This window comes from Phalaenopsis equestris, unplaced genomic scaffold (genome assembly GCF_001263595.1).
Source record: "Phalaenopsis equestris unplaced genomic scaffold, ASM126359v1 Scaffold000206, whole genome shotgun sequence".
NCBI classification, from domain to species: Eukaryota; Viridiplantae; Streptophyta; class Magnoliopsida; order Asparagales; family Orchidaceae; genus Phalaenopsis; species Phalaenopsis equestris.
In genome coordinates, this window is record NW_018164648.1 from 222,628 (window position 1) to 294,716 (window position 72,089).

Consider the following 72,089-nt stretch of genomic DNA (forward strand, 5'->3'; position numbering starts at 1 on the left):
TGAAGTAATTGCCAACAATTTGGTCTTCTTTTGCCTTTTTGATTTAATCCTCATATGTATTTGCTTGTAGACTCGTGATGTAGCCATTTCATTCCTTTACTTAGATTGGCTAGAGTGTTACAGTCTGCATGTTATTTCTTTCTTGTTACATAGAATCTTTTGATGTGCTAGGAGATAGACTAAGCTGGATATCAATGCTGAGCATCATGGGAACTAACAAGGCATATACTTTGGAGACTTTATACAATGGAGCTTGTAGAGTACAATATATGATTGCATAAATTTTTGTATTTTTGAGTAATATTATGTCTGTTTATGATTGATATATGTTTGCATCTATTATATGGGAATGACCAAGTATGATTTATTTATTTTTTTATTATAGGTGGGAGGTGTGTATTAGTCAATTGGTTTCTTATGGATGGGCTGCCAATTGTCATTGTGACTCACCGGAGATTTGTTAGATTTAATTTACTGCAATGTCATATTGATTGGCAGGGTGATCTTTTGGGAATAGCTGCGATCATTTTGATTTTAAAAAAGCAAATATTACTTAAAATTTTCAATTTGAATGGGTGAATCGTTAGGAATACATTGTTGAGATCAGTTAATCTTCATGGGAAAGGCTTTTTTCCACAGCGAGATTTGCTAGAGATTAGATCTTAGCTTCAAGCCTTTGGTAGAATTAGTTAGGGGGCACAACATTTGAGTAGTTTGCTGGTTGTCATGGTTACTCTCTAAGGGCTTTGAGTAGTGTTCTTTTAAATTTATTATATGTAGGATTTGCAGTATATTCCATGGAGGACAAATTAGTTTTACTTGAGTGGAAGCAACCCTAAAATCAATTAGTATATCGAAATGGAGACCCGTTGGGGATGAACGTGACTTGATTAGTGGATCGGTGGACGGTGGACCATTCTACTAACAATCAACATAATTTGATTAGCCAATGAAGTAGCATTTAGAGAGTGCATTAATTTGCCTTTCATGATTAACTTATGGGCCCTCAACAAGTTGGTTGGGAAGATTGGCATTATAGGTGAGCTAAGGCTCTACTTGAGAGGTGTGATTTGAAATTGTAAGGTATTTGGGGAGCATTTTAGCATGAAATCATAGCTAATTTTTGTTTTAGAGGTATTGAAGGGGCTGATATATTTTTATTTAAAATTCATTTGTTGGTTGGGTGATATCGGAGTTAACCCAAATGACAATGGAAATGCAATATTTATTACGGAGAGCAAATAGAGATTACAATCAAACAGTTAGAATTAGGAAATAACAAAAATACACAACACGAACTCAACTAGGGCTTAGGTCAATGGTGGTGGTATTGTGGTTTAAGGATAAACAGTAAGTATAGAGGGCTGGATGATTGAGAGGCAACAAGGCAGTGGCCACAACAAGGATGGAGAAAACCGCATCAAGGGAGGCGATGGGTGGAAACAAGGTTGTGGGATGGTAATTGCAACAAGAAGGTTGCATTAGGGTGACAGGAGGATTGTGGGAGGTTTACAGCGGTAAGGACGGTAACTGGAAGGGATGGAGGCAAATGGGAGGTGGCTGGAAAGGATGGCGACTGCAGGAAAACAGCAAAGAGGCTGGCTTTCCGGGTGGTGGCAGCAAATATGGCGACGACGACAATGTAGAGGAGGTTGTGGGATGCAGGGAACGATAGATAAACATCACCTCAGGATGAGTTATAGCTGGAGCAATTTCTCGTATTTGGGTGCAGCCCTAAGAGGGAGAATTGGAGATGCTGACCGCTGTCTCGACAAAAGACATAACAAAAGTTGAAAAACTAAGACAAATGAAGCATATTTATATGCCCTACATGACTAGGATTGAATCCCCCTGTGGAAAGGAGGTCGGAAACTATGGTGGATGGACCAATTGGTCTTCCCAGGTTCGGACCGATTCTGTCCAGACAAAGGAAGCACAGGATATTTCCCACGGCTCGCTTTTACGATCACGTCATTGGTGTGTTGACATATATTGTGGGGTGCATATTATATGTCAACCTCATTATGGAGAAGAAAAGGGATCAGATTGGGATGATATTTTAGCCTTGTTACAGGGAGATAGTTTTGATTCAGGTTCATTTGATATGTTGGAGTGTTTTTTGGTGTGGGATTGTAATTTAGATTAACTTTGACTTGGACTTCATTGCTGAGGAACCGGGGGCAATAAATTTTGGATTATTTGTCATGGCTGTATATTTTGCACAGGAGAGAAGAGATCTTGTTGGAGTGTTAATTTATCCTCATCCAAGAAGGGTTGTTTAACCTTATCTTAGTTGAGGTGGAAGCTAGGATAATTTTGAAATATCTTAAGAGTGGTAGGACATTTTGGGTTGCTATTCGTTGTAAGGGCAACAAGAAATTTTTTTTGTGAATTTTGTCTAGTCTAACAGATAATATTTTATTACAAATACTCTGTTTGAAATGAAATCTTGTTATGAATGATTAGATTGGGATGCTAATTTAGCATTAATCTGGAGGTGCAAAGGGTGGTATCATTGGGGTATTCAACCATGTTAACATCATTGCAGGAAAGGCGAGGGATGTTGTTGGTGTGATAGTTTAGCCTCATCTGAAGGGATTACTTAATTTCATTTTAAGATTGGGGGCAAGAATTTAAGAATATTTGGCTTATTATAGGGATTGTCAATTGTGTTGATCAGGTGCGGGGTAAGCAAGAGATTTAATTTGGGTGATAGTGTAGCTTCATATTGAAGGAGTAAATTTTCGAGTATTTATCGTCATTTTGAATAGTCAGTTGTGTCAACCTTTTTATTGGAGAGATGGGGGATCTAATTGGGATGTTAGTTTAGCCTCATCGTAGAGAAATGGTGACGCTGGAGCTGTTCATGCCCTCAAGACTGTGAAAAGAATTCTTGCAATGTAGGATTCCACATATCACGGAATCAACTATACCAAGATCGTGGGCTTTTTGTTTTATTTTATCATATTTTTTTTTCTTCTTGATTTATTTCCTATTTCTTTCTTTCTAATTAGGTTATTTTTTATTGGGAATCTATTTATATGCTATTTTTTCTTTTTTGGAGAACTTAGCTATGTTCTAGTGTTTTTAGAGATTTTATTATCTGATTTCTACTCTAAGGAGTGTTGTTTCATCTTCTTTTTGCGAGTGATGTGTCTGTATTTTGTTTAGGAATAAGTGGTGAGTTCTTGCCATCCATACGTTGTTGTTTTAGAGTTCTTTTTGTTGTTTTTAGTGGAGCAACTGCCGAATGAAGCCTATTCCTGTCCAAATGTTGTTAAACGCCCATATTCCCCTTTACTTGCCATCCCACAACCATCTCTCTGCTAAAACTGCTTCCTAAAAACCTTTTAAGAGCCCTAGAATGGTGTCATTAGAAATTCTGGCTTGACAAACTCTAAAATTTCAGACATTTATATTTTCTTACTCCCAAACAAAAAAAAAATCCATGCAACCATTGACCAATAACAAAATTCTTGCCCCATACCTTCTAACCATTCATATTGCAATTCCTAGTTTTCATTCTAAACTATAATTTGACATTCAACCCAAAATTGGAGAAAAGGACGCCATGCCGTCAAGAAGAAATCCACAAGAAGGTATCCAGGAGCTTGCAATGGATGATACACAATAGGAAATTCTCTAAATGCAACAAAGAGCTGTTTCCTTTTAGAGGAGATAACTCAGGTAGGTCACTTATAACCACAATGGTGACTCCGAAATCGAGAGAAAGAAGTATATCCCTTCCATTATGAAATTTTTAGTGTAGAAGAACCAATACACAGATGATTTGGTATGTAAAATCAAATGAAAAGTTAGGATTTTGAAGTGAAGATTGGTTTACAAGATTTTGACTGTCGCACAGATTCAAAGGATTTCATTGAGTGGTTCCGGACAATGGAGTGGGTCTTTGGGTGCAAGGATGTTTGAAATGACAGGAGGGTAAAATTAGACGCCATTTAGCTAAATAAAATGTCTCTTTGGTGGAAAATATGACATTCAATAGGTCGCAATGGAGAAAAAGGATTCATATATCTGACCCCACTTAGTGGGATAAGACTTGTTGTTGGTGGAAAATTTGAAGTGCCTATGCCAACATAAGGTTAAAAACAAAATCACTATTGGGAGTACACAAGATGAAAATGTAGATGCAACACAAGTACTTACCTGCACATTAAAGGCAAGATGTCCTTGAGACTCTATTCTTTACAACAGAAAGATTTCTCTGTTAAGGAGTACGTAATTGAGTTCGAGCAGCTTATGTTGAAATTTGAGCTTGAGGAGTCTGAGGAGAACAATGTAGCTCAATATCTGGGGGTATTGAGATTTGTCAATTGACAATATGGTAATGTTACAACCTTATTTGACATGACAAGATATACAGTGCCTAGCCATGAAGGGGGAGAGACAACGCGATAGTATCACGTCCATTCCACCCTTCAAACAGGGCTTAACCATCAGATCAAGCAACAATAGTACATACACCCAATAGAGCACTTAGACTAACCCCATCAAAGAAGAAACTAATCCGGATTGGAGAAAATGTAGAGATTGCCAACACTCCCATATCCGTTACAACGAGAAAGTGCTTCAAGTGGCACGATTTTTAGCATATTACATTTGATTGTCCAAAATAGGATGATTATCTCTTTCATTGAACAAGACACTGACATTAGATATATAGAAAAAGATAAAAAAGTAAAAGAGGAATACCGACTTTAAACCAACAGGGGAGAGATAACCACTATTGTCGAGCCCAAACATTGAATGTGAAAAGTAGCGGGTTGTGTTAGGTAGTCGACAACTATTATAAAATTTTTATCAAAAAATCATGACATGAATTCTTTAAATTCTTGTTCAAATGTTAGGGCGTCTCGATGAGCTGTATGGTCTGGATACAGTGAAAAGTGTGCAAGTGCTGCTGCATCAGCGTCCGGGTGTAGTGTCAAATAAGAAAGAGTTCCCATGTTACGAGCGGATGCAGATAAAAAAGTTAGTCCATGAAACTTATATTATGATAGAATTGTGTGTTATAGATACTCTCACAGGTAAATTAATAGAATTATTAGATATTATAGTTTGTAAATATCTTATATATTCAAGAAATTAAATGAGTTGGAGAAAACACAAAAGAGATTGATAGCTTAGGTTTTTAACGGGTATTCGAGTAGGAATCACACTTGAAATAGTGTAGGGGTAATTATAGATAAGATTTTGAAAATTAACGTTGTAAAAATTAATAGAATTGGGATATAATTATAACTCTAATGATTGTTGTTGATACTAAGATTTTTAATGTTATAAGCGGTTATGCTCCTTAAGTAAGTTTAGATATATGTTTATGAGAAAAAAGAGATAGTTAGGAATGTGAAGATTGTGAAATCATTTCAAGTAAAAATTTTAATACTCAATGTCGATTATTTGTTCGTCATTTTAAGATGAGGAGTTGTAAGATAAATAATATAATTAAGCATTGTCATAGAATTAGATGGGAGACCTAAAAAACACATTATTTTAATGTCGATTATTTGTTCGTCATTTTAAGATGAGGAGTTGTAAGATAAATAATATAATTAAGCATTGTCATAGAATTAGATGGGAGACCTAAAAAACACATTATTTTTATGATTAAACTTTGAAATTTCAAGATTTGTGATGTTCATGAAGAAGTTAATTCTATGTGGGATAAAGTAACAAACACTAGTAAACAAGTGACAAATGATGTACTTGAAGAATCAAAAAGAAAAAGTTTTTATAAATAATAATAGTTAGTGTCCGAATAATTTGCAAGAAAAAATAACGTACGAGAAGTTTTATAAAAATTAGCTTAAATGTAAAAGCTTAGAGAACTGAAAAAATATAAGGTAACATGTAGAAAGTCTAAGAGAAGAATTTGTGATGCTAAAAATTTTATTTTTAGTGATCTTTATAATATATTAGATATTAAAGATATTGAAAAATATAGGTATAAACTAGTTGAATAAAAAATAAAACTAAAGATTTGATTCAAGTAAAGTGTATTAATGTGAAAATAAAAAAAGTGTTTTTTTTAGAGGAAAATATTCAACATAGATTGGTGTGCTATTTTGATAAACTTTTCAGCGAAGTTTCTAAAAATACAATCAACCTTAATGATCTTCATATTTTTAATAATAGTAAATCATTTTATTTTTATCGTCGAAAACCAAGGATGGAAAATTAATAGGACTGATGATATCCCAATTTTGTGGAAATGTTAAGATTTGGGAGTTTCTTGTCTTACTAAACTCTTTAATATTATTTTAAAAACTAAAAAGATGCTTGAGGAATGGATGAAGAGTCTTTTGGTCCCCTTTTTTAATTATAAAGGGATGCACAAGAGTGTGCAAATTATAGAGGAATTAAGTTGATGTATCATACTTTAAAATTATGGAAGAGGGTACTGGAACTTAGGTTAAGAAGTGATGCAAAGATTTTTCATAATCAATTTGGATTTATATTGGGTAGGTCTAATATGGAAGCTATACATTTATTGAGAGGTTTAATGGATAAGTACAAAGAGAGTAAGGAGGATCTACAGATGATTTTTATTTATTTAGAAAAAGCTTACGATAAGGTTCCAAGAGAAATCCTTTAACTAGAGTTCTAAAGAAGAAAAGTGTTGATATGACTTGTATTCAATTCATTAAAGATATGTATACTGGAGTTGTTACTTGTGTTAAAGCAGAAGGAGAATTGACCAAGTATTTTCTATTTCAGGTTGATTACATCAGACTCGTATCTTTTTTGCTTTAGTTATGGACTCTTTTACCAGACATTTACTGGAGGGTGTACCTTAGTGTATGCTTTTCGCTGATAATTTCCTTCTTGCGGATAAGACTAAAGAAAGAGTTCATGAAAACTTGAATTATGGAGGGCTACATTGGAGTCCAAAGGTCTTCGTTCGAGTAAATCGAGTAAATCTAAAACCGAATACATGGAGTGTAATTTTCGTAGTAGTAGCTCTAGTGACAGAGTTGTAACTAAGGAGAATCAAATTATTAAAAGGTGTGATCGTTTTAGATATCTCAGATCTATTGTTCAGAGTGATTGTGATGTAGATGGGGTTTTTATTAGTAGAATTGAAGTTGGTTGGTTGAAGTGGAGGAAGGCATCGGGCCTATTGTGTGATAGACTATTGTGTGATAGAAAAGTACCAAGTACCACTTTGAATTAGAAACAAAAATTTATAAGATGGCGAGACCTGCAATGCTATTTGTCCTAGAATGTTAAGAGAAGAATAAAATGAAGTTAAGTGTTGCTGAGATGAGAATGTTTAGGTGGATGAGTGGCTAATGCATGGTAGGGTTGGTGTAGCTCCAGTGACAGACAAGATTTGAGAGAGTCGTCTTAAATGGTTATTTCACATTAAACGTTGACCAACATATGATCTGGTGAATGGAGTAGATGTTTTATATTCGACTTATGTTAAGAAAGATAGAGGTAGATTTAAAAAGTCTTGGGCATATTGTATAAAAAATGATCTTAATCTATTATAATTAAATGAAGATAGGACGTAACGGAGAAAAAGAATTCATGTAGTAGGCCCCACTTAATGGGATAAAAGGCTTGTTGTTGCTCTTGTTGTTGTTGTTGTTAGGATTGGTGAGTGAAGACTAATTGTTGGAGCAAAGGGAGCTTAATGATAAAGACAACTTGTTTGTTGGCCCCGTTTGGTGATTTTTTGGGAGACTAATTATGGGGAAGCAAAGGGGCTTTTTGATGAATGTAACAACTTTGTTATGGTCTTTTTGTTGAAGATGATGCAAGTATTTCAAGTAGGGAAAATATTATTTTATGTATTTTTGTGGAGTTAAGGATTAAGTGATTTGTTACAGAGAATGGCCTTAGAAGGTTTTGTGGGCTTGAGTGATGTGTGGGAAGTCTCAAGCTAAGTTGCGAGTTGGAGATAGTGGGTTAATAGGTGGTTGAGAACTATGACAATGGGAGAAGGGAGAAGTCGGGAGATGGGAGAAAAGACAATCAAGGAGATAAGCATGACTCACCAACATTTAAGCGGGGATCATTCACTAAGTTTCACCTCAATTGTACAGTAGCATAAATAAATAATATTATCATTCAATGATAATTACGAGTACACACCATGGGTAATATATAGTGCTCATCCAATTCTCTATCTGACCCAATAATTGATCACATGGATTGGTGACATATAACTAAAGAGAGAAAGGGACTAAGCAAAAATAATAATACAATATTAGTTTCCCGAAGAATAAAATGCAACCAAGCTCTTTTGAAATTGGAATGGTTGTTATCTTCATTCAATCTTCTTCCTTTTATTAAGTAGTCAGCTTTAAAAATCTTGGATTTGGTTTTTTTTTTCAATTGATTACAATCACATAATTCTTGCCATCAATGGAGGAGGGTCTATCAATGGTCCATGTTTTGAAATTACTAAAGTTATTGATGATCCGTCAACTTGATGTAGCGCCTTAGATTGAGATTTGGTCACCATTCTATGAACTTTGTTTGGTTTTGCATCTTTAGCAAACAATTTACTCATATAATTTTTTTTAATAATTATCGAGTGAAATTTTGGCCTAAAAATTTTATGGTCGGTGGAGTTAAAGGGCGAAGTTACCATAAAAAAACTCACAATTTTTTAGCTTGTAGAATTTTCTAAAATTTCTACAAATACATTGGCAATTCATCAGTTTTGGAAAATTCAGAAAATTTGAATTTTGAGAATGCTAAATTTTGAGTTGTGATTTTTATGGTTAGCAGACCTCATTGAAGCATTGTGTATAGTCAAATTTCATAATCTTGTATTTATTTAGAATATTTGGTGAATTTCAAGGGTTGCTATGCATATTAGCGATTTTTATCAAGCTTTTTATGAACATATGACTTGGTTCCTTTGTCTGTGTAGCTGCATGGGATACGGTTAAGTCATATGATGAATGTGCTTCTAGGATTTTTTCATTTAGAGTATATTACCCACATTGGCTCCTCCCTTTAAAGCCTTAATAATTTAATCCATAAGACTTTAATTTAACTGCTCATAGGCTGATATTTTTCAGGTTTAAAAATGTGTGAGTACCGAATTTGAGATTGATTTTGATATGGCTTTGATTTGGGATTGACTGATTAACCATTTGTTTTGTTTTGCCGATTGCTTAATTTAAGGCCGGATGATGATGGTGGAGTGTAAACTTGAGTTTGAGTACAATGTTATCATGTTAAGTCCATTAATCGTTCTTCAAGTCTATTTTCTATTGTAGGAATGAGTTAGAAATGCTTTGGTTCGAATTTCACTGATTCCATTGTCCACAAAAACTTCTAAGCCATTGGTTTTTGTAGTATTTCCTCCTATGTCATAAGCGAAGTTCATATTTATTTGGAAAGGCTCATACTGTAGTCTAACAGGTAATATTTTTTGTTCCATATTTTTACTTCGTTATTTTATTTTTTGTAGTTAGCAGCATACTTTGCTCAATTTTCTCCCCATTAGTTTTGACAAAAAATTGGCTGCATTTCAACTTAGAGAGATCTAATTTCTCCCAAATTTGGCATGGTGTCACTTTGGCCTTAGAAAAAGAGAGCTTACGCTCAGCATGTCAAAAACGGCCAGAAAAGATGTGGTTGGCATCGAGGCAGTTGCACAAGATTGGTAACCGCCTGTCAGATAACCATGCTATTAGGAAGTGGGTTAGTGCTGATGTAAAATATGGACTTTTCTAACTATACTACTCCCATGACATAATGTTCTCTCTGGACCATATGGCTCGAGAGATAATATTCGTGTGATCAAATTGAGTGAAATGTTGGCTTGAAATTTTTATGGTGGATAGAGTTTGCAGTACTTTCATGTGCACTTATTCATTTATTTCTCTTAAACGTAAATTCAAATTTTTTATGCTGATGAATTCAGATAAAACTTGCAAATGTAGCATCATCATTATCATTAACTTTATCCAATTATTTATGGTTGGCTTTATGAATGTCTTATATCCATTTAATTATGTCGGGTACTTTATATGGTGTATATTCATTTTTGCATGTCTTTTTGAAAAAAAAATTAACCTTTTTTTCCACCCTTTTTTTCTTCTTAATATTTTCACACATTATTTATTTAATTTATAATGCATCTGTTTCGCTCCAGCACGCATAAACTTAGTTTTCACAATCTCTTCTCAATATTTGTTACTCTAAACCATTCTTTGATATTTCTATTAGTTCTAGCACATCCTTCACAATAGTTATAATTTTTTTCTTCATCAAATTTATATGTTAGTGTCTTCTTTAATTTCATAAAATCAGGTTGCTATGAAGCAAGTTAGTCTAAATGTAGTTTCAAATATTTATGCTTAAATCCCTATGATATTATCTAACCACAATGTGCTCTTAAGGCATATCTATTTTAATGATTATACTTCATGTCACGACCCAACTCGGGGGTTTGGAATTTTCAAGGCGAAAATCAAATTTAATTACTAATTATAAATCCAAACTAAAGAAAAAGTTGCTAATGACTTAAAATTAAAATAGATAAAGAATGAATTTACCTTTCTGTTTTTTGGCATCACCTTTTGTACATATTTTCTTCTCTATCACTAATCTGTAAACAAAATTCTAAACTTGAAAATATTAATTTAAAACACAATAAGCTAACAACATTCAGTTACTACAATACATTTAAACTACAATAACATAAAAATAAAAAAAAATCAATATGTATGTTAGTCAAACATACAATAAATCAGTATAAAACATTTTACAGTTTGTATTTCAAATATGATTGTTTAAGAGAGTTCAAAACGTTTGTTATGCTATACTATATCATTTTACATATATAACTTATCTTACAATTAATTATGGTCTTTTAATTTTTTTTGTTAAAATCTTTCATTTTAAGTATCCATATCATCTTAATTTGATTATCAAAATTACAACTTTAATCAATATATATGATTTGCATTAAATTTTATTCTAGATTCAATTAATTTCTACATTAATTTAGATAGTTTCTTGTAAACTTTAATTTCATATTTCAAATAAATCTTTCGTTTTTTCCAATTTTGCTCTTAACTTAATACTATTATTATTAGTATTATTTTATAACTTATAATTTAAACTTAAACAAATTAAAAGAAGAGAAGAAAAATTTGCCTTTGTGTGCTCTGAAATCGTAAGCAATTCACATGCTTATTACTCCAGTGTTGCTCGACTCATCTGCTTCTTCCCCTGGAGAACCTTTCTTGGCACACAAATCACACACACGAGTTGCTCGTCAACGTCGTCATCTTTGGCTTTGATCAATGACGTCCCCTCTTGCACTGCTTGTCCGGTAATTGTGAATCTATTGTCGCAAGGAATTTACAAATATGTTTCTTGTTTTGTAGATCCTTATAGATCCGTTATTCTTATCCCAATAATGATAATTAGGATCATTGTTTTACTATCTCTATACCAAATTCCTTTATTATTATAACTTTTTTACTTTGGAGAATTTTTTTTTCATCCTTAAAAATGCCATTTAGGAATGTTTTATTCTATGAAGTCTCAGTTTGAATGTTTTTGTGAACAACTATGTGGTCAATTCAAAATGTTCAAAAATGTTAATCTTTAATGTTTCACAAAAATTTTTATCATTCTATAGATTGTTGAATATTTTATCATTTCTTGGTTAGACACGTCTTTAATAACTTAAACGTATCTTTTTGACAGAATTTTTATTCTTAATGCCCTCCAAATTAGTTTTTGTATTTTTTTTCAAGGTCAATGAAAGAATTCTACACTTATTCATTAATTGTCTTGATAGAATATTCATCTCAATGCTAGTTCTTTAGGCGCAAAAAATTTCTTCTTCAATGCTTTGTTGTTTTTCTAAGCTTAGGTTCGAGTACCCTCTCAAAACAACTCATCGTTGAACTAACGAGTTTGATTCTAAAAAATAATGATAATCTTTAACATCTTGTTTGTTCTTAAAAAGTACCCCAATTGCCAGGGCATCTTTTATGGCTCTTCATATCTTAATATGCATTTTATCTTGTCATAATGCTTTGCATTAATTATGCATTGTTTGAATGCTAACTTCAATGCTTTTTATCATCTAGTTTGATAAATGATTTTGCCCATTTTTCCTTAATAAATAAATTTCATTCTGTAGATGTTTGCTTAAGTATTCCTTGAAAGTGCTTTTTTCTCCTCTTAGATTCTGCATATTAAAATTTAGATCCGAATATCTCAGTTAATGCCTGTAATATTATGTAAGTTATAAGTATTTATTGTTTTACACCAGAATTAATGAACCTATTTATATCATATATAAGAATGAAAAAAGATCTCGAAATATGTTCCTAGCTTTAGGTGCATCACACCTCTGATTTTCTTTCACTTCTGATTAATGAAGTATTTCTTTGCCCTGCCGCAGGACCTGCTTGCAAGAAAAAATAAAGAATGCAGAGATTTCTTCAGTCGTCTAAATCAATCATTACGAGTTTGGGGAAGCAGACTCCCTGTTGACGCCAGGTATTAAAGAAAATTCATCTCTTACCTCTGAAGTTTTATAACTAAATTCTCCTTTAGTTAACTTTTTGTTTTTACTAGTTTGTCAATAAGCTCCGCAGTTCTTCTTTTGTGCTTCAAAGATAGCGTTGCGCCTTTGCCTTCTTCGATCACACTTGTAAATTAATAATTAAAAAATGTAGAATATATACAGAAAAGAGATCACCTATTAGTAACAAACATTTCTCGCACTTCCGACATTCTTAAATCTTTACACTATAAGGATAAAAGAAAGTGCGTCTAGCATATTTAGAAAAAGAAATTCTCTCCCAATTCTCGAATAAAAAATTCAGAATATCAGTCAGCAATTCAAGCTAAATCGAGTGAATTGTAAGGGTTCATATGACATCATGTGTCGAGTAGCCATCATGAAATAATATTTGGTGGTCAAATTGTGGTGAAATATTTGCGTACATAAGATGTACGCAGCGCTGCGTACATCAGAGGTTATTCTGGGGGTACAGGGGAGTTATATCCGGGTTATACCGGAGGTTACAAGGGGGTATAACCCAGATATAACCTCATTGTACCCCCTGAATAACCTCTGATGTACGCAGCGCTGCGTACATCTTATGTACGCAAATATTTCTCCAAATTGTGAGGAACCGAATCACAAGGAATTGAATAAGGATAGCCTCATGAAAAAGATCACTCATGGTGATCTTTACTGCTATTATGAAATATTTGAAACACAGGGCAACCAAAAGAGACAAGTCAACCCCCCAAATTATAGCCCCTCATAGTAATCAATCAAAACATGGAGCAGTTAGCAAAGATGGATCTGGGAGGAATCTTGAAATTAACGGAATACCACCCAATTTTCTTTTGGATTATCATAGGCGTATTTCAAAGGAAATTTGAGGAATTGTAATTCCTAAAAATAAAGATAGCTGCTGAAGTTAACTCATCAATGAATTTGACCATTTATCGCTCTTAACATACATGTAGCTTTTTTTTTAGCTATGAATTGGTTAGCATCAATTGTTCTTGGCTTGAAAAAATTTAGCTTCAACGAATTACCACAATTTGATATTTGCTATGAGGATTTGGGAATAATTTTTTTGCTTCTTTTAGATTAATCCATGAGTCATTCATTAAAGCCTAATAAATTAGTGCACAAAGTAATTTTGGTGTCCACTATCAGCAATGGACACAACTTCATCATTTTATATAAATTTCAGTTTGGATGTATGCCTCCCTAGAAATGTGTTGGATGCGACTTCTAATGTAGGTGAAAAGCAGGGCTGAAATTGAGCGAGCCAAGTTAAGCTGAGCACACTGTGGATTGAAATTGGCCTGTCATAGTACAAGTAGTTCATGTTCCGTTCGATCTCAAGCCAAGTTTTCATACGTATGGCTTGTTCAAATATTTCTATAATCAAATTTTGTTTGTGCTAGATTGTTTTTTTAATTAATTGAATGAGTACTTAAATTTAAGCTAATAAATAATCTAAGAAAATTCAATGAGAATATGGTTTTTCATATCAATAATATTTGCTACCACATTAACTATAACATCTGCTTGTATATCATTTATGATTTGACCAGCAAAAGAGTTGAGATTAAAATTCATAGTTACTAGTTGCTAGTCAATAACTTGATGTTGTGAATTATCAAAACCTTGAGATGAGGCATTTGACGTGCCTAATATTAGGATCATTTAATTATTACAACAAGCCATTTTTGTATGAGTTTCTTAGTTTAATTTTTTTTTAATATTTTTTTATGTGGGCTCCGAAATTCACGACCGCTCTCCAAGACAATTCTATACATTTATTTTTGTTTTGAAAGAGAGAGCTTTGAAAGGTCGAATTTTCAGAATGCAGATTAGATTGTAGATAAGACACTACCCAGAAATTCCACTCTCATTTAGCAAGGACTTTTTGATCTAGGGTTCGAGGTTTCTCGTAGGCGTAAGCCCCTATGGTTAATTATCTCTCCCGATAACGGAAGAGCGCTTTCGTTTAAGGCTAGTAATTAAGAATTGAGTATTTAACATATAATGGAAACAGACTTAAGATTTTAATTGTAGAATTCATCACTAGAAGCTTAAAGCACATGGTGAGGGAATGAAGGCGAATCCTGATCAAGATTCAACGCTTCTGTCATATCGGGTCATCGTGGTTCTTTATTTACTTAGTTTGATGAGGTAGTTGACCCAACCTGATATCGGGTCATCATGGTTCTATCATATCGGGACTTAAATTTGCCTGTTTACCTAGGAAACCTTGCTCCAAGGATCACTTTTGGGTCATACTTGCGCCACGTGTACCCATCATCTGGTGGAAGCTCCAAATTTCAGCTCCAAATTTCCAATTCCCTATACGGACCGCGGGAATCGTCACCGTTCGTGTCTCGTTAGCAACCATGGGTTGCGTCGTCCAAGGTTTCCTTGTAGATCTCAGGTAGATGTTTGTCTAAACGGGCAAATTTAAGTCTACCTTAACTGACAGAAGACTTTATATCAATCAATTGTACTTGTATTTTTCACAACTCAAATGATAGAAAGAAGTTGGGGAACATAAGGGTTGCGGTCATGATCGTAATATAATGGTGTCATTTGACAACAACTACCTGGTTAGAGGGTTCTGGTCATAATTCTATTTTGTGGTGTGATTGGCAGCAGAACCACGCGGAAAGAGGACTCGGGCCATATCATTGCATGCAATTACTTGGATTGTGAATATAGGGATACATTTGATATGAAATTAGCTTTTTGTGAGTTGAAGTCAATCAAAAATTTGTCTCATTCGATAAACTGTTGCAGAAGGTAATTTATATGATTTTAAAACATAAGTTAAATCAAATAGCTTTCACATAAGCTTTCATTTTAAGCATTTTACCGCCTTCTGCTCACTAACAGACACGTTAATCTGGTGGCGGTAAATTTCAAGTTCTAATAAAACTCAAAGTTTGAATTATGCTTCACCTCTAAGCCTAAGTTCGAAAATTTTAACTTTTAAAGTCTTATGAGCTTAAATTTCTAAAATCAAAATTTTGAAGTTTGAAGTATTAAAAATTTATATTTTAATGACCCATAACATTAAAATTTTAAAACCCTAAGAGCCTAAATTTAAAAGCTCAAATTTTAAAGTAATTTTTTTATCTAAAGTGCCTAAATATTTAAAAACCCGGGTTCCTCGATATTTTAAACCCTAAAGCCTAAAATTTTGAAAGTTCGAGTTTAGAAGTTATTTTAAAATTTTAGTGACTGATGTTTTATTTTATTTTAAAAGTCCAAAATCTCAATTGTTTTAAAGTGATTATAAGCCCAGATTCAGGCTAGCTTTGCTTATGAAGAGACTAGAGAGTTTGATGGCTCTCTTATAAAATGTGCTCAAAAGTATTTAATTTATTTATTTATTTATACTTTTATATTTATATTATGATATTATTATTTTATTATTTAGATTATATTTAATTAATTTTTATATTTATTACATCATCTGGTTCAACCCCGGTCAAACCAATGAAGATTTCCTTCTTTCGGTTTGATATCCGGTCCGGTTTTCACAACCTTGATTTTGACATCTGTTCAAAATGTATTGTAAGTTCTGAAGTATGTTTTAGTGAATTAATGTGATGACTTGTAATTTAATGCCAGGTTATAATCTACATCTAAAACTAAAAAATGTTGTTTTAAAATCTTCAATTTTAGAATATAGTATTATTTTTTTATTTTTTGTTTTTTTTTATTTTTGCTTTTTTTTTAATATATTTGTTTAGTGTATTTTTTTGTATATTTTTAATTTTTATTTTAACAAATAAATTAGCTTGTTTTTAAAAAACATTCAAAATATCTAAAAGTTATTTTGCATGTTTTTAAAATTAACTAAACATATTCTAACATATCAAACATGTTTTATTTCAAATAAAAAATATAAAAAATCAAAACAAAAATTGAAAGTGATCTCAAACTACCTCTTAAATTTCTAAGAACAGATCATTACCATGGTAAAATAATTACTCAGTTTGCTAATTTGTTCCTCTCAACGGACACATCTTGCGTTCTCAATACACACACACACATCCTGCAATCCTAAAGACAATACATTTCATCACAGCATTTTTTTTTTAAATTTGTTTGGAAATAAAATAAAATTTATATATATTTCAGAGTTACATTTCTTTCATAAACTAGCTGCAAAATAAGTGTGGCCAATCCTTAACATATACTTTGCATGGTTTACCATACATTCATTTCAAATGCCAAACTTATGATTCCACCCATACATCAAAATCATAGGGAGTTATTGATATGATGCGTTTACATACATGCCATGCAACTGTTATGCATTCAAAGTACCTAACACCTAAACATTCACATTTATTACATGCATACCCTTAAATCTTTAATATCACATCAAAAATATCAATATCACCATCCTCTTAAAAGTGAAATACAATTATCAATTATGTATGTGAATTTCTCTCTTTATTTTTTTAATTTTCCAAATTTTTTGGGTGGCAGAGCAACTTATTCGAGAATGGCAGAGGAGCTTAGCGATCTGCTGCAGTCCATTCCAGGGGAAGGCTCAACCCCATCAGTTCAAATGAGCTGTTTTGAGACCATGCTGGACTCTCCAATCCCGCAGGATCTTCGTGGCGCCCATCTTCAGGAAGCTCTCTCTGTTTTTACATATTTACTTGCTCATGCTGCATCTTAATCGTCGTAGAAGAAGCAGATTCTTGTGTTCCCTTGCTGTAATATTAGAATGAAATGTAGAACTCCAGTTCTGTGCTTTTTGTTTTGTGTTGCCTGCATGCTTATGGTTCATGTAGAAATAATTTTGGAACTTTTGAAATTGTTCCATTGGTGAATATAGGAGTTTTTTTTTATTATTATTGCTATTATTTTTAAAGATTGTTGAAGGCTTTGTTTGAGGTTTCTGAGAGGGTAGATGTAGTGCTTGTTGTAATACAAGAATTCATGTGTGTGCCGCTTATCGTGATTCTTTGGTTGACAGTGTTTGGAAGTCCTCTGGGTTCATGGGTTTGATCCTGACTATGTGTGGAATGAAGTTCTTAGGCACATAAGGTTGATCGGGAGGCTCGTCTAATAGCCTCTGGCCAATCTTCTAATCTATATATATATATATATAAATGTATAAATGTTTGCGTGTTAAATATGCACGTTGATAAAAAGTTCACTGATATTATAACATGTATATAAATCCTCTTGATTATTTTTAGGAAATTTTATAGAGATCACCTAATTATAATGTATGTTTATATCGAACATCTAAAGTTTGATATTTATAATTATAATATGTTAGTGCATAATCATAGTAAAATTTAAGTATAAAAGGTATATTTTGTTTTAATAGAATTAGTAACTGTAACATTTGTAATGTAATATTAAAATCAATAATGTTTTAACCAATATGAAAAGTAAAGGGTTGTGTTAGGTAGTTGATAACCAGGGTAAAGTTGGTTGAATTTTTATGACATGAATCCTTTTTATTATTATGTAAATGTTAGGGCATCTCCTGGAAACAATGCGTTGTATGACTTGAATACGGTGAAAAGTGTGCAAAGGCCGCTATACTGGCGTCTGGGTGTAGTGTCAAATAAGTAAAGGTTTTTACATTACGGATAAATGCGGGTAAAGAAATTAGGTCATAAAATTAATATTAGGATAGGCTTTGAGAAAATAGCTTATAAATTAATGAAATTAGTTAATATTTTGATCAATTGAAAAATATATATTTTATGTATTCAAGAAGCTAAATGGGTTGGATAAAAGACAAAGAAGATTGATAAGTTAGGTTTTAAACTTTGGTATTAAGATAAGAGTCATACTAGAAAATATGTAAGTGTAATTATAGATATGTATTTGAAAGATAATGTGGTAAAAATTAATAGAATTTGAGATAGAATTGTAGCCCTTGTACTTATAAATTAACGAAATTAGTTAATATTTTGATCAATTGAAACATATATATTTTATGTATTCAAGAAACTAAATGGGTTGGATAAAAGATAAAGAAGATTGATAAGTTAGGTTTTAAACTTTGGTATTAAGATAGGAGTCATACTAGAAAAGATGTAAGTGTAATTATAGATATGTATTTGAAAGATAATGTGGTAAAAATTAATAGAATTTGAGATAGAATTGTAGCCCTTATGACTATTATTGATACTAAGATTTTAAATATTATAAATGCTTATGTTTCTCAAGTAGGTTTAGATATAGGTTTTAAAGATAAGTTCTGGACTCACTTAGAAGACTTAATGCAAATGATATCTCTTAAAGAAATATTTTTTATTGGAGGAGATTTAAATGGGCGTGTCGATAGAGTGATAGAAGATTTTAGAAAAAATCATGGTGGCTATGATTTTGGAGTGATTAATGATGAAGGTAGAGTCATATTAGATTTTGCTTTAGCATATAATTTTGTTATTGTTAATGTTTTATTCAATAAAAGATATGAATATATTATTACTTATAAGAATAGATCTAATAAAATACAAACTGATTATTTTCTTATGAGAAGAAGAGATCGTCGAGAATGTAAAGATTGTAAGGTCCACAACATCGATTATTAGTTCTAGATTTTAAGATGAAGAGTTATAAAATAAAGAATGCTAGGAATCATCATTGTAGAATTAGAACGGGGTATTAAAAAGATAAATAAAATTATTTTTATGAGTAAATTTTGAGATTTCAAGATTTGGGATGTTCATGAAGAAGCAAATTCTATGTGAGATAAAGTAACAAATATTGTTAAACAAATGACAAAAGATGTACTTAAAGGATTAAAAGAAAATGCTTCTATAAATAAAAATAGTTTGTGTTGAAATAATAATGTGCAAGAAAAGATAAAAATATAAGAAGTTATGTTATAAAAATTTGTTTAAATACGTTATAAAAGTTTGTTTAAATATAAAATCTTAGATAATTGAAAAAATATATCAAATGGTCTGTAGAGTGTCTAAGAGAATAATTTATAATACTAAAAATTCTGCTTTTAATAATCTTTATAATAGATTTGATAGATGCTAAAAATGGTGAAAAATATATGTATAAGCTAGTCAAACAAAGAGAAAAGAAAAGTAAGTACAAGTAAACATTTTCATGAAGTTTCTATAAATTAAAAATGTTTTTCTTAGAAAAAGATATTCGTCATAGGTGTGTGAGTTATTTTGATAAACATTTTAATGAAGTTTCTAAAAATACGATCGACTTTAGTAATCTTAGTAATCATAATAATAATAAAATGTTTCATTTTACCGTTGCATTAGTAAAAAAAATGTTGATGATGCTTTCAAGAAAATCAAGGGTGAAAATTTCGTAGGATCTGATGATGTCCCAATTGTAGTGTGGAAATATATATGAGATTTAAGAGTTTCTTGGCTTACTAAGCTCTTTAATATTATTCTAAAAACTATAAAGATGATTGAGGAGTGAAGGAAGAGTATTTTGGTCACCATTTTTAAGAATAAAGGGGATGCACAAGAGTGTGCAAATTATAGAGGAATTAAGTTGATGCGTCATACTTTAAAATTATGGGAGCAGGTAACTGAACATAGGTTAAGAGATGTTACAAATATTTCTCATTATCAATTTGGATTAATGTTGGACAGGTCTACTATGGAAGCTATGCATTTATTGAGAGGTTTGATTGAGAAGTTCAGAGATAATAAGTAGGATCTATATATGATTTTTATTGATTTAAAAAAAGTTTACGATATGGTCCCAAGAGCTAGTCGTTGGAGAGTTCTTGAGAAGAAAGGTGTTGATATGACTTATATTTAAGTCATTAAAGATATGTATACTAGAGTTATTGCTTATGTTGGAACGGGAGGAGGATTGATCAAATATGTTTCTATTTCTGTTGGATTTAATCAGGATAGGCTTTAAGCCCATATCTTTTTGCTTTTGTTATGAATGTTCTTACTGGACATTTACAGGAGCTTGTACTTTGGTGTATGTTTTTTACTGATGATATCCTTCTCATGGATAACGCGAGAGAGAAAGCTCACGAAAAATTTGAATTATGGAGGTCCACATTGGAGTCTAAAAAGCTTCATGTGAGTAGAACTAAAGCAAAATACATGGAATGTAATTTTAGTAGTGGTAGCTCTACTGATAGAATAGTAACTATGGGTGATCAAATTATTAAAATGTGTGAACGCTTTGGATATCTCGGGTATATTGTTCAAAGTGATGGTGATATAGATGAGGATGTTATTGGTGGAGTTGAAGTTTGTTGGTTAAAGTGGATGAATGCTTCGGCTATTGCGTGATAGAAAAGTACCTCTTAGACTTAAAAAAAAATTATAAGATAGTGGTGAGACCTGCAGTGCTCTATGGCGCTGAATGTTGGCCTTTAAAAGAGAAGCATAAACTAAGTTAAGTGTTGCCAAGATGAGAACCATTAGGTGGATGAGTGGCTTTACACTTAGAGACAAGTTGAAGTTTGTTGGCTAAAGTGGATGAATGCTTCGGCTATTGCGTGATAGAAAAGTACCTCTTAGACTTAAAAAAAAAATTTATAAGATAGTGGTGAGACCTGCAGTGCTCTATGGCGCTGAATGTTGGCCTTTAAAAGAGAAGCATAAACTAAGTTAAGTGTTGCCAAGATGAGAACCATTAAGTGGATGAGTGGCTTTACACTTAGAGACAAAATGCAAAATGAATATATTTGTGATAGGGTTGGTGTAGCTCCAGTGACAGACAAAATTAGAAAGAGTCCTCTTAGATGGTTTGATCATATTAAACGTCGATCATCTGATGATCTAATTAGGAGAGTAGCTGTTTTGGACTCAACTTATGGCAAGAAAGGTAGATGTAGATCTTAGTAGCTGTTTTAGACTCAACTTATGGCAAGAAAGGTAGATGTAGATCTAGAAATACTTGGACATATTGTATGCATAATGATCTAATTTATTAGAATTAAATGATAATACGACACTCAATAGGACTCAATGCAAAAGAAAAGATACATGTAGCCGATCCCACTTGGTGGGATAAAGATTTGTTGTTATTGTTGCAGTAATGTTTCAACCAATAACTCTAATTGAAATATAATACACAGGACATTTGATTGTGACTTGGGACAATAAAATTAACTTATGCTATCTTCTTTAGGAAAAAAAAAGTAGGTGTTACTTATTAAATGAGAAATTAGAGATGGAGAGAGAGAGTAGACAAAAAGAATTAAATGAATGTGACATCACAAACTGCTAAAAATAAAAAAATAATAATAATAATAAACTGAAAAGGCTATTGATTTCTAACCAAATATTTCCATTTTTTAAATTTTTAATATTGCTAATATGACTGAAAATTAAAAAAATAAATAAATAAATAAGAGATTTTGTGTCAAATTTTTATTTAGAATAATATTAAAATAAGTTCTAGAATAAATTATTCTGAATTAAAATGTTATATGCTAAAATGATAAAAATAATATTTTAATCAGATTAAAATAAATTTAATATTTATTTAGTTATTCCGTTGAGTTGAAAGCCTTTTTTTTTCTTTTTTTGCTCTTTTTTTATTTCTGATTGGGATTCGAAAATCTTGATATGTAGTTAACGCACGTGCGTATGATATGTTAAAAAAAGACTTGTGAATATAGTACATGATAGACAAATAAATTCAAGTACCACAACCTACACTCTATGGGAATACTAACAACTGACAAGCAAATACCCGATCTACTGATCTGAGTATGCGGTGAATATATATATATATATATACTATGACAAAAAAATAAATAGGTAAATTATTATAAAGTTGTAATAACATAATACAAACTTATTTATATTTTGAATTGTTAATAATTAAAGTAAATTTTTATTTTAATTTAAAAAAGAAATAAATTTTGTCATAGAATTAATTTATGCAATGAAGTAATAAAGTTCATTTTTTCCATTTCATAATTAATACAAATACAGTAATTAGTTAACTACATATTACATAAAATATATAAAACCAAATATTAAAATTAATTTTTATATTCTCTAGAATATGCTTCAAATTTTAAAATTAAAAATGATGATATTTTTTATATATTTGAGTGCTATAAATGTAAAAAATTAAAATTAAGTTGTTAGATATGTAAATACATAGAAATTACGTGGCATGTATGTAAATGCCTAAGATTTTAATGCTAAAAATTATTTCTTCTTTTAAATTCAAAAAAAAATTAAATAATAATTAATATATAAATTATATTAGATATTAGGTAGCTTTCGCAAATTAATGCTGCCAAACTGCAAAAATTTTTCTATGCGGGCTCTTGACGTAGCTCTACGTGCGACGCAGGGTATTCTTGAGTTATTTTCAGGTTATTTCTGGGTTATTTTCAATAATCCCGAAATAACCCAGAAATATCCCAAAAATAAAGACCGCAGGATATTTCTGGGTTATTTCGGGATTATTGAAAATAACCCAGAAATAACCTGAAAATAACTCAAGAATACCCTGCGTCGCACGTAGAGCTACGTCAAGAGCCCGCATAGAAAAATTTTTGCAGTTTGGCAGCATTAATTTGCGAAAGCTACCTAATATCTAATATAATTTATATATTACGCCAAACTGCCCATGTGGGTCATGTGCGGACTGGCAGCACACACGTGTGACGATCATCGATTATTAATAAAAAATTAAATTAACAGAAGTTCAACTAATTAATTAATTAATTGTTCCGGCCCCTTTCAAATAAACTTCTAGAATCAGAGTAATTTTAACTATAGGTCTCCAGCCGAGTTAGGACCGATTCGAACAAAGCGCAGCTCAAAATTGATTCGTGATTTGTTGTATTCAATTTTATTTTAGCTCGATCTTATTTGAAGTCGAAACAAATTAATTTAAATTGAGTTATTTGAATCCATTTTAGCTCATAATCAGCTCGAAGTGGCTCAAAATCGAAACAAAATAGCTTAAATTAAGTTGACGAAATTGGCTCGAAACTGACTCATGACTCACAATTAACTCAAAATGGATCTCAAGTCGGTTCGAGCGGATCCAAACATAACTCACAATTAGTTCGAGCCAAAAAATTTTGATCCGAAAGCCCAACTCAGAACTACTCTTTTATTTTAATCCGATCTTGATGGCCAAAATTAGAAACATTACCTACTACTTCAAACTAAATTCACAGCACAATTAACGACTGATTTAGCGAGTAATTAAGGATAAATAAATTATAATTACTTAACCAGTTTTGGAATGGTCTCCGCCCTCTTTAGCTTCGTCTTCCTCCTATTCAGCACAGCAGAGCACGGCTTATCCTCTAACGATCTCAATGGCGTGCCGCGCTGTAGAGAGCTGGACTCTCACCTCCCTTGTGGGCGCTTACCTCGACCTAACCCTAGCCTACCTCTTTCTCCTCGGAGCCACCATCGCCTTCTTTGTTTCGAAGCTACTCTCTCTCGTCGGTCTCTCTCTCCCCTGCTCCTGCGATGGACGATTCGCCCACCCTTTCTGCGCACAAACGAGCCTACTCCTCGACTTCCCCAGCACCAATATCGCCGCCGTACAACGCTCGCTTCGCTCCCGCTTCCCTTATGATTCCCTAATCCCCGCCGGTGCTTCCCACTCTCCCCGATGTTGCTGTGCCGTTCAATACCCTAGCGAAGATTGCGATTTGCCGCCGCTGCCGCCTCCGCCGCCCGATTCGCCGGAGGAACCTTTGGTTCATCCTGATCCTGGGTTTTCTATCTCTAATGTGGAGAAGTGTTGCTCGACGTCGGCTGAGATGTTTTCCGGCGGCCCATGGGACTCTGATGAGGAAGGTGAGTCTAATCATCTGCCATTTTTGTGCTAAAAATTGCTCTATCTTTAATGATAAGACCTAAAAAGGTTTTTTTCTTGATTTAATAGGAACAGATTTCCTGTCTAGTTATATATAAGATTTTTAACAACGCTTTTGTTGAGAGAAGATTCTTGCAATATCTTCAAAAAAGAATTACAGAACCATTGTAATGTATCAATAGAAGACATAAGAAGCATTTTATAGACAAGAACCTCAATCTGTACTAGACTCTAAAGATAATAGGAAGAATTGCATACATGCCACTCAACTCTTATGCATTTACATAGCTAACACCAGAACTTCAATTTTTACATATATATATATATATATATATATATACTGCTTTACATATGCGTGAAAATGTGTATCTCACTTTTCAAAAATTAAAATGGTGCTATTTTTTAGTTGATATGAAAGATTTGAGTGGTGTATAAATGTAAAAGATAAAATTTAGTTGTTTGGTATGTAAATACATAGGAATTGGGTTTTATGTATTTAAATGCCCCAAAATAACATTGCACTGAATTCTAACAATCTTGAAACATTGACAACGTTAAACATAATAACATTAAACCAAGAACATAATGTTTGACATGATGTATCAACATCTTACAAGATTTTTATATTTGATTTTATGTTTAAGTAGCTTTAAACTTAACAACACCAAATTTTTTTTTGGAGGTTGCAGGTTTAAGGGAAGAGACTGCAACTAGAGAGAAGGATTCATGTATTGGTGATCGAGGCCTGATGGGATGCGACAAAGGGGTGATTTTGAAGATGAGTAGCTTGGAAAGGGAGCTCGAGGAAGAGAGACAGGCTCTTGCAGCTCTATACCTTGAATTGGAGAAGGAGAGGAGCGCGGCTGCCAGTGCTGCGGATGAGGCAATGGCAATGATATTGCGGCTTCAAAAGGAGAAGGCCGAGATAGGCATGGAGGCTCGACAGTATCAACGAATGGTTGAGGAGAAATCTGCTTACGATGAGGAAGAGATGGAGATTCTTAAGGAGATCATAGTGAGGCGAGAGAGGGAGAAGCACGTGCTGGAGAAGGAGGTCGAAATGTATAAGGAAATGTTGAATTCTGGAGAAAGATTTGAGCAGGAATTTGATGCTGGTGAGAACTTTTTGGAAGAAAAGTTGGATACTTTGGTTGATTTCTCAGATGATCCCATGTTGATGCTGCAACAAATCTATAAATCGTTTGGAAAGATGGAAGAATCAAGTGATTTTGGACCTAGATCTTCACCTATTATGAATTCAAGCGTGGCTTTGCAAAATTTTCTGGGTGTGAGGAAGAATGCTAAATTGTTTAACAGTAATGATAATTGTGATCAGGAATTCCAGGAGAAAACCATACTGGCAACTCATAGCAACTCATCTTCTTCGAATATACAAAATAATCCATCTGTTGCTGATTCACTTTTGAATAATTTAAACTCAACCTTTGAGACTGAATATCATAAAGATATTATTGTTAAAGATGTTTCTGACCAGAGATGTGATGAATCTTTTCTAGCTGAAGCTGAATCAAATATCCTTGATGTTCATGTTATAGATGATGACCAGTTTTTGCAGCCAGAGGAAGATGACAATCAAAATATCTCTGCTGCAGAAGAAGATTCATCATGTGAAAATTTCAATGAAATGGAACAAAACATCCGAAGAAGCTGCTCAGAAATCACAAATAGAATCAGTTTGATTGATAGCTTGTCTGGGAGAGCTTCATGTTCCAATCTGCGGAGTTTATTGCCTTCTGCAGAAAGCGAAAGATATAAAATTGAAAACGAAGTTGATGTTTTAAGGAAGAGATTAGACATTATCAGGAAGGGGAGGGAAAATCTAAGTCTTTATGTGGACCAAAAAGAAAAGGAGACCTTCCAGTTACAACTCCTTGATGAGATTGAATTCCAACTTAAAGAGATCAAGAAAGTAACAAAGCCTGCTAAAAATCTACGGCGAGCATCATTACCTCCTCAGTCTTCTAAGGTGAAGTTCTAATCGATGATTGAAGTTATAGCTGTCTTCATATGATTTTGTGAAACTTATTCGTTTGCTTTCCTTTTGAGTTTTTTTCGTTTTTAAAATGAACTTTCTTATGTATTTATTATAAGGAGCTTTTACATACATAGCACACAATTCTTATGTATTTATATATCTTGCACCATTACTTTTATATTTACACACATAACACTTGAATCTCTAATATCAAATCAAAAATAACATTTTTATCACTTTTTAAAAGGAAAATATACATTTTCATGTATAAGCTTAAAGCATCAAAGTTCTATGTATGTAAATATGAAAGTTTAGGTGTGAGATATTTACATATAAAAGGATTGTGTGCTGCGTATGTAAATTTCCCTTATTATAATTACCTAAGCTTATTTTTTTACAATGATTTTTTTCCCCCAATATGATTATGATCTTTGCAGACCCCACTTAGTGGGATAAAGGCTTTTTAATTGATTTGAATTGCAATTTAATCGCTCATTTCTATTTTCAGCTGAAGGGGCACCGCAATGTGGAAATTTGAAGCAGCTTGAAAAACTAAAGCCTTCATATGGTCTGAAGCAGAAATGTGGAAAAAGACTGTTTCTGATGGCCGAGTCTGCTGCAGCTTCTCTCTGCAAAACATAATGGATATTGTTATATCAGAGGTACATAAATCTGTAGCTTTGTATCATAGCTTTATTCAACTCTTCATTTCATTGCAGGCTTTGCCTTTTGTGGCCTTTGTATATTAAGTAAATGTATTGTATTGCAGGTATATTATGATATATGCTATTGTAATGTCAATGACATGGTTTTAATAGATGTAGAGATTTATTAGAAATGGTGAGTATCTGTAGTTCATGTTATATATAATTTTTTTGAAGATTTGCGTACGTACCGAACAATTCCTATGTATTTAATTCTTACATTTATGTCACTACCAATGCAGGAAAGGTGTGTTACACTTTTAAAAGTTCTAATTTTCTTAAGCATGCGGTAGTTGTTTATGTTAAGTGCATCATTTCTGTCCAAATTGATGGTAATTGCTTACATCTGCTTGTATGCTAAATATATTTATTAGAATGGTGCTTCAATGTTTGCTTGCATTTAGATGGATTTCATTGAGCTTATAGTAAAGTGATGCTTGAATTTTTAAATGGAAAATTTACAAACATACCACAAATATCTAACAACTAATCTTCAATTTTTACATATATATGCCACCTTATCAATGCATGGAAAGATGTGTTGCACTTTTTAAAAATTAAAATAGTGACATTTTTTATGTGATATGAAATACATGGGAGATATAAATGTAAACAAAATAAAGTTTAGGTGTTAGATTTGGTTGTGTATATATGTAAACGCCCCTTTTATTTTGCATATTGAGTGGGTTGATGGCCATCATGACTAAGTAGAAGTTTATGGTGAAAAAGAATTTGTTCACTGTGCTAAGTTCCTGGCTCTTTGGTTAGCGTCTGCAAAGTCAGTTCTAAGTCCCCTGCAGTCGGGGGTTCGAACCCGCCTATCTTCGGATAAGTCGAGTGGCTAGGCACATGAGATTAGTTGGGGGCTCTTATCATAGCCTCTAGCCGACCTTTTTTTTTATTAATAATTTGTACATATGCCACACTTTGACCTTCATTTATAAAATCTTATGGCTAATTTATATTATATTTAATCATATTAAATTTCAAATTTCAATTTTTATCAAATACAAATAATAGTGAATGAATTTGTATCTTTCTATTATGGTTTTAAAAATCGACTTAAATCTAGTTTTAAAAACTAATTTCACACAAAATTGATTGAACCCCATTGTTGAAGTGTGAACCCAAGCAATGTTCTTCCCAACACCCACAAATATTCAATAGAACTAAGTTGAAATATAAAGGCCATAAAACCAAACAAAACAAATTAATAATTGATATTTTATGATAATATAAGATTTACATCATGACATAATTTATCTATATTTTTTGTAATTAATAATAACATCAAATATAAATTTCATGAGTAATTGTAAATTAAAGATTATTTTTAAATTATACCTTTATCCAAAAAATAGCCATCTTATTAAATTAAAGGGAGATTTACATACCTACCACCTCATTCCTATGTATTAGCATATCAACCGCATAAATTTCAATTTTTACCAATAGACCACCAAGCCGTATGCTGGAAACATAGAAATTGGATGGTATGTATGTAAAAATTGAATTTTGAGTGATGGATATTTTAATACATAGAATTATGTGGTATGTATGTAAATACCCCTAAATTGTCCTATAGGTGGTAAAGCGCAACATCATCCTTAAGGCGATGTTTGGTAGCTTAAAATTAATAGAATTTATGAGTTATTTTAACGTAAATCCATCCAAACCCCAAAAAACGTAAAATAAATCTGACAGTTTGTTAAATCCAAATTACTCATCATATATTAATTTTCTTACATAAATTCAGCATTTATTAAATCCGATTTTTAGGTGGATTTAACAAATTTAGTGTACAAAAAACTAAACCGTGATAAAATGGGAAAATTATTCTGTCATGACTCCAACTCAGAGAACCATTCGAAATCCAATGTAATCACGCCACGTGGCGGTGACAAGAAAAAATAAAATCTGCCCGGTAACATAAGAGAATATTCATCCCGTGCTATTCAGGTGTTACTGTGTGTTATTTAAGTGTTATTGATGTGTTATTGTGTTATTATAATACCGAGAATATTATCAGAATACAATAACACCTGAATAACACGGGAGGAATATTGAATAACACGGGAGGAATATTCCGATGTGTTACCTGACATTTTTTTTTTTTTCTGTCATCATCACGTGACATGATTTTATTGGACTCTGAATGGTTCTCTACGTCAGGAGTCCTGACAGAATAATTTTTCGATAAAATGACCAACAGAAAATATGAATTTAAACGGATTTAAATTACATTATACCAAACATCTTAGATTTAATAGCAATGGATTTCATAGTATATTATTGAGGCATTTACATTACATGCATACCACACAATTATTATAATATTTACATATCTATCACCTAAACTTTCATATTCACATACATACCACTCAAATTTCTAAAATCACATCAAATATATCAATATCACCAACGTTTTTAGGTTTTCAATAACAAAACATTATAAATGTAAATATCAAACTTTTAAACGCAATGTGTGATATGTATGTAAATTTCACATTATTAAATTGACTCTGAAATGAATCAACAAATGGCTAAAAGGTAAAATATACTCTTAATAAACAACATACTCAAAAACTTCTAAAACTCAACTTCATACCACAAGTGGTAAAACAAGCCAAGCATAAAAACACTAAAATAAGTAGATTCGAACAAAGTGAGCTGTTTAGCCAAATCAAATCTATATATTTATGCACATGAAATCTCCCAGCGGTACATATCAACAGCATTGTATCATGGTCTTAAAACTATGCTCAAAATGACACAATTTTAACAGCATAATATGCAGTGTTCTCACAAGTTGGTCCCAATGACTGTTACAGGTAGTAATTTCATATAAAAGCAGGGATTTTTCCTACCAAAAATGAGAGCTGCACAAACAAAACATGGCTGGTAATATATTTGTGACAAAAAAGGATTTTTGAACTCTAAGTAGTGAGCAAGTTTGCTTTTTGTTCACCCCAGAAAGCTATCTTGAGATCCAAATTCCTGAAAAGAGCGAGTTAGCAAGTCAAGGAGTCATCACATGTATTTCAGTAACAATAAAAAAGGGACATTTATGTACGTATCAACCAATTCTTATGTATCTACTACATATCTAACACCTAAAATTTATTTTTTTTACATTTATATCAACTAAAATTTTTCATATCACATCAAAAATATCATCATTTTAACTTGAAAAAAGTGAAATAAATCTTTTCATGCATAGGTAACGGGCGTGTATGTAAAAATTGATGTTTAGGTGCTGGATATGTAATTTTTTTTTAAAGGGTTGATGCTGAATCATACAAGTTGGCTGAGTCTCATCTCAGGAGTTGAGTCGACTTCATTATATGATGAATGATTGCCTTCTCGGCTGAGCTTCTGACATTCCTTCAGGTCTCTTCTAAAATACTCAACACCAATAGAAGCATAATCTGACAAGCAGGATTTACGAGGTTTAACAGCTTCATCCTCGGCATAAGATGACTGGCTCTGTAAAAACTCATCACATATGGCAATGCCTTCAGCAAGCTGCTGTGAATCCAAAAGGAATTGTGATTCACCTTCCCACCATTTGGGATCTTCTGCTGATTGGCTATCTTGAGCAGGACCTTCATTGTCAAGCTCTCTGGTTTCGTGATCCTTGGCAAAAAATTGATTATCGAGTTTTTCTGCTGCCGGGTTAGCATTGTTGGTCTCATTCATAGGGTCGCGATCTACTTTTAGCTGTGATTTCAGCACGCCATAAAAAGAGAAATATCGATTATCATCACTTGATAGACAATAGTTGACAACGATTAGTTGTCGAAGGAATGATTCTGAATGAAAGCAGAAAATTTTTTTAAGAAAATTACAATAGCATGAGTGCACTAAACAACCTGAATGTGCATAAATGTATATAGACACAAGTTTCGGTTTGTTTTAATAAGATTGACAGTTAGTTATGATTGTGCATCAAGTGAGAAACCAGATGTTCATTTTTCTTCCATATTTGATGCCCTACTAGTTAAAACTTTATGAATATTGATCCTAGGCAGTTCTAACTATCACTTTTCATTAGTAGTAGAAAGCAAATCTATATATATATATATATATATAAATGAAAGATGCATATACATAACACTCAATTCTCATGTATTTACATATATAACACCAAAACTTCAATTTTTACATATAGGCCCCTTTCCCTATGCATAAAAGGTGTTCTTCACTATTTTAGAAGTTAAATATTGGTATTTTTTATGTGATATAAAAGATTTGGGTGGTTATAAAAGTAAAAAAAAATTAGAGTTTTAAGTGTTAGATACGTAAATACATAAGAATTGAGTAGTATGTATGTAACTGCCCCAATATGTACAGGACCAAACACATACATACATAAAGAGAGAGAGAAATAGGGAGAGAGAGAGAGAGAGAGAGATGAACCAAAAATGAGAGAGAAAGAAGATAGGGTGAGAGATGATAATAGTGAGGCGTCTTTAATTTGATCGTTAGACCATTAGGGAACTTCTATCTTTTCCTATGAGTTCTAACCTCTCGCAACGGACACACATTGGAATGTTAAGAGATTAGCATTGGATTAAATTTGAGTATTGTTACCCAATAACGGAGAACCACTTCTATCTTATCTTAGATAGTAGACATAGAAAGTGAAGAACTAAATAAGGGCTTATTTGAGGTGGCTGCAACCTCTCATAAAAGTGATTGTAAAATTGTGGTGTAAGAAGTAACTTCTTAGAAAACAGTGATGAGAAATATAATTTTTTTTTTCTAAAAATCAAACAATAGTTTTCCTACAACCATCACAGCCTAATTGGTCAGGCCAGAAAAAATAGCTTCCCGTCACAGAAATTTTAAAAAGCAACAAGAAAACAGTTCCTCAAACAAACTTGAGGTGGTAGTATGAAAAACAAAACAAACAAAAAACTGTCCCAAATGGATCCCAAGAGAAGAACTTGAAAATAAAATGACTCGAATGAATCTTAAAATCTAGAATAAGTGACTAAGTTGACGGTAAATAATGACTAGGATAAGTGGATAAAGATGCAATCTTTAACTTCTACACTGATTGCTAGCGACCCAAGCCGCATTCTCCCATCACCTCCAATGGCCATATAATAAACAAAATGGTCATGAAGATGACTAGGATTTAGTGGTCACAAACGAAAGTAAGAGGAAAAACTAGACCATTTAAGGTGAAAGCGAAGTTAAAATTCCCCAGTTATGATAGGACATTTGATGCGGAAGCATTAGACAAATACATTGACAGACTAGAAATTTATTTCATCCTACATAAGTATAACACTCATAACAAAGTGGCTTTTCCTCAAATGAAGCTTACCCAACATATCTTAGAGTGGTTGAATGATCACATGAAAGGAATGAAATCATTAAGAGATAATCTAGAGACAGTCTAAGCGATCAAATAAACATGAATTTTATCCCATAGTTCAGTGGCGGATTGGTGGAAAAAATGAAGCAGTACAAGGCAATGATAAGAACAATCAGTGCAAGAACATATGACAGAGTTTGGACTGCTTGCAATCACTTCCGGAAATGTAAGTTAGGGATGTACATATGTTGATGAAGTGCATCTATAGGCTTTATTCACAAAGTGCAAATGAAATTTGCTTGTTCTGAATTTTAGCCAAGTCTGTATGATGGTCATGGCCACCGAATGAAAAACCTAGCCATGATGGAGAAGGGCAAGAATAAAAAAAGGTAGATCCACTTTCCCCAAAAACAAGATTGGAAAAAAGATAACCAATGCTTCAAAAATTACCCCGTCTTTTGAAGTCCGTGTCTCTTAAAAGTTTTGCTACTAATAGCAAATAGTTGACCAAATAAAAGAGAAACATTAAAAATTGCACCCTACTCATTAAAATATTGAAGATGGATAGTCCACATAAGTGTGTTGGATATCCACCAGCATCAACTAGGTAATTAAAAAGAGAACAAGAGCAAGCTAGAATATGTTCGCAGTCACACCTGTATATGCATAAAGGTGCAAGGGAGCAGGAGTTGGGGACAACTAAGCGAGGAGGAGGGGGTAGGAACATTCAGAGCTAGTTTGGAAAATTTTTCCTTTATTATTGAAATATACAATCTAAATGAAACGAAAAACTTGAACCCACATAGACACCAAAATGCTGTAGTACTTATGTCACCTTTTTCTTCATTTTTTCACCATAAAACAATTGAAAGAAGGTGAAAATAGAGAGGAAAAAAGGTAGATACAAAGAAAAGGAAAACAGCGAGAGCATGCCAATTCACTGGAAGGAAGTGCAGTAGCCGCTTGGACTTGGGGTTCAAGAAGTAGCAGAAAGCTACAAGAAGAGGAAGCAGAAAAGGTTTTTGGCAACTGATGCATGTTAGCCAGAAATAAAATTCTGCCGTCAAGAACAGGTGAAGAATGTAGCATATCAATTTTTCAACCAAGAAAGCATTCAAGTTCGCCCACTAACTATAGTCTCCACAGTACTTTATGCATCTATCTTGGTTTCAGTTTGGATTATACGAAAATCCAGAACTAATTATCAGTTCAAGCAAATCCGTTTACAGCACAACTATTCACAAGAGGAAGGTACCAACCCCAAAAGCAGCTGGTTTAGTTTTGTTGGGTTCGGTGCCTCTTCTCACAACAAATTTTAACTTCCAAGTATAGCTTCAACCTTGATCCAATACTGCTGTGTTACTTTTTGTCTTCTCTATACATTGATGTCTTCATTCAATTAAAATTAGGCATGCGGATGTTGGTTTATGGTTGGACGGGTTGATGGGATAAAATGAAAGTATTAAAGTTAAATGTGCACTAGCAAAGATTACAAGTATAGGAGCAAACCAAAGATATCTTGTTTTCTTCTTCGATAATATTCTGATGTTTCCAACCAAGAAGATGACTTGCAGAGTTATATTAATTCCCTAATTATAAATAAATTGCAATAACGAGCCAGAATATGTAACTTATTGTGCTGATTATATCAGGTTAATATATGGCTTATGACTCAAACCTCATCCAAGTTCCGAAAAAAGATTAAAAATAAGTTTCCCTTGTCTTTGTGATAGCATTTTTTACTTCCCTATTCCTGTTTTTTTTAAGTGAACCATGGATCTTCTCATCACCTGAGTACAATAAACTGGAAACTTTATTAGGCTACCATCTCCCATCTACATTCACGACCATGATTAAATTATAGTATTTCCAGATAAAGCACGTCTAGCAGGCTATGATTGAGAAGGTTAGTTGTGTGGCTCAATTCAACTGGAGTTATCGGAAATAAAATGGCTGGAGAGGTAAATATATCTCAAAGAAACATAAGCTTTGATGATACCTTTACTTGGATAATATATACCTGATCAGAGGTTTCTTCAGAGCTTTGAATCATATCTTGACATTCATCATGGTATTCATGAGTTAAAGATCCAGTAGAAGCCATGATTTCCGTTTCTGCAGCAACTTCGTTTGCGGTTTTTATTATTGGATCTACTGTGCTCCTTTCACAAGGTTTGAACTGTTGCTGATAAAATATTTTAGAGACAACAAATTCACCATTCTTTTCATCTTCACCAATGCCAAGGTGATATTGGTGCATCACCCAATTAGTCTTTTCAGCTTTACCTCCCTTTGTGGCGCTAACATACAGAACCATTATTTTTTTACATCCTAGATGTTCCCCATCTAAAAGCACAGGCTTCGTCTTACCCGTTTTGTGCCAACGGACATCCCCATGATCATTAGTGTTTATCTTACGACGCTTACGAGTTCCAGTGTTGTAAGCCTTGAATGTTCTATGAAAGAAGTGAGAAACACTTCCATCCTGCTTAACTCCTGAAGGAAAGGACATTCAAGTTAAAAAAACAACAGGATAAAAATCAAGGGAAATTACATACGTAGCACACAATTCTTACGTATTTACAAATCTCACGCCTAACCATTCATGTTTACATATATAGCACTTCGGTGCTTTAAACCTTTGCATGAAAAGGTGCATTTCACTTTAAAAAAGTGGTAATGGTGCTATTTGTGATGTGATATTAAGGATATGAACGCTATGTGCATAAATACCAAAGTTTAGGTGTGAGATATGTAAATACATAAGAATTGTGCGCTACGTATGTAAATGCCCCAAAGATATCTCAGATAATCAGTCACCTGGTAATTTCTGAGGGTGAGTATAACATATTCCATCTTCCTCTTCAACTGTTGGTATGAACTCATTGATGAAAGGATGAGGATCTACACCATCTTTCCTGACTTTAGCCATCAAATGTTGCAGCAGCTCTTGGTCTGATGGATCAAACTTGACGCCATGTGGCAAGCCAGGCCATTCATGGATAACCTGATATTAATATTAGTCAAAGAACAAAATTTTCACAGAAAAAAAGCAGTTTAGCCATATGAAATTTTAACAAAACAGGAGATCTAAAATCCATAATTCACCAAGGAGATCCAATGGTTCAAAAAATGTAAAGACTGGCTGACAAAGGGTGTTAGAATCTTCGATCACATAATGTCAAACTATCCATGCAATTCCAACGCAATAACGGTAGACATATTTAACACACTGAACTCCTGTGGTTTTTAGATTCTTCACTTCAAAATCAATTTTGACGATCACTATGGCTTTCCAAATATATTCACAAAATAAATAACAAAATTGATAGTTTACATCATTCAGTAAAGGCCTTCACGGAGCTACAAAGATGCAAGACCTCAAGGGATTCAAAGGAAAAATGCTTTGAAGCCAACATAACTCAACACTGAGTCAGTAACATTAACAGGACCTATCAATCAGAAAAATGAAATAATATATAAATATTCACAGTAATAGCTCGGCATGCATATATGCAAGAATACTTGACAGTATAGCAAGTTGAGTAAGATTCTAGAAGTCCAATCAACAAAAGAAATATAACAACTAAAGACTTGAATAAGTTTATTGGCTATAGAGCTAACACAATAATAAAATAAAATAAAATAAAAACTCATCGAGAAAATTAATGATTAATTTAATAATCAAGGCATATGAAATATTTCTAAGAAACAATTTGTATGTTTACTTGTTAAAAAGTAAAGGAAAAGAACTTCATAACAAAGCATAAAATTCCAGGATGAACTTTGTTTTACTGTGGGCAAGTAAAATTGAAGGAAAAGAAAGCTATTCAGCATTTCACTACGGCAAAACTTCAAACTAAAGAAATCTTACATCGCTATTATCAATAACACAATTGCACCTTGGACAAGCTCTGGTGGGGTTACTTATCCATTTGGTGCTACCAGGGTCTGTTCTCTCTGATGCATTTTTAATCTTTTTGGCAATCCTTTTGCTATCGACTAGCCATGATGCTCTGTATGTAATATAAACTTAGTAAATGTTAACGATGAAAAGTCACAAAAATGAATTCCTACAATAAACATAACTAGTAGCAAAGTTTTTTTGCTGAGACTAGGCAAAACTTCAGTGTAATATTGGATTTCAGAAAGAGGAGAGAATATGATAGACATAAAGTGGGGACCTACGTAGAAGTAAAAAATGCATTTATAAAATTTAATTGTTGCAGAGGCAACAATAGTCACATTCACCCAAACCATCCTTTGAGTGCACTTTGATTCAATGTCTAAGCAATGGACATACAAAAATGGAGTTACCATCCCATATTTCCAAGGGACCATTTGGGATTATTTTTGTTTTCGCATTTATTTATAATATATTTGTTAAGTGTATTTTTTATATGTTTTTCTTTTAATTTTTTAAAAACATATTTGTTTTCTTTTAAGAACACTCCAATATGTAAAAGTTGGTTTAAGTGTTTTTAAAAGTAACTAAACATGTTTTAACATACAAAACATATTTTATTTCAAAACAAAACAAAAAAAATGAATAAATAATAAAAATAAAAGTGATCCCAAAAAGTCCCCAAGTACCATTGCACCAAGACTTGACTCCAAAAATATACGCCAAATAAAATTAGCCACATAAATTGTGTGGAATCAAACAATGATAGCACCATCACAGCTGAAAATTTTACAAAACTTAAAACTAGGTAAATTGCACTTTCACGCGTCTTCTCTCAATATCATATCCTTTCTTCACTTCTTTCAGTGTTACAATTGAAATATGTCGGGCTGTATCAAAAAATGATGTATAATGATGTTGATCATGCAATAGTCTCCAGCAGTGGCATTTTCGCAGAATTTTCCATTGTAAACCTTATTTTCTAAAACTTAAATTGGGTGTTATGAAGATGTTCTAATGGCTTGTAATGACGCCAAAACACAGACATGCTATGAGGCACAGCATGTGTAACTAGAAACCAAATGACATATCCAAAACTTATTTCATGTTTAGTTATACATGTACACATTAAATAATGCAATATATTATTGTAAGCATCTAAGAATCAAACCAAGGCCAAGTCAATTTGATTGAATGATCCTTGATGTGCTTTCTCAGATAAAATGTATGGAGAAAAATACTTGTTTATCTTGGATCAAACCCTGAGAAGAAAGAGCTCCATGAAACATGTCAATCGACAAAAGAGGAACTCAAATCATAGATTTAGCAGCATCAACTGCTACATTGGTTAAGCAATTAACATATGAGGCTTCACATAGGTTTGTAATTTTTTTAATAAAATGTATCCATAAAGAAAATGAGGGGAAAAAATATTGAAATGATGATGACCGTAATAGTCTTCAAATCTACTATAATATGGAGCAACATAATACCATTCCAAAACTTATTTGGAACAAATCTTGACGTTGTCCTTCCAGCTCATGTATTGAATTAAGGCTTCTCAATAACCATATTGAATTAAGGCAAATAGTGAAAATATTAATGTCTGTCCAAAACAGCATGGTTTCACTTAAATAATTTTAAACGTCGGAAAGAAAGAAAAAGAAGGGAGCAAGGAGAGAGAGAGAGAGATGGGAATCATGCACCTACCCCTTTAAGGGCTAGAGGGATTCACGATGATAGTTCATTCAATAAAATAGATCAACTGTTAATATAAATATGTTGATCACACAAGCCTTAGTTTATATAATCTGTTAAGATCGACTCATTGGTAATTTGATAATAACAAATATTATAATAATGTTTCACTTTATCACTCAGGTACTATCAAAATATTTCAAGAGCTTAAATGAAGATTCTAGAAGATTGAATGCATGATTTGTCCTAACTGTCATAAGGATAATGAATATAAACTAAATTAAATCAGATTTTGCTTATAAATATCCAGAGTACTTTTTCAATATCAGAAAATTATTCCATAGTTTTTTTATATTTTATTCGACATAATTTCTTAATTATATTATTTATTATCAATTAAATATTTATGTGTTAGCAATCTAATTATTGATCATAGGCTAAATTTGCATATTTTATAATCTTAATCACTCAAATATTTAGAAAATTTTTATGATCCTGAGTTACCTACCAATTTCATTTAATTTCTTTCTTTTTCTTTTATATGTAATTATTTATTATTATTTTAATTAGTTAATATAAATAGCATTTTCATTAATAAGGGAATTTACCCATAACTATTATTTTATTAGATTCATTGAAAAGTTGACATACAATTTCATACATAATATCATAAATTTTAAATTTTTAACTAATCAAGTTATGATATCTATAAAGCTGATCATCCCCAAAGTTAGCAAATCTTGGCTAAATTAGTGGTTGACCATTAAGTGGCCGAGAGTAAGGAATCTTTCCATGCCGGTTAACAAGTAGCCCCTAATTGTTAATAACTAACCTCTAACTTTTTCTAATTGTTATTGTTATGTATTTTTCCAATTTTAGAGGTGTGTTTAAGTTCTCTTATGCTCTCTGATATTTAATTTACTCTCTTATATATACTGCACTCATATAACATTAAAATATGAAGCATTTCACTCAAATTAAAAAAGGAGATAAGAAAAGGGATCTCAAGAAAAATCTCTGTGAAAAAGATTCAAATGTTCAACCTTCATCAAAGCTCATTAAGTACACTTCATGTAACATTTTTGTATTAACCTTTTAATTTGTATTTATGTATTTCTTTGTACTATTTTAAAATCATTGTCCAAATTATCGCATTGTTTCCAATTGCTATTCATAATCTAAATCACATCAAAGCCTTGAAAGATTTTGGAAAGGCATATTCTGAAAATTTATTGGCTTAGAAGGGTGACCTTATCACAAAATCAAGTGTAAGATGTTCTAACCCTTCCTTGAGTGCCTTGTGAGCTAAGTGACTGGTAGCGGAATCATAGGTGACTGGGTACAAAGTATTGTATTTCCACAATTTTTAGTGATAGTCAAAATCACCACCACAGCCTTGAAAGATTTTGGAAAGACATGGTCCTAAAATTAAGTGGCTTAGAAGGGCAAGTTTATCAAAAATCAAGTGTAGGATGTTCTTACTCTTCCTTAAGCACCGCTTGTGAGCTAAGTGACCGGTAGTGGAATCATAAGTGACGGGGTGCTCGGATGTTTATAAAAGTTGGGTAGGAAGAAACCCCCCAGATATCATCGTGTCCTGTCTCCTTGTGGCAAGATTTGAATTGCATTTGCATTTAACTTGATTTACATAGATTTGCGAAGACTGAATGATAATGTGACTAAATGCTAATATTATAAAGTTGCATTTGCATTAAATCTCTATAATGTCATAATCATGTGTCACGTTATATCATTATCATCATGGTGCTCAAATCAGATGACTAAGAAACAATTGCGCTTTACATAAGCATCATGGCAATAAATACATTCATTACTAATTTCCTATAAATGCAAAGATGAATCAATGATTTAGAAGATGAGAATTTTATTGAGTAATAAATAAAAATAATAAATAAGGATATTATATTATTATTAGATAATGAAATGAGAAAAAAGATATTCAAGATTGAAAACAGCATAACACAACAAGTTGCACTCCATTAACTTTGCAAAACAAAGAAATTTGGTTGAGAAACGTGTGCAGCTCAGCCTGGAGTAAAAATCGAATATGTAAAAGCAATGCATTGGTATTAACTAATTCTAGCATATAATAATAAAAATGATCGAATTAAATAATATTGAAAGTTTTAAATATATTCAACAGAAAGAGCATCAAAATGAATAACTAAAGTGTGAATGCCAAGCAACTGATCAATTGATTTGATAAAGCATTGATATACCAAAGGAGATTCATGACATGAAATAGTACTCAGTGCTCTCTCTATGCATAAATTTTAGATATATCGAACATCAGTTTAACAAAATCATGTATCAGATGAACCGGGAAGCCATATCAAGCCTTTTTTTCTCCAAAAATTCTCCTCATAGACATCTATTGGCACTCTGCAAGATTTGTTACTCTTGTTATGTTCAATCAATGAATTTTATATTTCCAGTTACATGTCTAGTAGCTCATTCTCCAAACTTAGATATGCTAAAAAAATCCCCTAAACCTCAATTTCGTATCAAACAACATGAGATGAAGAACTAAGCCAACAACGTTTCCATAAATATTTGCCAGACTAACCAGAAAAACTCTCACCCTTGCCTTCAAGCCAAGAAATGTCACTTATAAAAGCAAACCATTGTGTAGATCCAAAGAGGCAGCAGATGCAGACAATGAAATCCAATAAAAGTCCATCAAAAACTGATCTTCCTAATCTCCTTACCACCTACTGCTCATTTATCCCACACTGATCCCCAAAAATCAATCCATCTTCCTCTGCAAAATTACGCTCAATAAAAAAAATGTTTCAGTAAAACTGCACTTCAGTTTAACCCAAATCAGGGGTTCGGTAATAATTAACAGGAAAAGCTTTGAAACACCCTAACCATACAAAAGAACAAACTTTTAAGAAAAAGATAAGGAATTAATCATTAACCCAATGAAAAATACTCTGAATCTTTTTCAAATCAAACTTTCTGGAGATAAATTGGTCAGATTCGAGATTAAATGGAGGGCCAATGTTTCCCATCTATCCTTTAAGCAGACAGACATTCTAGGATAACATAAACAACATTCTAGTCTGCTGCGACGAATCAGTACCCGGTCATCCTCCAAGAAAAGGGGATTTTTAATGCTTCAGTAGGCGTCAAATGGTTTAGAGTTTCCAAATTTCCAACCGCCGACCGGCCGAAGTGATCGCCGGAACGATCGGCTATGCCCTGAGAACTGCGAGCAGTGCAGAGAGTTGAGGCGATCTGCAGAGGGTTGCGCAGTTCAAATTAGGTAATATTGCGAGTTCCAAGACACGCGTAGAATATTTCTTATGGAAAATTTTTCTCCCTGGACTTGGACCGTTGGCAATTTCACTCCAAACAATTCTTGCGAAAGGATTCTTCAAATTCTAATCACATTTTATGATTTTTGAATTAATATTAAAGAAAGCAAGCTTTACATAAATTACCACTAGAGTTTTGTATTTATATTACAAAACACATAAACTTCAATTTTTACATACATGTCATCTTATCTATAAATAAAAATATGTATTTTATTTTTAAAATTACACTGACAATATTTTTTATGTAATATGAATGATTTAAGTGGTATAAATATCGAAAATAAATTTTACACCATAGAATCATGATTTGTTCTTGAATCACCCCAAGAAATAAAGCTTAAGATATGAGGGGGAGAGAAGTGCACAATAATAAATAGTAATCAGTTTTATTGATTAGTCATTTCTCATAAATTGGGAGGTGCGATATGTGAAGTTATATCATTGGTTTGCTTTAATAGGTGTGTTACAGAGTAGTTTATCTATTTTAGATGTATGAGCCTATGATTTGGTTGACCTCTAACTTGATCAGCTCAAATTAGTAGCGTTCGGTAAGGTTTGCTCGTTTGATGTTGTATATGGGTTATTGATTAACCTTTGATGGTCTTCAGGTCGTCAATACTGACTTGATCGACTTGGCTTTACCGATCGGTTATTCTAGTATGATTGTCGATCACTGGTCTCTGAATAAGAACTCTTGTGAGCATAAAGATGATAGGCTACCGAGTAAAGAGTGAATTAATGTAATTCGATTGTTAGTTCATTCATTAAGGATGGAGTCCTTCGAAATGTTTGTAGGTTATATTATTGTCAATTCTTGGCTCCTGATGAGAAATCTCAGCGGCGTCCGTGAGACTGATGATGATATTGAACTCTTTTCTTGAGTTAAGTTATGGCGATATGTAGATCAATGTCTTTGCTTCGCTCGATTAACCTTAGTACTTGGTTTGAATGGTCTACACTTGGGTGACCTCTATCTATAGTTCAACAGGTCACATCTAGTCAAGTGAGTGTGTCCTTTAGTCTCCCGCTAGTGGGCCCTCGTTAGATGCACTCTTTTATCTCATGGACCTTTAGATCTTCTCAAGATTTGTGTTGAAGTATTCTCGATGTATATACTTTAGCTCCTTGATTATCTTATTTCTTTATAACAACAGTTGTGATAAGAATAAGAGAATTAAATGTAGAAATAATTGTCATTTATTTTGTAATCAAAGCTTTAATAATTGAGCTTTTTGAATTTAAGTGCCCATTTCTTATAATTAGTGTGTTACCGACTCCTTTGTTATTTCATACTTTAGTTGCTTCTTTACGGCTAAGTCGGTCAACTTCCAAATGTCTCAATGGCAAACGTTCCACAACTGTTGGGCGAGCTTCTCAATTGGGAAACGATAATGGCCACCTTTGGATTGTCTGAAATGCGGTCTCATTCTAAAGCCAAGAAGAAATCAGAGGGATACAAGAAGTACAAGGGAAAAAGAGGTAAGAGGGAGAAAATAGGCCCAAGTTTCTCCCAAGAGAAATAAAAGTTGCTTTTATGAAACAAGGCAGGTGTGCTGACTACAAAGTAGGGTCATTTGACTCACTTCATAGTTCTCAATGAAGGAAGGATGGGTGGAGATAGAAGCACATTGGATCGTTCGAGCATCAGCTCGTTGGCCCAGCCTCTTGCTATGGCCCATGAAACCAACTTGCTGAGCAACCTGCACATGGGGTCGCCGGCGCTCTCCCCCACCCCGCTCAGTATGGGCCACTACTGGCATCTTGAACTCTCTCACTACAACATTTGGATGGATAGGCTTAGCCTGAGGTTTCTTTCAAAAGCCCCAAGCGACAACCTCCTCCTCTCGCTCGATCTTCTATCATCATAGCAGCTCAAAGTGTTCTAGTCATCTGACCAAACTTCTCTGATTAAAGCACTATGTTGACAATAAATGGATTGGTGTAATATTGTATTGGCAGTTGCCTCCCCACGATCACGACCCCCTCATCCCAAACTCGAGCTTCTTCTTTCCCGTACATGCCCCGTCAAGAAGGTCTGGATTCCCAAACCCTTGGGAGATGAGCCAATGAGAAAGCGCAGCTTTCAATTCTTAACCATATTTTACAAACCAAGCAACTAAAATTTATCGGTCAAACCAAATTGAACATAACCATTCGCGCCAACCCATAATGAAAAAATATAAGCACAAAGTTCTGTTTATCAGGAAACTCTCATCTGATGACAAAAAGTTTTGTTGATCAAGGAACTCCTATCTGATGACAGTAGATGATATATGTCATTATGATATTGATGAAGTTAGGCTTAATATGGGTGAGGATAACACTATAATGGTTGAAAAAAACTCGCAGTTTGTGGCATAAAGGTAGCCGCAGACCATACTTGAGTCTATCTTAATAGAAGACGAGGTCATTCCCAAACCTAACAGTTGCTTGGGCATTCCCTCCCATGACTTAAAGCTCTATGACGGGGTTGAAAATGTATAACTTATACAACCAGACGATGACATAACTAACCTATCATTTGCTACGACCAAATCAAAGAATTGAGGAGAGTATTTGAGATCCATCCAAACAAAAGAACAAAGAGCAGAAAACTGAGAAAAGAGAAGCAAAAGAAAGCCGAGAGTGCCACGCCAAAGCCAACTCTCAACCCTTTTATATAAAATAATATAAGAAGTGGAATCATCACATGATCGTACATTAAAGTTGAGAAGGTACCATCACATCAATACAAAATTCAAGAGAAAAATAAAAAAAAATAATAGTAAAAATTAAATTTTATTATGAAAATATGTGAATTGGGCTTAAAAACTAGTATGAGAGAAAAACTTCACAAGTCGTTTGTTTGTCACTTCGACCTAACAAGCCCTTGTTGAAGCAGTTTTTTATAAAAAATCTCTCCCCAAACTTCAACCTATCTACAAGATCCGTGTCTGCCTGGTTTTGGAGCTTGGATCTTGCAGCTCCAACCACATGGTCGTCAGGTCCTCTTGCAGCCCACATTTCTCTTCCTCACTTTTGATTTTGACAACCTGGGTGTAGGAGCTCTCCATTTGATTTAGACAGCGAGCCAACAATCCAAGGGGCATCCAACGTCCATAAGTTGCTTCTTGGCGGATCTCACGAGGACTAGTTGTGCGGTCAACCATGGCATCCTCGTTCCTGACCGACAATGGGCTGCCTTAAATAGTCCTGAGGTCGGACCATAACCAGCATACCTCGGAGCCAAGTCACCTACCGGTATCGCCTTGACTGCACCAAAAGATAATCTAAGCAAAGATAAAAAAAATTTAACCTCAAAATCTGCTCATACCAAGGAGTTGATCCAACACTGACGATCTAAGCGACACATTGCTCTCACCAAGTGGTGATGGAGTGCTCGCAATTGTGCTCTAGTCAACTAGGGCTGTCAAAAAAGCTTGTTGTTCATGAACAGTTAATGTTTTGTCATCAGGGAATTCATGTTCAGTTCGTTCAAAAAGCAAACAAATCAAACATAAAGTTAAACAAACCAAACAAGAACAGTGATGTGTTCGCTCATGTTCGATTTGTTAATGTTCAAAATATAAAATAATTTAAAATAGTTATTTATAAAAAATTATGATATTTTAAAAATAATTATACATTCTAAAAATTTATCATCTTTTAAATAATGCAAACAAGCCTAAATATTTTTTAATAATTCGAACACTTCAAACAAGTCAAACAGTTTGAATAATTCAAACAATTTGAACTATTGATATAATTCGAACAATTCAAACATTTCAATTAATTCAAACTTATTTCAAACAAATCGAACCGAACACAAACAATAACTTCAACAAACAATTTCGAACACGAGCCTATTTCAAACACAATTACTTTCAAACGAACCGAACACAAACACATGTTATGTACGTTCGTGTTCAATTCATTTACACCCCTATAGTCAACAATAAAGCACAAACAACTTTTTGTGCCTCGGGCGGTGGTGCGCCAACCGCTCCCTATGTAGGTAGTTCAACCAGCTTGTCATAGAACACAACATGAGTTTGAGTCGATGAGTAGGTGCTTAGACCTCTCAATCTACTTCCATCTTCCACATGGTTTTCCCCCCACTAGGGAACTTGAAACGAGTCAGATGACCACACTTCGTCCGTCAGCTCGCCTGCCTTTTGTTTCTTAGAAATAAGTTTTTTTTCTTTCTCTTTTTTACCTCTGGCCTCCTCTCTTCCTTTGGTTTTTTTCTTTGCCTTTAGGCAGGACCACATTGCAGATAGTCTGAAGGCAACCATCATCATTTCTTTAGTGAGGATTTCACCCAAAGGTTTCAGTTGTTTAACATGGAGATGTTCGGAAGCTGGCTGACTCAGACATAGTGGCACAAAGCAAATATTTAATAAAAAAGAAGTCTGGTCACACCTTATTTATAAGAATCATGGGCACAAAAACCCAGAAAATTCAATTATTGAAGTTTTGATTATGACATAAATGATATCTACTTTTACATTTAATTCTTTTATTATAATCGTAGTCGTCGCTTTCAAGAACTAAGAGAATCGTTGAGCTAAAATATGTACAACGGGAATGGGAAACATGAATCTTGAGGAGATTCAACAATCCAGGAGACAAAAAAGTACAACTAAGGAAGATCGTTGGCAAAAAACCAAATAACCTATCTACAGAGCCAGATGTGACCCTCTGAATCGTGGTTAAAGGCCAACGGGATGTAGACTACCCGAACTAAGGACTAAGGCTAATCGAGTCGAGGAAATGCTTCTACCAACCTATCATTGCAACCTTGTTGAGGGAATGTGTTCAATATTACCGACAGTCTCATGGATGCTCCTGAAGTTTCTCATTAGAGGCAAACAATCAACAATAACATAGCCCACAAACATCCTGAAGAACCATCTTGTCAATGAATGAGATCTTTATGAAGTTACAATGATTCACGATCTTCACAATAACAGTCTTGTTCTGCCACAGAAGCTCTTCATTCGGGGATCGACAATCGACAATCAGACTAGAACAACTGATTAGCAAAACCAATAGATCGAGCCAACCTTTCCGACCTAAAGACCATCAAAGGCTAACTGACAACCACGATTGAGCATAGTGGAACGAGCAGGCCTTGCGAACTAAGACTCACTGAGTTCAATCGACTGAGTCAGAGGGTGGCCGAGTCATAGGCCATATACGTAAAATACCTAAAATATCTTGTAACACCCTCATTAAAGCAGAAACAAATATGTAACTTCACATATTGTACCTCTCATCTATAAATAGGAGATATTTTTTAAGAAAGGACTAATTTATAAGACTGGTTACTGTTCATTATTGTGTAATTATCTCTCTGTCATTCTCTCTCTCATGTCTTACACTCTAACTTTTGAGTTGTAATTCACAGACATATCAATATTCAACAGCCTAAATGCTATGGTGAGCGTAGATTATGTCATATACAATAAGATGAACAATACAATGAGAGAAAACCACAACAGAGATATCAGTAACATGGAGTGCCCTAGGGAGTTTTCACAACATAAAATCCACGAGCTGAAAGAGTAGATGAAGGATGCCCTCTGGGAGAGATTGGCTCGAGGAAGGGATAACACCCACACTTATTGGTGCCATCGAGAGAATTTTTTGTGTGGGGTGTATTAATGATGGAGAGCAAGGAATGCGAAGAAGTATGGGAACACATTTAGCACCCCAACGGTTTTGACTTCCATTGTTCTCTCTTCCCTTACGCAAATGCCATTTTCCTCATCAGGGAGCAATGGGACACCTCTGAGCCGAATTGGCTGCTCTTCATTTCGCATCTTACCGGTTGGATTAAGGCTAACTTTGACAAGGCATTTCTCCCCAACTCCCAAGCCGGGCTTGGGGTGGTGTTTCGTGATGAGGAAGGTAATATTGTATCTGCTGTTGGTCGTGCCTTTCTACACTGGGATAGCTCGTTTGTTAAATTTGAGGCGGTCTCCTTTCTTAATATGTTTGGTGCAGTCGTGATATTGGAAATAAAATGACTAATTATTGAAGGAGACAATGAAACGATAATTAATCATTTCTTAGATTGCATGGAGGTCAAGATTGGACGACAATTCTCTTTAGAGGAGCAGTCTTTCACCCTTTTTTTTTTAATTTCAGCAAGTCATTTTCCATTTTATACATAGAGGTTGTAACAACACGGCCCATTTTTATGCTGGGCTTGCTTTAGATAAATTTTTTTTTTTTTTTTTGCTCACAATTATGACTCTAATTTTGAATTTAAGCAAGTCATTTTCCATTTTATACATAGGGGTTGTAACAACACGGCCCTTTTTTATGCTGGGCTTGCTTTAGATAAATCTTTTTTTTTTTTTGCTCACAATTATGACTCTAATTTTTTGAGAACAACCATTCTACTTCTTTTATATAGCTTTTATAGCTATTTTTTGTACTTTTTGTTTTTACAACCATTCTACTTCTTTTATAGAGCTTTTATAGCTATTTTTTGTACTTTTTGTTTTAGTTATAATGTAAAATGCACACCTTTTAAGAAGGGCACCCTTACTCTTGGGAAGGGAAATAGATTCCCAACACTTAGATTGTACCGGGTTGGCGTCGATGGAAATATATCGATTCGAATGCAATGAGGCCTGAGGCATCCCACCAGCCGAAGAACACGTTCTCTCGGCAGATTTTTGAGGTTGAGCCCCCAGAGAGATTCAAAATCCCTCATTGGAATCCTACAAGGGTCAGACTGTCCAACCGACATAGCCTCCTTCGAGTCGGCCGTATGCTCGCTGAGGATCACCGAGGCAAGATAGTGATACATAATTAAAATTTGAAATTTATGTGTTGGACATGTAAATACATATAAATCATATGTGCAATGTTTTTAATTTGAGATATGGCAGAAACCGTCCAATCGTCTCAACAGTTATATTATTTCTTAATCAATGGCTAATAACCCTCTATCAAGATATGATAACAGCGAAACGCCACACGTGCCAGCGAACCTCTCCATCTCCCTCTCACACCCTCTCACACGTGGGATTCGCCCGTGCAGATTGCCAGCCTCAAAATATTATAACCACCACCCATTTTAATTCCAAATTTCCAATTATATAGATATATATATATATATAGATATAGATATGAGGGGGCAATATGTATATTTATATGAATAAATATTTATATTGATAATTGTCAATAAAACAAGCATTCAAATCCTCATACATATTAATATCTCCCAACCGCTCTCTCAATCCATCGTCTTTATATATGGTAAGGTGATTTAGGGTTTGCTCTCACCCTCGTATAATGGTAATTTTATTTATGTATTTTTTTTTGTAAGGAAAAATGTTTATTTCGTCTCCGTCTTGAAAAAGTCTGTAAGTTTGTAAGATGTATTGCACTGACTATGTCTTTATTATATTAAGGTTTATGATTCCCATTGCTTTCTTTTATATATATTTTGTGATTCCATCCATGGTGGTTAAGAATCGTACTGTTTATTTGATTAATAAGGATTTATGGATTTGGGGTTGATTAATGGAGCGGTTGGGGGCTGTAGAAAAGGGGTTGGAGGGGTTATTTGTTGCTCCGTTGTCTGTTTCTAGGGCTACGGGGATGGGTTTGGGATTTGTTAATCGTGTCGCTTTCTTCTTACCTCTCCGGAAATGGGGAAATATATTTCCAGATTCTGTTTTGGATGCTCTGTGATCCTTTTTTTGCATTCCAATTTGGGGAGTTTAATGCTGCTTTTTGGCTATTGAGATTGTTAAGATGGATGAATTGAGAAATGGTTTTATTTTAGATGGATGATGAAAGTAATACCTTTTTAGGATAATTTGGTTGAAATAGAATTAAGTGATTTAGATTTTTGCAATGGAGATAAGAAATAGAGCCATTAGCTTGCCAGATAAAATTAGTTGAACGAGATTAATAGTAGATTTAGGCTGGTAATGATATCTTTCGGCTATCAATTTCTTTGAATTTTTTTTTTCCTTTTTCTCTTTTTGATTCATAAATATTGAAGTTTGAATCGTTGGTTTGCAGATAGATATTTGAAGGCGTATTGGGGGGAAGAAGATGGTGGCTGCGGAAGACAGAGAAACAGAGGATGTTGCTGTTGCTCCCAATAAAGAGGAGCTACAGGCACCGAAACCTAGTTCTAGACAGGCAGGAGATGAGATTGGAAACAATTCCAACTATCAGGCCTATCCTGAAGCATTAGCCAGCTACCAAGATGTTGTTGAGAGTAAAAAATTATTTATGGAATCACTTGAGAAGTTACATCGCGCAATGGGAACCAAGTTTATGTGAGCTTTTATTTTTTTTTTTTCAATTAGTTATGATTTCTTTATTTTTGAAGTAACATCTTCTAGTTGCTTTTTCATCTGGTGGAGATTTGAGGTTATGATTTTGCAATTCTAAACTAATTCATTTGTAAAGCTCTTTGAATTTACTTGCCATTTTTGTAAAAATACACAATATATGAGTTAAAGTTGGAAATTATTCTTTTTTTGCAAGAGACCCTTTGGCAAAAGTGTTCGATATATTCATTTGTGGTCAATGGCTGAACCAAAACATAATCATTCTTTTGTTTTTGGTAGTTTTTTACCCTTTTGGTATCTCCAAGGTAAAAATTGAAGCATTTTTGGTTCTATGAGCTAAAGTATATGCACTACTAATTAGCCTTAACAAAGTAATTGTAGTCAAATTGGTTATGGTTGCTTTGCATGGGTTATATAAATTGTTGTAATTGCTATAAAGTGCTTTAGATGGACGAAATTCAATTTTTGTGACTAAACTTTATCCCATATACTTTAATCTTTCTTTAATATCTATTACGCTTAATTTTCTAATCCCGAGTTTATAACTTTTTTTTTTTTACTTATATATTTGATCTTAGTTTTGTCGGATGAAGAAGTATGAAATCATTTTTTTGTTTTCTTATGAAGTTCTGAATGAATCAAAATATTATTTAAGAAACATCAGCATAGTTTTCTTCTAAAACGTCTAACTTATCACTATTTGGCCTGTTTAGATTTCTCGTGTTGTTTGAATTGCAATATCAACTACTTAGAAGATCATGCCTCTTGTTATATTTTCTTGATATATTTGTGAATTTTCTTTAATATTTTTATTAGGATCCCCACTATTGGAGGAAAGGAGCTTGATCTACATCAGCTTTTCATGGAGGTTACATCTCGAGGTGGTATTGAAAAGGTATCACATAAAAATCATCAAGAACTGCATTATTTATTTCATGATGAATATTTAGCTATTTTGCATGCTATTTTGTTTTTATGTTTAAAATATTTAAAAAAGAGTGTACTCTCTCATGCACAACTTATTTCTTTGCTGATAAATTTATTAATTTGAACTTTATAAAATTTTCTTGATTATTGGAGCTCTATCTGTAGATATTATTGAAATATGAAATTTTTTTTGCTTCTTTCTTATATTTCATGTCATTAGTCAACAATTGCTTTGCGACATTGTATATTTCATTTTCATTCTCATTTTTCTTTGTAAATTTTAGCATATGAAACTTGTTCTTTTTTGACATCCTTTAAGTTTATTACTTGTTCATATAACATGGAATCCCAAAATTGTTTGTAAGAAGGTGAAGTGCATATGAACAACAAAGTTTGATCTTTACCATCAAAAATGATATCAATATTCCTTAAATATAAAATGATGGAACTAAACTCTAGATACGATTTAATAGGCATATCGTTATGCATTTGAAGCAAATGACCTCAAATTTTTTGCTAGAGTTTGTTTGAGAGTTTTTTTTTCTTCTATAAAGACTCCAAGGGGTTTGTTTGCTGAAAAAGGAGTGCACTTCATTCCTTTTGTAGGAGTTTCAAAAATTAAGTTCGATGAATTCTAAATGAATGGTATAATTACATGCTTTTGAAATTCATTTTCTAATTCAATTTCAATTCATTTGGAATTCGTTAGATTTGCATGAATTCCAAATACACCGCTTTGTATTTGTTGCTTGCTGTCCCCAACTACTGTTGCTTGCCCAACAGTTGTCTGTGTTATCGGCTGCCCTAGCTTGACTACTGCTTTTGCTATCGACAGCCGTTGCTAAACCTCCGCCGCCGCCCACCACAGCCCACTTGCCTACCGTCAACCTCCCATCGCCCGCCGCCCATAATTACATATTTAATAGTGATTTTTTTCTTCATATCAAACAAGAAAATATGAATTGCTACATTATTTTACACTGAACCAACAAAGTTTAAAATATTTCAAATACATTACATTATTTTTACACTTCATTCCTTTTTCAACAAACCAAACAACCTCTAATGGAGCCATAATTTTTTTGTGATTATTTGCTCCATAAAACACAATTGAATTTTCAAGAGAGTGTTCGCATCCATCTATGTTGTCTTCTTCACTCGTGGTTTCAGGCATCAAGGTATTCCCTATGAGCGTGCCCCCACACATCCTTGTCGAACTAGTGCACCACGTATATTATTTCTCCTCTAAACACTTTGAGCTATCAAACTTCCTGATTTAGAACTTCATGGTCATCATATTCCTCTTAAACATGTGTTCAACTACTAATTATTAGGAACAATAATACACCTAAGTTTATGCTACTACAACATCAGTCTATAAACACATGTGATGAACCACAAAATAATTACAAAAGAGTTTAAGTGCCAAAAAAAGAGAATACCTAAATTTATATGTTTCAGCTAATGTAAAACTACATCCACAAAAGAAAAGAAGGGATTTGATCTATTAACAAGAAAGTTATATTCATGGTGTAAAATACATGGATACTTATTAGATTTTCCCAAAACCCGAGTACACCTATGCTCAAAAAAGTAATATAGAAACCTATATCTCTTAAGTCAAATAAGAGAAAGCAACTTAAGAGAAATAATAAAAAAAGAGGATTAAAAAAATTCTAGAAAATTGCACAGGCCAATTGTGTTTTGCAGAGCAAATAATCACAAGTTGAACTTCTAAAAATTTAAAGACGACACCATATGTATATCTTGATGATACTTCAAACTTCTAAAATGAACTTCTTGTGGTTTTCTTATGATTTAATGTCAATTAGTTTTTTTATGAATCAACTTATATAACCACCAACTCATAAAAAAGTAAATTAACTTTTTTAAAATTATCTAGTACATTTTTAAGCTTTCACACAACAAGCTTGATAAATATATCATCCTGTGATTCATGCATGAATATCATGCCAATAGCTAAAAATCACCTTACAATTTTCAAGTTTTCGCATCAAAGGCTTGCAATCTACCTCACGATGTGATTCAGCATGATATAAAGAATACCTAAAACAAACAAATCACTTTAATTATAGCTTGGAAATGAGCGTTGGTTATGTGCGTTGTATTTCTAAAAGATGTTAATTTAGCAAACACATCTTAAGCAGCATAACCTGAAAAATTTCCACTAAATTACCTTCATATTATGCAAAGCAACTCTTATCTTTATGAATAAATTTATTGATCTTTTGTGAAGATCCTGAAGCACTAGTAGTTTTTAGTAAGTATGATAAGGTTAAATATGTTCATTTGACCATAGTTTTAGCAAAGCAAGTTATATGTACGATCAATGATCAGGGAAACTTTATCTATAGTGAGTTGTTTTTACATAGAATATAGATATTCAGTTATATGATCAAAATGTCAGCTGCTGGATTTCGTTTTAAATGAAGTTGATCCTATAAAAGAGCTATTTTATGTTCTTGCTTTGAGTTGAAAAAAAAATTTCTTTTCGGGCTCTTTTTTTTTTTTTGTAAAAAGAAAATTCATTTTTGAAAATAATAATTTCACCTTCAATCATTTTTGTGCAAAATGCATAGCATTACATTTGAGAAAATTTGAGAAACATAAAATTAGTGCTGATTTTAACTGCATCCAAACATCAGATAGATATACACTATTTTATGGTTTTTCAAAACATGTTTTCCATCTTCAGAGGATCAAATGGGCCCTTTGATTCTTGGGTTTGATGCATTTATTTTAATCTTATCATATATAAAGAAATCTCTTTCAATCGCATAAGCTTAATTCTTTGAAACAGACAAACAGTAAACCACTGCATACCGAATGAAATTTAAGTTTGTTGCTAGTTTCAAGTTCGCATTCTGGAACTTGGATATAGTTGGTTATTATTTTAGCACAACTATCAGATGAGAGTTGATAATGATTCTGTGTGGTCTTTTAAGCATGCTTGTGAACACTAAAACTTTTAGATACCCCATTTTATATGTATATAGGTTTGAATTCACAACGCAACATTTCGGTGTTCATTTTCTTAAAATTTTAATTTATAGTTTTGAGTGTTCGGTGAAGAATGCTGTTTGCATTTGAAATACATTTTATATTAATGCTTCAAAAACTATTGTAAATCAAACCTTTTATCTATTTTCCAATTTAAATTTTATTTTAGAGAAATATAAGCGCAATGCCATACAAAATTTTAAACGCATGAATAGGAAGGGTGAATATAGTTTCTTTAGACGAGACTTATTTTGGAATTGTTTGCATGATTACAATATTGAAGGTTATTAATTTAGAGCTGTCTAAAATTTCTGGTTTATATTTCATTTCCATTAATTTTGAGCACCCAAAAAACTAATTTATGCTCATGACTATCCGGCTCTCTAAAAGAAAGTTAATTCTGTTAAAAAAAGCGTAGTGGTAAATTTGCTTATGTAGTGATGAGGATGCCAAATAACTAGGATCAAGAATAATGTGCCCCCAAGTAAACACAACACAGAGAAGACACATATTTACATGGACTTACACCATTGTTGGGACTAAGAAGCCCGGTAAAAATGACAATCACGGCATACAAAACAAGTACATTTGTCATCCTTTCTTAAATCCTCATCATGCCCACCAAATAATGTCTCAACGATTACTTCTCACCCTGAAACCAATTACCAAGATGAACTCGACTCGAACAATTGCTATTGTCATTTGTTAATGATATAATCCTTTAGTCACCATTGCTAATGACACTCAATTTTATGCACTCGGTCGTGTCCATAAATATTAAGATGATGGACACCTCCATGATAATCAACTTCATTAAGCTCTACCAGTTTAACTCACCATGTTTAGCATGCTTGGGAAATGCTAAAATCTGATGTCCAGTGATGAGTTCTATTGCTAATTTTTTGTGTTATCACTGTGAAAGTTGGGTTAAAATTAAATTATTTTGAAGGATTGCTCAACAAATAAACTTGACGACCCTCACGTGGTAGTCAACATGACTGCTGAATTTGATGGAAATTTTTTAATTCGGGATGATTACACCAACCTTGTCAATATTTTATGTTACTTAGACATAAATTCTTGGATTATTGAAGAAGCTTAATTTTTATATTATAGGAATGTTGAATTCGAGATGATTACACCAACCTTGCCAATATTATATGTTACTTAGACACAAATTCTTGGATTTTTTAAAAAGCTTGATTTTTATATTATAGGAATGTTGTTTTTAGATTCTATCACAATTCTTGCCTCCCCTTTCACACTTATCATTAAATAAGTGCCTATCCAATGTGCTTATAATGAAGATGGACCATAGGATATTCTCAATTTCTTTCAGAAATGTTGCTTGGTGGTTACTAGGCACATCGGTGCCCAACAAGATCAGGCTAGATGCTTTCAATTCTTGTTGCATGTTGTGAAGCTTTAGCTCGGGGATTTAGCCCTGAAAAGCGAGAGGACTAGAGGCTTGTATATAGGGCTGTCAAAACGGCTCGTTGTTCGCGAACAGCTCATGTTCGGCTCGTTAAGAAGCTCGTGTTCGGCTCGTTAATTTCGTTCGATAAGTTAACGAACTGAACACGAACTAAGATGTGCTCGTTCGTGTTCGACTCGTTTTGGCTCCAAATACTACTCATCAAGTATATATATATACTCATCAAGTTTATATATATATATATATAAAGTAGTATTTTTAAAAAATCTAATTGACTACAAGGCTACAAAAACTTATAATAAATTAAAATATTAATTAAGAAAATAGAATAAAAATTATTAAATTAGATTCAAATGATGTTTTAATATAAATAATAATTTTTAAAGCTTGCTCAAATCCTTATATCTTATGGCTACATGATTAAGGGTTGTTAAAAGGACTCTTTGTTCGTGAACAGCTCGTGTTCGACTCGTTAAGCAAACGAGCCGCACACAAACACACTTTTTTAGCTCGAGCTGAGCCTGGGCTCGCTCGTGTTCGGCTCGTTTACACCCCTACTTAAGTCTTCACTATTGCTTAGGAAGTTGTTGCAAATCAATGACAAGAGAGAGATGCTATGCTCATATGTTGCAAATTTATGACAAGAGAGAGGTGCTAAGAGCTTGGAATGACAAAGATCTTCATCCATTCTATATCTAAATGTCAAATTTCTCTTAAAAAATTCATCTCTTTCCATGTTAGGTTTCTCACAGAGTAACAACCATGCCAAGGAGAGATGAACAAGATGGTATAATGCTCACCACCAAAGGATTTTCTAAGAAAGAAATGGTTGCCGTGACATATCAAGCTGAGCCATGATGAATGACTAGGGGGGACACTCAACGATAATAACCATAACTCATGAAATTTATCAATACGGTGTTAGCATTGTCTTCTTTATTTTCTTCTATTCCAATCACTTCTCTTTTTTCACTTGGCTGACAACACTTATATTTTTGACAAATATAATCTCAAATCATGAACATATTTCTTTTTATCTCCATTTCTATTTACTTTTGTGATGCCTTGAGAATGATAAGAAGATTATGCACAAACACATTGAGGCAAACACTTATTCCTTGTTAGTGCACAATATGATGAGTTTTGGCTATTCTTCCCAATGGTACTCCATTATGAATAATAGCATTTATACGTTGAGGCAACGCTGATTCCTTATTGGTTTAGGCTAACGAGATGAAGTTATTCTTACTAGCAACTCCCTTCGTTAAGGTTATTATGAAATTAAATGAACTCGCCATACAAACCCGATGTTCCAAATGAGTATCCTAATTTAAAAAAAAAAAAAACTTAATTTTGCGAGATCAAGATTGTCAACATGAATATCAACTCACAACAAATGACATATTTTAGGCTAACGTGTAAACTTCATTGAAGGCATAACAATAGGTGGCCATTCTTTTTAAATGTTTAACAAGATAATTCTCATATTACTTAAAATTGTAACATTGGGAGAAACATTCTTCATAATAGTTTAACGAGAGTTTTCATAGCTTTACAAACTTAAAGGAGTGACTTTGATCCTTAAGCAGGAGCCCTCAAAGGAAAAGTAAAAAAAAAGGAAAAAAAAAGTTGATCAGCGATTACATAAGAAAATCACTAACAGTTGAAATGATAAATTTTACCGATTTGTTAACTTTTTTTTAATGATTGGTACATAAGTTGTTAATTGGGGGGAAAAAGGCACTCGATAAAATCCAAGCATTTACAGTTTGATTGCTTCTTAAATAATTCATTTGCCCCATTTTTTAATCAAACTTGCATTTCAAGTATGATAAGGAGCTAAGAGCTTTGGTGAGGATAATGCTTTTTAGACAACAAAATTGTCATAGTTCATTGTAACTATCCTTAGTGAGACTTAACCCATCATCTTTGTTATTTATATGGTAAGTGATTGCTTCCTTATTTGATTATATGGCTTGCCTAATGGGATGGTTCTTAAGTTTTGCAATCTATGGAGCGCATGGACAAGTCAAAATATTTTTTTGGTTTTCTTCAGGTATAAGGCAAACATGAACACACTTTTGACATGCCCTAACAGAGGTCTGATCTATTTAAAATAAGGACCGAGTTAATTTTCCCAAAAATTAAGTCAAACAACTCGAGAATGCCCTAACAGGATAGCGACATATGTGGAACACATGTATAACACATTACATGTAAATGAAACAAATTGAGTTGAGCATGAGCTTCCTCAAGCACAAGCTGGTAAGATCGATTGGAGTATTTATAGTAGTATTCAAATTTGATTTATTTAAAATTAGAATTTTTTTAGTTTGGTTTGATTTCAACTTATTAGTCTACTGGATGAACCGTATCAAGTTTATTAACAAGCAATATTATCAAGCAGCTTGCTAGTTAATTGACTTATACTTATCCGACCAATTGTTGAGCCGTCTGTTAAGTTTAAAAATAAATTTTAAATTAAATGAAAGACTAAATAAACAAACATTTTGACGAGCATAAACAAATAACTTATGTTCATGAACAAAAACATGTTAACTTAAAAAAAGATAAAGACTCCCATTCTTATGTTAAATAAACATTGAATTGAATCTTATATGAGGATATTATCGAGCCTTGATCATCTTAGTGAGTTTGCTCGTGAGCTTTATATGATATTACTCATGATCATAAACGAATCGAACAATAAGATATTTAAGCTTGTTCTTTTATCACTCGAGTATTTATGAAACTATCTAAGCTTGTTTGATTAAACGATCATGAACAAACTCTAATCAACATGAGCCTTGAGTGACTTGCTGAGCTTGTTGGTCCATTTACATCCCTAATTACAACCAATTTCCTGTCAATTAATCATTGTTTATTCCAATTTTGTATTAAATCATAAAAATCTTTATTTTTGACGTCATGTACATTTTATTCTCATTTATTATCATTTATTTGCATTAATCCTTGGGGAGCCCTCATTTAATTATTTTTCATCTCTAATTCAACATATCTACAATCTTCATTTCATTTAGCCTACCGCACTGTTGCTCTTTATCTATCGACTATACTCCTTAGTTGAGTTTGCCACTCACATTTTTTTTAATGCAACAAGCAATCTCCGATTTCATTGTGACGCATGTGAAAACTTCTTCTTGAACTTAACAACTCAATTTCTCTATCTATGCTTAGGTGTGGCTTTGACTTTTTTTCTCTTCCTAACCGTAGTTTTTTTCTTTGAGGCATATGATTGGAGAGCTTTCTTAAGAATGGCATTAGCCAGATCATCCCTCTCATCAGTGATATCACAAGAGCTCAACACCATATTTTGAATGCAAGGAAAGCTCAAGGATCATAACAAATGTTTTAATGAATGAAATAGAATCCCTCAACTACTATGAATAAACTATAGAAAGATTATGGAACAACTAGTTCCTTAAAGGAGCTCAATAACTTCTTGTTTCATAAAGTTCAAATAAGACTAAAATCCTGATATCGCAGCAGGTGTGCTAATTCAAAAAATTTTTTAATAATTTTGCAACTAATATTGCTTGGTTTGGTCGCATTGTCACTGCCAACATGCATCAATTCATTGAACCTGATTCATATTTGAACGGCCTTGTCAACTCGTCAGCCTCAAGCTCACTAGCATGATGCCCAAGGGAGTTTTCCTCCAAAAGCTACCTTTCAAATGCTATTTGGCTAGCATTATGGATTAACACTTCTTCTTTGATTCAAAAATAACAATACGAAGAAAATATAAGAAGAAAATACTTTATATTCAAAATTTAAATTTATCTTACTTATAAACTGTGATTCTTGTCCTTAGTCTAAAGGGTGTGACCTTTTAATTTAATTCAAGTACATTTAGAAATATGTCTTAACAATTACTCCCACCAAGCTTATCAAGGGAATGCTGCCAACGCTTTGCTCACTCTAATTCATCCCTCCTGCTCATGAATGAACCAATTCTCCTCAAAGAGTTCATGATTTCATGCGACTAAATCATTCAATAATCACATTATATGTGATAAAAAAAAGTACGTTGAGGAAAGTTCCCCTCAAATAGTTGATTTGATGTGAGTCATTCATTCAATACTCACATTGTTTGCGTGCAAAAAGCATGTCGTGGATGGTCTGGTCAATTTCAATTTCTTTGATAAAATTAAGCGATTGCTGCCCCAAGACCCAGATTGACTCTTTAATTTCTTAACTTGATTATGATGTTTTAATCTTTAAGATTAGAGGGTAACTGATTTCCTATGTGTGCTCTACTTGAAAGTCCAAATGATCTAATGTGATAAGAAAACTACGAAGCTTCTTGGAGAGACTTGCTTAAGTTTATCCTATCTTGCTTTGCTGGCTAATACTGATAACTCCCTCCAACTTTGTTTGAGGTTTTTCCAAGAGACAATCACCCGGCTATGCTCTTCCACTCATGTAGTTGAGTTTGCCAACTTGACAATTTTGTCTTGTTGCTTCCCTAGTGTCCATGTAGGTTTTATACTCTATAAGACTCTGCTTTTGATGACACATGACTGATATCCATATTCGTTTACTCTAATATGCTCACAATAGGTGCTAGATGTAACTCCTTGCTTATGATGGTCATTGGATCAATTCCTTATTTGTGGACTAGAAAAGCCATTTGGCCTCTAACGTCTACTGCCTTTTTTATGGCACCACTATCATCATCGCCTCTTAGGTTGTTACCACACATGATTAAATCTTTATTTACTCCCAATTTCTTGCATTAGATCCATTCATTATGTTTTCATTCCCATTCAGGGAGCTACTCCTTGGTCTCCTTATTGCTACTGCTTAGGGTGTATTGTTAACAATGAGGTGAACACTAAAGATAGCTCCATCGGCACACGAACCAATTTTCCCATAGTTCTCATTAGTGGCATACCCTTTTGGTGCCATCCTTGACTCACATCCGTTGACATGCCACTCTAGCCCCTTATTCTTGGTGGTAGGTGTTGTGAAAAACGACGACAATAAATCGAAAAATGTAACGAGAAAAATTGGACGCAGAAAAAAAACATCAGAGCGACACGCGGATTTAAGTGGTTCGGCAAATTTGCCTAAGTCCACGGAGCTATAGAGGATTTTACTACTTTGAGGAATTATACCGTCAAGCGCCTCGACGTTTACAAGAAAATCCCTCTTTTCTTCTCTCCCTTCCTCTCTCTCTCTTTCTCTCTTTCTCTTAGCTCTCAAGATGACTTGGCTTGGTCTTGTTTGGCTTTACTTGGCATTTAAACCAAAAGAGACTATTTATAGAAACCATGAGAGCGGTAGAAGGGAGGTAGGTGAGCGGTGGGATGTGGTAGATGAGCGGTGGGTGTGGTAGGTGAGCGGTAGGTGAGTACTTAATTAAGAAGCTAATTAAATTTGATAGACCGAGTCTCCACATTACCCAATAATTTTCATATTTGGAGACTGGGACACTGAATGCATCACCTATTAACTGCATCATCTACTAGTTGTACCGACATTTTCCTCAAACTTGATATCCTCCACCTCTGCAACTCGAAGCCCCTGTCTTCATGTCAGAAGACCAGCTGAAGTTGAGCACAACTTCAGCTTTTCACGACTAACACCCTCAGTTGACATATCACCGTCAACATAGTCTTGTACCTCCAAGCTTTTTCCTGGGTTAGTCTTGTATCTGCTTACAACTCCCACTGCATGAGCAATATCTTGCCCATGTTGAAAGCCCTTTTCAACAAGTACAACTTCAGCTTCTCACGAGTAACACCCTCAGTTGACATATCACCGTCAACGTAGCCTTGTACCTCCAAGCTCTTTCCTGGGTTACTCTTGTATCTTATCTGCTTTACTCTTGTATCTGCTTACAACTCCCACTGCATGAGCAATATTCTGCCCATGCTGAAAGCCCTTTTCAAGAGCTTGGAGGTACAAGACTACGTTGACGGTGATATGTCAACTGAGGGTGTTGCTCGTGAGAAGCTGAAGTTGTGCTCAACTTCAGCTGGTCTTCTGACATGAAGACAGAGGCTTCGAGTTGCAGAGATGGAGGATATCATGTTTGAGGAAAATGTCGGTATAGCTAGTATATGATGCAACTAGTAAGTGATGCATGCAGCGTCCCAGTCTCCAAGTGGGAGAATTGTTGGGTAATGTGGAGACCCGATCCACCGAATTTAATTAGCTTATTAATTAAGTACTCACCTACCGCTCACCTACCACACCCACTTACCGCTCACCTACCTCCCATCTACCGCTCACCTACCTCCCACCTACCGCTCACCTACCACCCACTTACCGCTCTCATGGTTTCTATAAATAGTCTATTTTGGTTTAAATGTCAAGCAAAACCAAGCCAAGTCATCTTGAGTGCTAAGAGAAAGAAATGAAGAGAGAGAGGAAGGGAGAGAAGAAAATAGAGATTTTTTTGTAAACGTCGAGGCCTGCCACACCCATTTGTTGTGCAATGTCGTCTTCCTTGGTGAAAGTTTTGTCAGCTCCAAAGTCTGATTCCTTGACAGAGAATCCGTCTACTCCTTCTTGGTCAGCTCCCAATTGCTCGAATTCTTATATTGTAAGATTTCTTCATGGCTCTGTGTTTCTCCACCATTTGTCTGTACAATGTCTGGTTTTTCTGTCTTTGAAGCTCTGCCACCTTTTAGGAAATGAACTTTCTTCTGCTTCCCCATAATGCACCTCTGACTCATGTGTCCTCGCCTGAGTAAACCTGTAGTTATATATAGTGTGTCAGTTTTCTTACCCCGAGCCAGTACTAATACTCCTTTGGTAACATTCTAGGTGCTATCTGAAAACACTACCGAATGACCACCCTCATTGAGCTGCTCAACAGAGATGATGTTTTTCTTCAACTCAGGAACGTGCTTGACTTTTTTGCAAAGTTCATTTCCTTTTGTTAGGGAGTGCAATATCAACGTCTCTCATCCCCACCACGTCCAGAGTTTTTCCATCAGCCGGATATAACTTTCCAAAGTTACCTGCAACATAATTTCGCATTAACTCCCGACGGGAAAATGTATGGAAGGAAACCCCTGAATCTAGTCTCCAGTCATCAACAGAACTGTGAACTACTAGAAATAATGCATCATGTATTTCTTCAGTTACAACATTAGCGCCATCATTCTCCTTCTTCTTAGGATTCTTGCAGTTTCTATTTATGTGGTCAGTCTTGCCATAATTCCAACAGTAGGTGCAATGCATGTTGGATTTTATCATCAAAAATAAGATCTCTAGGCAAACAATCTATGAATCTGCAGATACGCAATATGATCATATTACTTTCTGGCTCCTCTCCTCTACATTACAAATGTTTGGAGAATTTTATAACTTCTTCGAGAATCACTCCAGGGGGATCACATCTTCAGAATTCTTCTAGAGCCATATATTTTTCTTCCTCGACAATCTATGAGTCCAAGCTCGAGTGATTGCTTCTCTATTTTAGCAAAAAATGTTAATCGTTAGAAACTATGATTGGACAGCAGCTTCAATGCTTATTGTTGCACTAAAAATGTGCTTATGACTATCATTTAAAGCTTGTGTCAATATTGAGCATAAAATGAAGGGGAAAATAATGCTTCATTTTTTGAAGTCATTCATGATCACACGTGTTTCAAGATAACATTGTTCTTTTTGAACAGCCAACTTATTGGAATTTCTCGAGCCAGCTCATCTTTTTTGCATGCTTGGGAAGCGATAAAATTTGACATCTACTCAAACTCCCAGTAGGTTAGGCCCATGAGGCATATCCATAATGCTACTTTACAGTCTCACGACACTTGAAGGACTCGTCCCTCATCACCTTGTGCCCTTTTGTAGCTTTGTTCTTGTTACTCGTCTTCTTATGAAAGTCTTGGCTCCCTACAACTGATGCCTGTCAATACTGTGCTGGTGCACTTAGCTTATGTCCATCAATCTCATTCCACCACCAACATACACTTGCAAGCCGAGGTTAATTATTTTATTAATTACAGGATGATCTTATACTTTGACATATTGTCATTATCTACACCCTTAGCTTATTATAGATGGCAGTCACCTTCAACCACCAACACTATTGTACTAATTTAACACCCATTTGCCACCTATTTTTCGATAGTAATTTTTTAACATTCATTCTTATTATTCTTTGTCATAAGCAATCTTACCGCCACCTTTGAATATGTCCTTTCATAACCTTTAGCTAGCAATAATTTTTAGCCACTTCTTCAACCAGTGGGAGCATAGGAAGATGTTTATAAATATAAAACATTCGGATACTTGAAGGAAAATGTTATATATACTTGTTGAGGTTGAGCTTTAAATTATCGTAAAAAATCTCTCATTCCTCCTAATTCTTCTCGTTTTTAAGCAGAATTGGATCTCCTTGTGCTTAAAATTTTATTGTGAAAAGCCTTCTTACATTGCATAGTGGATAAAATTACAAATCCCAAAACCACTTAAATTGCTCTTGGTCAGATGGTCATCTCCCTTTCTGCTCCTAACTCTATAGCAAACATCTTGGTTGAGTGACCATCTCTTTTGGTTTCATGGCAAGATTTGGCTGTTAACGCCAAAGGAAAATCAAAATTGATGAAACTTCGCTTTAAAAAATCCCGACCATGAGCTATACTTGCATCTTCAACCTTATATGAAACCTTAGGCTTAAGATAACATTTTGTGGAATCCCCCAAACATGATTTGAGAAACCTAGAACTCTAGAAGAGACTCCTATATTGCTGGCATACCCTAGCATTGATTGCACCTATGAGACCTCTCACATGGTGCGAATTTAAAAGCAAATCTATACGAACCAATGCACATAGTTGATTCTTAGGTTGAACGGCGTCATATGCTCCAATGCTTGATTGCTAATCCCAATCCTATCTTCTGTGTTGCCTTGCCAAATCCGGTATGGAATCCAAAGTTCATTTTGAATGAGGTTATTTGGGTAAAGTAATTATTGAGTCAAATAGCAGTTTATTAAATACAAATTTGAATGTTCTCTTTTCTTCTTCTTTTTTTTTTTTTGTGGGGAATTTTGCACATTTCCGGTATATGAATGATTGCCATTACATCATCAGAATTTCATTTTAGTTAACTTTTAAGTTTTGCGTCACTGCAATTTTTGTCATGCTATTGGCAGGTTATTGGAGATAGAAGATGGAGAGAAATTACAAATGCTTTCAACTTCCCATCTTCTGCGACAAATGCATCATTTGTCCTTCGAAAGTACTACATATCCTTATTGCGTCACTTTGAACAAGTTTATTTCTTTAGAGCTAAAGGATGGTCTATTCCTTCCTCTGGTAAATAAAACACAAAATTTTCTCTGATTTTTTTATTGTGATTTCAGATTTTTTCAGGCTTTTCGGCCTTTTTTTTAGTTGTTCAATTTCTTTTTCTGCAGTTTCTCTAAGCACAACACAAGCTTCCATCTTTCAACCTGACATTCAATCTGCCAAGCGTAAAAGAAGGAAAAGCAGTGGAGAGATTGCACTGGCAGGTTTGTGGTCTTCTATTTGATAATTACTTGCTTCGTTCATCCTATAGTTACCAAAACAATCCGCTTCCTGACTTTACATGGTGTACATATACGTTGCTTGTTTGTCAGTCATCGCTGCAAATTGGTTTCTACACAACATCAGTGAGCAGAAGAATTTCCATTGATTAAAACTAGCTCTAAGGATTTTTATCATTCATTAATCCGTCAAATAGTGGAACAGACATGGCTAAAATTCTCGTTTCACGGGCTTCATTTGAAAAGCAACTTTTTTGGGTTTTGAGTTAAAACTTTTTTAGCTCTGACAAAATTGCGGGAACAATCTTAGAATTCAAGTGGATTGGAGCATTTCCTTCGAAGCAGCATGAACCGCATGTAGATGCTGAAGTAAATTCACAAACATTAACAAAAAAATACATATAGATTTCTATTGAGCATAATTGCCAGCCATAATTCTATCAATAATGTATTTGTAGCAAAACTTGTAGAAGAGCCAACCAGCTAGGTGAAAAGAAAATATTAGCAAGTAGGTATTTGGAAGCTAGTTAGTAAAATAATGTTAAATGATTTAGAAAATTTGTATTAGACTATAAAAAATGTAAATGTAGAGCTGTCCAAGAACATTACACCTAGCATTGGTAGGTTCGCCTAGAATTGACATTTGGGGTTGTTTTGGAAGTTGACCCAACTTATTTATGCTTAGCTCGAACTTGATCTATATTTATTATGTCGGTCAAAATATTTGACATGAGCCAAATTTGACTCAAACACGCCTAACCCTAATTTAACCCGTCTTACCTAATTAACCAGTTTAACCCAACTAACACAACTCAAAACCGTATAACCCAAATTAAGATGCACGCATAACAATTATGAGGATGTTCGTTTTGACACTATCTTCTAATGATTGTCAAGCTTTAGAAACTGCTAATATGTTATTTTGTCTTTATGTCAGAAACTATGGCTTTGAATTCCATTGAGAGCTTAGCAGCAATTTAATTAGTAATTGAGAAAATTATTATTGACAAAAATGTCACTCTACATACGCTTGGAAACATTGGCTCTTCTTGTCTTCAGTTTTACCAGTTTGACAAGCTGGTAAAAGCCTAGTATTAATAAGGTACATTTGGATTTGTTGATGTCTTCAATTCTTTCTTCATAATTATTCTCATCATTAGCCTTATCCAACTGCTTGGTGTGCACTTTATGAATTCATTTTTTTTTCCTCCTTGCCCACCCAAAAGTTCTTAAGGTAGGAATTTATTATAGTGTTGGTGAGAATCAAATCCATGACCTTGGCAACAACTATCAAGGTCCTTACAAATCGAATTAGTCAGTACCCATAAAAAACTGCTATAATTCAAAATTTGGATCATTTTTCAATTTATGCATGTCATTTTGCAGTAGGGTCATGCTATTATTTTTTTGTATCCTTCCAATTTCAACTGATTTTTTTGAAGAGAAAAGCTGTGAGAGATGAGTAAAGCTTGAGTGGTTAAATATACTATATGCAAATTCTATTCATTTTATATCTTTTTTTTTTCTTTCAATTTTCTTACATTTGTCTTTCATCTTTTTTCTGCACTTCAATAATCATTTGTCCATGCCCAGATCACCTAAAGCCCCAAAAACCAAGTTTGAATTGCAAATACAGCTTCTCAGTAATACATTATCAACCGGTCTTACTTAGTGTCCATGCATTTTCTATTCATATAGAATAATATGAAGTTCTTTCCTAAAACCTGCCTAATTCCATTAGAACTGAAACTCCCTTGTATTCATTCTTGTTTACATAAATAAGATTCTCATGATGTCTTCTATGCTTCATTCCATCTCCATTAGGCCAAGCACTGCCCGAAAACCGCACAGTGGTCGGAGTTATCAACGGAAAATTCGATGATGGCTACTTCATCACCGTCACAGTCGGCACGAACAAGCTTAAAGGCATCCTTTTCAATGCCACACCGCAAAATGCAGTTGAAGTCCCAGTTTTTTCAGGAATGAACGCCAACAGTAGTCCAATGGTCAGTCACCGTCGACGACGAAGAAAGAGGATCAGCTCAAGGGATCCCTCACATCCAAAGCCAAATAGAAGCGGTTACAATTTCTTCTTTTCAGAGCAGCATGCAAAGTTGAAGCTGATCCATCAAGGGAAAGATAGAGAGATCAGCAGAATGATTGGTGATCTATGGAACAATTTAACAGAAGCAGAGAGAGCTGTAAGTCCCAAGAGAACTACAAAATGTGTTTTTCCTTTGAATAATTTACAAATTTAACTCATATTCTGTGTGTAAATATCAGGTTTATCAAGAGATCGGCTTAAAAGATAAGCAAAGATATCAAAGTGAGCTGGCTGAGTACAAAGAGAAGCAGAGAGAAGGCCAAGTTTTGACTCATGTGATGCCAATTCAGCAGCTACCAGCTGATCCAAGAAGCATTGAATTGGAAAATATGAATTTGAAGGAGGCAGATGATGCTAATAATAAGCTTTTTGAGGATGGTGTTGATACTATTGAAGAGAAATCAGATGAGGATTCAGAAATGCAAATTTCATCAGAAGCAGGAGCAGCTGCAGTGGAATCTGATATGGAACGTCGATCGGAGATTGATGCCGAGATGGCGAGCAAAAGTGATGCTCCAGTTTCTGGTAATGATTTGGAGTTTGCAGAGACATCATCAGACAAGCAGTAAGCTGAAAGTGCACAGAACTGATTTGCGTTGTTTTTTTTTAATTATAGGCGCAGAAGAAGCTAATTTGAATGATACTTTTTTATCTTTTTTTTTTTTTTAATATATTTCACTTTTCTAACCGTATGACAAGCCTTTTAAGGTATTTCCTAACCTGGTTAAAATTTCTTAATTTTTGACAAATGATCAGTTTCTTCTGAATTTGTGAGGTTTATTATAGCTTATAGCTGGACTTGTGTGTAGGGGGTGTAAATGAGCCAAATGCGAGCGAGTTGAGGTTCTATTTGTGTTCGGCTTGTTTGTATTAACACCTGTTCAAAATCGGCTCATGTTCGAATTAGGCTCATAATGAGTTTGTTTGTATTCGGCTTGATATTGTTCGATTTTTTCATGAGCTACTCGAATTTGTTCATTTGTTTGCTCAATTTTAGCTCGAATTAAATCCAACTCAGCTCTCAAGCCACAATTTCACACAAGCCATGTGTTTTCTCCTGTTTAAATTATTCGAAGGCTACAAGGAAAATTTGCTGACAGATATGGGACTAAAAAAAATTTCATATATTTAAATCTATTGGGATGTTAGTCTGTCCCACGCTACTTTCTTTTTTATTTTCTCAATTTGGACATTTTTACAATTCTAACAATGACAAAAAAACTATATATATATATATATATATATCTTTATATACTGTATGTGGTGGGACAAGACGAGAAAAGTAATTTTTTAAAATTTTTTAATTATTTTGAGCTAAAATGAGCCGAACACGAACGAATAATTTTTTGTTCGTGTACTCTCGTTTATACTCAGAATAATTGTTCGTGTTCAGCTAATTTGCTTAACGAACGAATCAAAAATGAGATAATTAATAAGTTGAACATGAGATTTTCATGAACAAGAAACTTTTTTAACGTCCCTGCTTGCATGGAAGTGCTTGTGTGGTTCCTCATTAGCATGAATGGAACGCTCTGGGTGCAAATCCCTCCACACCCAATAAAAAGCCTAACGCTATTTCTTTTCTATTTTATTACTGTTTTCTTTTCTTTTTTTTTTCTTACTTCAAAATACATTTTTCTTGACTGTATCCTACACCGTATTAACTGTTTTATTCTCTCAAGGCTGCCTGTTATGAATATTTACTAGGAAGATTTACATACATAGCACAAATTACATATCTACTGCCTAAACTTCCATTTTTACATACATACCAACTCAGCTTTGCATGAAATGGTGTATTTTATTTTCTTAGAAGTTAAAATTGTTGTATTTTTTTATGTGATATGAAAGATTTGAGTGTTATGTGTGTAAAGAGTAAAGCTTAAAGCTATGTAAATACATAGGAATTGAATGGTATTTATGTAAAATGCCTTTATTTATTATATGTATATTCTCTGCCAAATGACTCTTATAATAAAGAAACATTACATATTTTGTTAAGTAGGTGCATACAAGAAAAACCTCTAAATGTAATACCACAGTTAAATAATAATTATTATAATAAAATGCAAGTTAGCCGTTAAAATTCAAAAGAAAAAAAGAGGGAATTGAATGGGAAAAAAAATTTCCTGAAAAACTAATCTTCAGCAGAATCCTTCAAAGAATTCCAAAATTTATCCATATGAAGTCTCCTTTCTCTTCCTTTTATGTTCACGGAGGCCATTGTCATTGAAAGACTTGAGCTTTGGCTTCAAGTAAGGAGATGGTGGTGGAGGATCGGACAATGTGGTGGTCTCTGAGGTTGGGGAAGTTCCCAAATGCTATCCATATCAAGTCCCCTTTCTCTTCCTTTCATGTTCACGGAGGCCATTGTCATTGAAAACTTGAGCTTGGCTTCAAATAAGGAGATGGTGGTGGAGTTCGGACAATGTGGTGGTCTCTGAGGTTGGGGAAGTTGAGGTTGACGAGTTCACCGTGGAATTTGAAGGCGGCGGTGTCGTAGGCCATGGCGGCGTCTTCAGCGGTGTTGAACGTGTTGAGCTATACAAGAGTGTGGTTTTGGGGGAGGCAAATTTAGGCCACCCATTTGCCCCAGTGGCGTTGGCGGACGCCTCGGTAGAGCTTGGTTGGTGGCGGGGTGACGGGGAGGGAGGAGGAGGGTGTATTAATGAGGGTGGGAGAGGAGAAGGAGAGAAAGGAGGAGGGGTTTATGAGGTTGAGGCGGATTGCTTTGTTGGGATGATTGAATTTGGTCATTTTAGAGGGAGTGGGTGAGAGGGGGTGGCAAGGGGAAGAGGTAGATATAGAGAAGGGGGAGAGAGAAAGATTGAGAGTATGTTGACTAATAATTTCTTAAGAAAATTAACTCGAAATATTCTTAGTAAATTTTGATCATGAACAATCCATAAATTTGTGAAATAAGGGTAGTACAATTTTGTTTAATTTTTTTATATATAATTACATCGATGTCAATTTAAATTTAACAATTTTCTTAGATCCAATTTGTTTATCATTTACTACGATTATCGTGATAATAATTTGGTCATTTACATGTATACCAATCACTTTTTATGTCCAAGCAACTATTTATTTATTTATTTATACCACCTAAATCTTCCATGTTAACTTTTAAAAAGTTAAACACATATTTTAAGTCTAAGTGAAGTAATGACATTCATGTAATTTTAAAATGATAAAAAAATATATAATTTTAGGAACTTAGCTTTCCTGCTACATATTTTTTTTATACAATAAATGGTATGAAATATTGACCATACTTTGAACATAATTGAAGTTATTTAACTAAGCAAAGTTGGAATTAAGTACTTAACATATGACTAGTTTATAGGATAAAAAAATTAACTAAGTCCAATTATTTTGGACCTTGAAGCTAAAAAGAATTTTTATGATTCCATTCTTTTAAATAAAATTAATTCATAAGCTGGTGGCCAGCATTAATATTAGGGTTTCTTACTATGAATATGCTCATGATGTTTAGTTTGCTTGAGGCCATGTTGGTTTGTATCTCTTTCAAGGGCTGAATTTGTATGCACTATGTGATTTTAATATGGTTAAGGCATCATTGTTGTAAGCTACTATGAAATAATTAGGAATGTCACTTTTGCATCAAAGAAAAAGAAAGCATACCCACATAAAACTATTTCGCCAATACAATATTTATGAAGCGGTTAATGTATGTAATTTTACTATTGCATTTATAGGAATGTTGATCAACAAGTCAAAATATGGATCTTCAAATTAAGCTTGAGAGCTTAACTATTGTTTTGGGTTTAAAGAGTACTGCATATCGATCCCACGAGGAAAATGTTAAGTATTATTCTAAAAAATGAATCTCTAGTTTACTAAATTTTTAAAATTTACTAAACCTCTATAATTTATTAAACTTCTAAACATATTTTAGGTGATCATAAGCATGAGATGGTTTCCTAAAATCCTACTTAAAAGAAAAAAAAAAACATGTTTGAAAAAAATGAAAAACAGCGACAAATAAATCTTATTGTATTCCAAGTTTTGTAAGACTCGCACTTCTGTGATTTAGGTAATGTGGTAGTCATTGCTCCTGTCCCATTCATGATTGATTATGTTTTGTGCATGATACTATGCATCAATAAAAGAGAGAAGAATAATCATTATGCCTTCATAAGCATAGTTAATAAGATATAGTAATAATAAGTTACACTATACATGTATATATTTTTTTTCATAAAAAAACTTGGGGAGGAAAAAGTCACGAGGCGCTGCTTAGTTATAAAATCTCTCATAGGATAGTTTTTAAGTCAAAGGAGGGCACTTATCAAACCGAGCTCGAGTCGGCTCACGAGTCGGCTTGACTCACTTTCATCTCTAATGATGTATTTATTACAGAAATAGAAAGAAAGATCATCCCTAATGATGTATTTATTACAGAAATAGAAAGAAAGACCAATCTGTCGAATGAAAATGGTAGCTGCATGTACACATACTCCACGCGCAACAATTTTTCTTATAAGTCATTGTAAGTAAATACAAGTATTTTTTAAATAGATTAAAAGTAATTCTATGATGAGACAATGCACCCATAATAAATTAGAAACATTCATCTAATGCAATTTATAATATGGTGCCATTTCATCCAACTTTGAATAATACTAATGTTAAAATGTTGATTAATAGATATTGCACTAATGTAAGTCTGCCAATGGAGAACAAATCATAGCCTTCAAATAGTAATAGTTTATGTTTTTATGCTATTTTTAAATAAATTGATTTACTGATAAATTATATATACACTCACTTATAAATTAGCCCCTACTTGATGCTATTGATTGTTATAAGTTAGTAATTAATTATAATTTATTGAAAAATGACATTGCAAAGTAAGATTATATTTTTAAAATAAATAATTTCTAATAATAGTATTATGTCCAAATTTAAATACAATTTGCCTATTTTTTAAATAAAAAAGTCGGATCACATACATATTTTTTCGAGAAAATTGAGCCCATTGGATAGTATGTGTGATTCGAAACTGCAACCTCACGATGAGAAACTATACCCTCGACTACTATGTGGTTGGTAAGAATGTTGATCACATACATTTAAGACGTGTTTTTTACCAGCTTAATTAAAACTACATATTCGTTATCTTTTTATTTTCTGGTAGTCGCACTTTGTAAATACTATAACTAATACTTACATGACTAAAAATTAATATTATCTTGCCACACATGTTGTGATGTGTAAATATAAGAAATCTGAATTAAAACTTATAATTATACAAGTGATAATCATACTTCTTAAAAAATATGAAGGTTGCACTGATAAACAAGGCATTTACATAAGTAGTACAAATTTCTTATGTATTTACATGATTAACATCTAAATTTTAATATTTACATTCATAACACTCAAATCCTTAACATCGCATCCAAAATATCATTTCACTACCTTTTTGAAATCAAATGCACCGTTTTATTCATAGTAGCAGCAATATGAT

The 72,089-nt window shown here is 33.6% G+C and overlaps 4 protein-coding genes across 6 annotated transcripts; 3 read left to right on the forward strand and 1 right to left on the reverse strand.

Moving 5' to 3' along the window:
• Window positions 1–4,185: 4,185 nt before the first annotated feature.
• On the forward strand, window positions 4,186–17,389 carry LOC110023045 (nuclear pore complex protein NUP96-like). The gene is made up of 3 exons (XM_020722256.1): window positions 4,186–4,317; window positions 12,413–12,510; window positions 17,018–17,389. Exons 1-3 carry the CDS (start codon window positions 4,186–4,188, stop codon window positions 17,211–17,213), a joined length of 426 nt encoding a protein of 141 aa, XP_020577915.1. The 3' UTR covers window positions 17,214–17,389.
• A 6,335-nt stretch (window positions 17,390–23,724) lies between these two features.
• LOC110023049 (myosin-binding protein 2-like) lies at window positions 23,725–27,254 on the forward strand. The gene is made up of 3 exons (XM_020722263.1): window positions 23,725–24,294; window positions 25,003–26,300; window positions 26,818–27,254. The coding sequence occupies exons 1-3, from the start codon at window positions 23,805–23,807 to the stop codon at window positions 26,845–26,847; spliced, it is 1,818 nt and encodes a 605-aa protein (XP_020577922.1). The 5' UTR covers window positions 23,725–23,804; the 3' UTR covers window positions 26,848–27,254.
• A 2,438-nt stretch (window positions 27,255–29,692) lies between these two features.
• On the reverse strand, window positions 29,693–41,308 carry LOC110023048 (SUPPRESSOR OF GAMMA RESPONSE 1-like). The gene is made up of 6 exons (XM_020722262.1): window positions 41,048–41,308; window positions 36,214–36,355; window positions 35,160–35,346; window positions 34,360–34,835; window positions 30,314–30,733; window positions 29,693–30,010 (listed from the first exon to the last, which is right to left on the reverse strand). Exons 1-6 carry the CDS (start codon window positions 41,053–41,055, stop codon window positions 29,978–29,980), a joined length of 1,266 nt encoding a protein of 421 aa, XP_020577921.1. The 5' UTR covers window positions 41,056–41,308; the 3' UTR covers window positions 29,693–29,977.
• Window positions 41,309–48,462: 7,154 nt separating this feature from the next.
• LOC110023047 (high mobility group B protein 15-like) lies at window positions 48,463–67,341 on the forward strand. Of its 3 annotated transcripts, none has more exons than XM_020722260.1 (7): window positions 48,463–48,539; window positions 49,314–49,576; window positions 50,408–50,486; window positions 64,114–64,276; window positions 64,378–64,473; window positions 66,313–66,689; window positions 66,772–67,341. In XM_020722260.1, the coding sequence occupies exons 2-7, from the start codon at window positions 49,347–49,349 to the stop codon at window positions 67,159–67,161; spliced, it is 1,335 nt and encodes a 444-aa protein (XP_020577919.1). In that variant the 5' UTR covers window positions 48,463–48,539; window positions 49,314–49,346; the 3' UTR covers window positions 67,162–67,341. The 3 variants fall into 3 exon arrangements, with proteins under 3 accessions (XP_020577919.1, XP_020577918.1, XP_020577920.1); XM_020722259.1 differs by having other exon boundaries at window positions 48,511–48,578; XM_020722261.1 differs by lacking the exon at window positions 48,463–48,539 and adding an exon at window positions 48,900–49,216.
• Window positions 67,342–72,089: the final 4,748 nt, after the last annotated feature.

What these genes read in the sequence shown, in the direction of transcription:
- LOC110023045 (XM_020722256.1), top strand. Translation starts at nt 4,186, where the DNA reads ATGTCCTTGAGACTCTATTCTTTACAACAGAAAGATTTCTCTGTTAAG. An exon ending in ATGTAGCTCAATATCTGGGG is followed by an intron (nt 4,318 to 12,412) that starts GTATTGAGATTT and finishes GCCCTGCCGCAG; the next exon opens with GACCTGCTTGCAAGAAAAAA. An exon ending in AGACTCCCTGTTGACGCCAG is followed by an intron (nt 12,511 to 17,017) that starts GTATTAAAGAAA and finishes TTTGGGTGGCAG; the next exon opens with AGCAACTTATTCGAGAATGG.
- LOC110023049 (XM_020722263.1), top strand. Translation starts at nt 23,805, where the DNA reads ATGGCGTGCCGCGCTGTAGAGAGCTGGACTCTCACCTCCCTTGTGGGC. An exon ending in ATGGGACTCTGATGAGGAAG is followed by an intron (nt 24,295 to 25,002) that starts GTGAGTCTAATC and finishes TGGAGGTTGCAG; the next exon opens with GTTTAAGGGAAGAGACTGCA. An exon ending in TACCTCCTCAGTCTTCTAAG is followed by an intron (nt 26,301 to 26,817) that starts GTGAAGTTCTAA and finishes TTCTATTTTCAG; the next exon opens with CTGAAGGGGCACCGCAATGT.
- LOC110023048 (XM_020722262.1), bottom strand. An exon ending in GTGTTATTGATAATAGCGAT is followed by an intron (nt 35,347 to 36,213) that starts GTAAGATTTCTT and finishes TATTAATATCAG; the next exon opens with GTTATCCATGAATGGCCTGG. An exon ending in TCACCCTCAGAAATTACCAG is followed by an intron (nt 34,836 to 35,159) that starts GTGACTGATTAT and finishes CCTTTCCTTCAG; the next exon opens with GAGTTAAGCAGGATGGAAGT.
- LOC110023047 (XM_020722260.1), top strand. Translation starts at nt 49,347, where the DNA reads ATGGTGGCTGCGGAAGACAGAGAAACAGAGGATGTTGCTGTTGCTCCC. An exon ending in GCAATGGGAACCAAGTTTAT is followed by an intron (nt 49,577 to 50,407) that starts GTGAGCTTTTAT and finishes TATTTTTATTAG; the next exon opens with GATCCCCACTATTGGAGGAA. An exon ending in TAACAGAAGCAGAGAGAGCT is followed by an intron (nt 66,690 to 66,771) that starts GTAAGTCCCAAG and finishes TGTAAATATCAG; the next exon opens with GTTTATCAAGAGATCGGCTT.